General features: G+C 36.2%; 6 protein-coding genes and 1 non-coding gene across 10 annotated transcripts; 1 reads left to right on the forward strand and 6 right to left on the reverse strand.

Moving 5' to 3' along the window:
* Positions 1-1967: 1967 nt before the first annotated feature.
* LOC147279861 (peroxidase superfamily protein) lies at positions 1968-3866 on the reverse strand. Its single transcript, XM_086252431.1, has 2 exons — positions 3311-3866; positions 1968-2392 (listed from the first exon to the last, which is right to left on the reverse strand). The coding sequence occupies exons 1-2, from the start codon at positions 3864-3866 to the stop codon at positions 1968-1970; spliced, it is 981 nt and encodes a 326-aa protein (XP_086108557.1).
* Positions 3867-15294: 11428 nt separating this feature from the next.
* On the forward strand, positions 15295-25390 carry LOC147279862 (conserved oligomeric Golgi complex subunit 1-like). Of its 2 annotated transcripts, XR_015123387.1 has the most exons (7): positions 15295-17475; positions 18140-18334; positions 18872-19152; positions 20062-20241; positions 20500-20677; positions 22515-22828; positions 25111-25390. XR_015123387.1 is itself a non-coding variant. In XM_086251011.1 (6 exons), the coding sequence occupies exons 1-6, from the start codon at positions 15349-15351 to the stop codon at positions 22686-22688; spliced, it is 3135 nt and encodes a 1044-aa protein (XP_086107137.1). In that variant the 5' UTR covers positions 15295-15348; the 3' UTR covers positions 22689-23124. The 2 variants fall into 2 exon arrangements, 1 of the variants encoding a protein (XP_086107137.1); XM_086251011.1 differs by lacking the exon at positions 25111-25390 and having other exon boundaries at positions 22515-23124.
* A 6575-nt stretch (positions 25391-31965) lies between these two features.
* Positions 31966-36990, reverse strand: LOC147279863 (cleavage and polyadenylation specificity factor subunit 3-I-like). Of its 2 annotated transcripts, none has more exons than XM_086252459.1 (6): positions 36851-36990; positions 36268-36429; positions 36036-36133; positions 34267-34312; positions 34032-34181; positions 31966-33758 (listed from the first exon to the last, which is right to left on the reverse strand). In XM_086252459.1, the coding sequence occupies exons 2-6, from the start codon at positions 36415-36417 to the stop codon at positions 32124-32126; spliced, it is 2079 nt and encodes a 692-aa protein (XP_086108585.1). In that variant the 5' UTR covers positions 36418-36429; positions 36851-36990; the 3' UTR covers positions 31966-32123. The 2 variants fall into 2 exon arrangements, with proteins under 2 accessions (XP_086108585.1, XP_086108584.1); XM_086252458.1 differs by having other exon boundaries at positions 36733-36990.
* A 2135-nt stretch (positions 36991-39125) lies between these two features.
* LOC147279864 (cleavage and polyadenylation specificity factor subunit 3-I-like) lies at positions 39126-45454 on the reverse strand. 2 transcript variants are annotated; one of them, XM_086251761.1, is made up of 6 exons: positions 45195-45454; positions 44730-44891; positions 44497-44594; positions 41829-41874; positions 41594-41743; positions 39126-41321 (listed from the first exon to the last, which is right to left on the reverse strand). In XM_086251761.1, exons 2-6 carry the CDS (start codon positions 44877-44879, stop codon positions 39687-39689), a joined length of 2079 nt encoding a protein of 692 aa, XP_086107887.1. In that variant the 5' UTR covers positions 44880-44891; positions 45195-45454; the 3' UTR covers positions 39126-39686. The 2 variants fall into 2 exon arrangements, with proteins under 2 accessions (XP_086107887.1, XP_086107888.1); XM_086251762.1 differs by having other exon boundaries at positions 45313-45453.
* An 88-nt stretch (positions 45455-45542) lies between these two features.
* On the reverse strand, positions 45543-45615 carry TRNAR-UCG (transfer RNA arginine (anticodon UCG)). Its single transcript has one exon. It is a non-coding gene; the product is annotated as a tRNA-Arg (tRNA).
* Positions 45616-46547: 932 nt separating this feature from the next.
* On the reverse strand, positions 46548-56532 carry LOC147279866 (phospholipase D delta-like). The gene is made up of 10 exons (XM_086249991.1): positions 55529-56532; positions 54867-54983; positions 54564-54755; positions 52585-52857; positions 52415-52483; positions 52067-52214; positions 49799-49947; positions 48617-48787; positions 48280-48480; positions 46548-47251 (listed from the first exon to the last, which is right to left on the reverse strand). The coding sequence occupies exons 1-10, from the start codon at positions 56480-56482 to the stop codon at positions 46958-46960; spliced, it is 2568 nt and encodes an 855-aa protein (XP_086106117.1). The 5' UTR covers positions 56483-56532; the 3' UTR covers positions 46548-46957.
* A 4754-nt stretch (positions 56533-61286) lies between these two features.
* On the reverse strand, positions 61287-61781 carry LOC147279867 (uncharacterized). Its single transcript, XM_086252082.1, has one exon. It carries the CDS (start codon positions 61779-61781, stop codon positions 61287-61289), a length of 495 nt encoding a protein of 164 aa, XP_086108208.1.
* Positions 61782-71383: the final 9602 nt, after the last annotated feature.

The raw sequence follows: 71383 nt of genomic DNA on the forward strand, positions 1-71383 counted from the left end.
ACCATTTAAACATAGATTTAAATGAAACCTCCCAACACAATCTATTGAATCAACTCCTCCACCCATTTTTTCGTAAGATCTTCTGGGAGACTGAAAAGAAGGTTTACTTTAATTGAATCACTCATGGTAATCTGACCTACACTTGGAAGAATTACTTAACCCCGAAACTTAATCGAATCACTCATGATAATCAATGACCTTCCAAAAGAAAATCAAACCACAAAGTCCATAATCATAATTATATATTATGGTATCCCTATTCAAATGCATAAACATAATACATCAAATCCTATCTTCAATTTCCAAGTATCATTCTATAAGAACACTAAGCGTCATCCAACATATATCATACTATAATCAATTCCTCGAACACACTAATTAATCACTAATCACTAAGCATTCCTTTCATTCACACCTAATTGCCAATAATTGCCTAAATTCAAGTATTCCTCCTCGGTCAATTGATTGGAAAAACTGCAGATCATGGGAATTAAATCCAATCAAGATAATTAAAAATCAAATCAAATTGGCATAAATCAAGGCCCACATTTTGGAATTAGGGATCTACATCAAGAGCCCTGCAACACTTATAAATACACGGCTTCACAACATAAAATGGATCTTTTGGCCAAAGCAAACACCTAGAAGATTCATAAATTTTGTCTTCACACTTCGTCCAATTCGTGAGAAAGCCATCAAGCTCTACTCAAGTCGGCTCTTTCACCACCCTGTCTTGTTTAAGATCAAGTATTCATCACCCTTGAATCAAGACCCAACCTTTGAGATCGAATTAGATGAATCTTTTCTTGTAAAGAGCAAAAATAGAGATTGTAACTCTAAATCATAAATACAATATATATAGGAGAAAATTACAGATATGGTCCACTTATTTTATAACTAGTTCAATTTTGGTCCACGATCTTTTTTAAGTTCTGTTTTAGTCCACTAATTGTTCTATTTGTTTAATAAAGGTCCAAATTTGTGACTTTAAATCTTTTGGGTTGCGTTTTATTCCATTATAATTGAAATATAAGTTATATTTCATTATTTCTTAGTCATAAGAACCAATTTGGAGTATTAGAATCTAAGAGAATTGAAATTTGGTGAAGTTTGAAAATTCTGAAAAAATTTTGGAAAAAATTGGTAGTTTCGAATACCCTACAAATTTGGGGTCAATTATCATGAGTTTTAAAACTCCAATTGGAATGATCTTTATATAGTTGTAAAGAGGAGATGCATGACTTTAAAACAAGTATATGTTTGCTGAATTTGAGTGAGATTTGATAGGGTAAAAGACATGTCAAATTTGAGAAAACAAACTTGGACCTTTATTAAACAAGTAGAACAATTAGTAGATCAAAACAGAACTTAAAAAAGATCATGGACCAAAATTGGACTAGCTATAAAATAAGTGGATTAAATCTGTAATTTCCTCTACAATATATTTATTTTATACACATATTCTTGTTCATATGATTTTGCAGGAACCAGGATTAGAGTTATTTTTTGCAAATAATTTTCTTGTTAATTATTATTTCAAGTTTAATACAATTTTCCTTTCTTCGCTTTTAATCTAATGCATGTTATATTTAGTGTTGCATTGAATCTTGATATTAATTTAGTTGGTGAATATCGCATTGATCTCATTAATTATATTTTTGTCATTCATAGATTCTTTATTTTGTTTGGGCAATTGCATCACTTTTTTCACGAATTCGATCACGTAATCTTTAGGAGGCCTAGTACTTACAATCCGAACTTCGAATCCGACTAATCCTTTAAGAGGCTTAGGATTAGTCATTTTACGTACGCCTGGTTTAGATGATATCAGAGAAAACAAAAAAGTACTAGGAATTTTTTTTTTCTTTCGAAAGAGGAATATTAAGGGTTAATTAATCATACTACCCATCATTCAACACCCCACAATATATGCATACAATAAAGCCTATATATTATATATTCTTGTATTAAAAACTAGAACAAATTCGCCTAGCCCTACCCTCCAAATTTGTCTTGACACCAATTTGGCCCATCTTTACAATTGACTGGACAAAATCAGCTTCAAAAGATGGTCCAAACAGTGGATTGAGCAAACTCAAGTAGGAGTCTATTAGACTCCTGGTTGTTGCATCCTGATCAAGCTTGGCATCCGATTCTAACACAGCAAACCCATTTCTAATATTTTTCAAAATATGAACGTCAAATGCATTCTCGCTTCCTCGATCGATCGGTAATCGAACATTGACATCGCCGTTTTGAGGACACCTTTGTTTCAATTCTGGGAGGAAAGTGGGGTTGATGGTTGGATCGGATCCCCCTACTGCTCCTGGGAAAAAGTTATAGAGCCTTTTGGTCATGAAGAAGCATGCTGTGCTCCCAATTGTATGAGCAGCTGAAATTAAGTAACAGTACGTCACCAAGTTAAAAGTAATTACTATGAATTCTCAACTATGTACGTATCATGTACATATAAGAGAAGGCAATGGTACGTGTGCATGTGAGAGAGATTTGGCACAACTTAGACATTACATGCATTGCATATGGTGTGTGTGATTCACCTAATATGTATTAATTCAAACTTTTTGTTTTTTGGCGGACAAGGCACATTAAGTGCCACTATATATATATAAGAATGTCAACATATATATATAGCATGCACATGCATTTATATAAAATTTTCTTTTAAAAGGGTGATCAAAACTCTTTTTCACTCAAAAGAAAGAAAAAAGGTTTTATATTTTCACTCGTTTGTCTTATTCTGTCACTTTCTTTATTTTTATCCGTTATTAAATTTTTAAAAAATAGTTTAAATAATGATAGTTTGATAAAAAATTTTAATTGTTGTCTCATCTTGAGTTACTTAATATTAATATACGCCTCCTATTATATTTTTACACATCGTATTATATTTTTTAAAATTAATATCAGACGTAAAAATAAGCTAGATGGGTGAAAATATATGCATGATCGAAATTCTCATTATATCCTAATCTTAATTTATTAATTTCACCACATACTCTCCTTCCTTTTGTAGTAACCAAAGCTTCTGTATTATATAACTTCCAATTCTAATCATGCATGGACCACAAATTAGTCCATTGAAACAAGATTTATCCAATCAATCTTTCCTAATTAAAGGAATTAATTAAACCTGCAAATTATTTCTGCCCTGTTCAATCTAATTAATTGGGTCTACGTGCAGTGACACCTTAATCATATTAACTTGGTTTTCCACCAACCTTACTATCACCCAACTTGCATGAGAGAGAGAGAGAGAGAGAGAGAGAGAGAGAGAGAAGCATTGCATTACCAGTGAGAAGGACGAGATCTTTTTCTGTGAGCCCTCTACTCATAAACTTATTCTTGAGCTGTTGGATTGAATCACTAACATCTGGCATGTCATCTGCCAGAGACACATTCGAAACGACGCCGTCTCTCCGACCCGTAGGCACCTCGTAAGCGGGCCCACCAGCCAAAGCCACCGCATCTCTAGCCGCCAACGCCACAATGTCGGCACAAGAAACCACGCCTCCACCGCACGCAGCCTCCAACTGGGCCTTGGCTTTCTCTATCACCTCAAACCCCCCGACGCCTTGGTGCCCAAACGCATGTCGTTCGGCGTTCTGGCCGTCGTCGATGAGGATCGAACCGTCGCAGCCCTCCACGAAGCAATCGTGGAAATGAAGCCTGAGCAAGACTGCTGCAATGTTGGCATTGGAGACAGCAGCGTCCCCAACAACGCCACGGACAATCGACTCGGCCTCCGGGCAGGTTTCGCCATAGAAACCCACCATCAGCTCAGCCTCACATAATATGCCAATCCCAAAGCCCAAAACTAGGAAAGCAAAACTGACCAAGGCTGCCATTAATGGCGTTTTAATATATGTAGAAGCTTTTGCAGAGCGAGATAACAGTGAGCAGAGGAGGGCAAATTAGTTAAGAAGGTGACAAGGTCAAGGTGTAGTCCGTGACTCTCTGTGAATAGTAATTTAAGCGAACAAGTCATATATAATAATAATATAATATAACGTTACAAAAGCAAACTGTCCTCGAGGCATGCAGCTATCTTCAGCTGACAACTTTTAAGATAGGACCGCTATGGCGCAATGTGTCAACTAGATGCATGAGAAGTTGCCACCTTGCTTTTCTTATTTTTATAATAAACTATTATTAACCCCAATTTTTAACACCATTAATTTATAACAAAGAGCTTATTTAGAAGTAGGGATGCAATTCGGGCGGGTAGAGCACTAGAGCCAGTTGAAAGCTCAACCCAAAGTCAACTTATGCTTTAATTTTTAGGTTCGGTCGGCTCGGGTTTGGGTTTGGCGGGTTGGATTCAGGTTGTCCAATTTACTTGGGTTTAACTTAGCTCGCAAAATCAAGGAACGGGTTAGTTTTAACTTTTAGAAAAAAAAAATCTTAATAAAAGTGTAACACAATTACCTTAATTAATCAAATATCATATTTCAAAATTTCAAATATGGATACAAATAAAACAAAGCAATACCTTTAAGGCTTCAACGTGAAGATAAAAAAATAATAATAACATTACAACTATATTATTACCAAACATTATAGTTTAGGTTTTACTCCACACAAAAATATTTAAAAATATATAAGAAAAAATACATATTTTGATCTTCTTTAAAATCTTTAGTTCTTCTTTAATAATTATATATTAAACTAAATATTATAATACAAATTTAAACTAAAATGTAATCTAGCTAATATATAGATTATAGTATAATACTAATACAAATTGGAATCAGAATTTGGATTGGAATTTGAGTTCAGCTTGGGCTTGGGCGGGCATGAACTACCCAAGCCCAACCCAAAAAATTCGGGTTGAGGTCAGGTTCGGGTTCGGGTGGGTTTTAAATTTTTCAAACCCTTCCACACGGGTTCAAACATCGAGTTGGAATCGGGCGGGCTCGGGTTGAACCAACCCAAGTTGCACCCATATTTAGAAGTAATTACTAAACCCCACTCTTTGAATCTTTTTGCTTCCACCTTCTAATCAACATAAGAAATGCATGTGTTGGCATTTCTAAGATTAGTTTGTATTTAGGCTTCTACTTTAATTTATTAATTTTTTGTAATAAACATTTATGGATTGTGGTGTGAACAAGCTATTTGGGGTTTAGGGTCCCATGCCACATACGCAAAAAAAAAAACAAAAAACAAAAGTGGGACCCGCACTAGATGCTCCACTTGTCATGCATGTCATACACAAAAAAAGAAGAAGAACTAAAATACCTATGTAGTCCACTGTAGTAAAGGTATTACAAAATAAGTCCACTGATGGAGACATTTGTAGCCTTAATACCACTTCTACCCTTTTGGCCATTTAGTTGATTGTCCATGTAATTTAATAGACAAACAAGAATTTGAATAACAAATTAGAGAACTTTTAAACTTAAAATAATTAAACCTTCAAAATCTAGACATAGATCTGTATCATTTATAGTTAGAAAACATTCAGAAATAAAAAAAGGAAAAGCTAGAATTGTGTATAATTATAGAAGATTACACAATAATACGTATGAAGATAGTTATAAACTCCCTAATAAATATGAACTCATAAATAAAATACAAGATAGTAAATATTTTAGTAAATTTGATTGTAAATCAGGATTTTGGAAAATTAGATTAGCACCAGAATCAACTGAGTGGTAAGCTTTTACTTGTCCATTTCGAATGATTTGTCATTTGGATTAAAGAACGCTCCATCTATTTTTCAAAAAAAGATGCATGGATCAAATATTTAAGAAATATGATTCTTTAGTGGCCAAAAAAAAAAAAATATGATTCTTTTTGTATTGTATATAGGGGTAGGCACCAATTTCGTATACCGAAAATCGTTCCGATTCCATTCCATTCCATTGTGTGTCAATTTCGTGCCGAATAGTGATACCTACCAAGATCCCACACCAAAGCCAAAAAAGCAATGCAAGAACTGTCTTGAATTTGAGGGAAAAGTGATGAGATCTGTACAATGGTGGGGTGGTGGCTAGGAAATGAAGGGGGTCGATGAGTTTGTGCTTGAATTTTTTTAATTGAAGTTTATGCTTGATTAATGGGCATGGTTGACAAAATTGGAGTGGAGGTGTGCTTTTAATGACAAAATTGGAGTAAAATAAACTATTCAAAATTCAAAATTATTATGAGCCATAAGATTTAATTTTGGACATGTGGCATTAAGAGATCAAAAGTTTAGAGAAACTGAAAAAAGCTTAGGTTAGGAGATGATCCAAGGTCGATATTATTAACATACTCATCTGTCGTGGAATTTTCCTGAACGATATATATAATAAATCTGCCGCAATTAATGGAGAATATTATCAGCATACTCCTTTATTGTGGAAGTGCAGTGATTTTCATTAGTATGGTTTAGAAACAATATATGCCTAATTATCAACTTCCGAGCCATTGGCTATATGCATAGAAAACACTTTTTCCATATGAGATTGCGAAGGTTGTTGGAGAGTTATATTGTCAAGTTGAGTCGTGTTAAGATTATTAATTTGGAGGGACCAAATAAGTATACTACAGATGACAGAGAAATTGAAATCCGAGCTAAAGAGACAAGACCTTCGTGACTTTTGGAATTTGCTCATGGGACTTCTTGACCTTATTAATTAGTCTTAATGCTAAGAAATTGTTTTAGTATGATTAATATGAACTATTTTAAAAATGGGTAATTTATAATGAAAATGTCAATAATATCAATAGATAATATCATTAGAAAAGATAATAAATAGAGCCAAATTTTTTACTAAATAAAAGTTATTACTTTTTCGAAAAGCATATAGACAAGTTTTTCCCACAAAATTAATAATATAATGAACTTTGTATTTAACAAAATAAAGATTTAAACATGCATAGTAGTTAGGAGTGAAATCACTTTCATTTTCTTCTTCAGCGTCCATCATTTGCTCAGAATTTCCAACATCTTCTATCCCTTCACTAGTGGCCCTATCTTTCCCACACAACATAACAATGTCATCCCAATTATTTATAACTTTGTTTTGATAATCACGAGCAACATGATATGACTACAAAAAATAACAAGAAATAAGGAATAAAATTGATAAAGTCAATGCACCACTTTCTATAGACAATTCACCATCATGCAAATACAAGTAACTAAAAATAGCATATATATATACAAGTTAAAATGAGATAACTAGAATAAAGGGCTAATCAGCTGGGCTAGAGTTCACTACACTTAAGGTGTCAATCAATGGGTCGTTATAGGGCTTGCAAGAGAGAGTATCACAACAAGTCAATATGTTATGTTGGATTGAGTTATGAAAGTAAATATTTTTTGATAACATCACAATCAAGAAGCAGTAATAAGAGGTATTACATATTAACATAGATACACAATAAGTCAAGGGTTATGAATATAAATTGATAAAGGGCTGCTTGGGCCACATCTATTTCCTCACATCTTGCAAAATCAATTTATTATTACTTTTACTAGCTAGCTAGAGCTAAACTAACACACACACACACACACACCCATTTACACATAGGCAATGCTTGAAATTAAAAATAGCAATAATTTTAAGATATATCTCAATATATTCATTCCAAACACTCAAATTTAATTTATGCTAAGATTAGAATCATATTTTTTTTCTTCATCCCAAGTAAGCCCACTTTGACGTACTCTTGATGTCAGTGACAATAGCATAATGATTCTTCCAAGTTCTAAGTCTGTTATTGACATTCTCCTTTGTCAAACCAAGTTGCAAAGTTGCATTCAATTTATCCACAACTGCTTGATATGCTTGTGGTTTCCAATCTCCATCAGCTTTGTTACTACATTCAATTTTTAGTTAGTTAGAAAAGTAGGATCTCAACACAAAATAGGGGCCAATGGATAGAGTTTTCATTACCTGCATTCATTTGATTATATAAAGTTTTAGCCAATGCAGCATCCATTTTTTTTGTTCCATGGAATGTATTTTCTTGACTTTGCCTTCGATTGAGATTGTGACTTAGAACTAGTTTGAGCTTGTGACACAGATCTTTTCATATTTTTGTAAACTACAAAGAAACAAACTGTAGATCAGTACTACAAGTAATTTGACAGTTTAATTATTCTTTATAATTTTCAAGTTCGTTATGTTCATGTGTTTTGATGTGTCAAGATTATATAACCTTGGGGCCTACTATGAGTTGTCATCTAGCCATGCTAATACTTCAGCCAGAAAAGATATGATCTTTCATGGAAGAACTTACACAATAATGCAATTTCTAAAGTTCTCCATAAGCCACAATAATCCACCATGCTTCCACGTACACTTAGATGTTTGTATCTATGTCACACACTTTTTGCTTTAGAAAATAACAATAGGACAAATAACACTCTATTAACAATAAATTCTGAATGAGAATTCAGTAAAGAAAGTAGAATTCAAACAATAGCAATAATAGATACAGAAAAGAAGTGACCACAACAATATAGACATAAATTAACAAAATCAATTACAGTTGCACAATTCAATACTGAAGCAGTAGAACTAACACATTGTATAAATAATGCACCCATTAGGATTGCAGGACAACAATTTTCTTTACCCTTAACGCCAGTAGTTAGTAAACATGCTAACACTCATGTAATTTTCAAAGCATTTGGAGTTGTGCAAGTAGCAAGTAGGGTTTTCGAAGAGTTGAATCTCACACCAGAAAGCTGATTTTTGCAGAACACTGTTCATATGGTCAAAAGTGCTATTTTTGTGTATACTGAACCAAATTGAATTAAACAAATTGGAAAAGTTTTGAAATCATGCCTATAAACTACTGTAACAATTTCATATTTAAATTCCAAACCTAAAGAATTTTGTGTACAAAACCCTAAAATTATTTTTTTGAAGATTATGCAGAAAACTGGCAGCATTTTGGTACAACTTGTAAAATCAATCATAAATTCATAACAGGTTGGATTCAAGTGATTCTTGATTCTAAATAAAGATTGAGATGTCTAGTTTCATCCATTAAAAGACCATGATCGAATTTTATACTAATCAATATAGAATTCAGAAATAAGCAGGTAGGGTCAGAAAATGGAAGAACTGTAAAACAAGAATTCAAAATATGTGATTCTTTCGATTTCTCAAAATGCAATTAACCCTAACCAATCAACCAATACAAAAATTCTAGAAACTAATACTTAGGAACTCAGAGAATAGGTTTTCGGGAATAGGTTCATGAAGTGGCTTGTCAGGATTTTAGTTTCTCAAGAAGGCTTTAATTGGCTGATTGACCAATCCCTTAGGGCTTATTTCAAATGGATAATTAGCCTATAAACTAGGCTTAACAGCCCATTAACCACTCTAAGGCCAAAACCAGATGCACACTTCTCCTAAGACATGATTACCATCTCATGCTTAGGTCACCTTCCTTATCCCTTCTTTTAGTTGCCTAGGGTTCTCATCCAAATCACAAAGGCTGGTCAACATTAGGGTTTCAAGGGTCAAACCTTGAACCCTTTGGTACTTTTTTTTTTTTGGGTTAAATCTAACAAGTAATTAAGCAAGAGTAAAAATCACATAAGTGTACAAGTATAAGTATGCATGTGATTCGAAAACATAGAGTGTACAAACAAAATGTGTAACTAAATAAATTAAACTAGGTGCATGGATATGGATAATCATAAGGTGATAATATCATTTTATAAATTGGAACTTGTAGATTAAATTCACATTTTGAGTTTCAAAATATCAAAAATTAGAACTAAACTAATTAATCAATTTAGTAACACCCTTAACCTAAAACCAATAAAATCTGGGGTGCTACATACGAGAATCTTTTGAGAAACTTACAACACAATTAGAGCAATAAATATAAGCAGAAGTAGAGAATAAGCAATTTTGGAATAATCCCATTGATGAAGAGCTCCATAACTTTGAAACCATGATGGGAACCATAGCCATCTTCAGCAGGAATCTTATGTCCTCTGAAGATTTAATGATGAAGTATTTTCACCAATAAAGCAAAGAATCTCTGCACTTCTTCAGCAATAATAGAAGAGCAAGACCATACATACGTACAGCAGCTAGCAGCTACTTTTGACAAAGACTTTCACTGTCTTTAATTTTGCAAAAGCAAACAAGCATGACCACTATTTGAAAAAGACAAGAGGATGGACTACCTCATACAAGCTTAAAATTTTTTTTGTCCAAAATAAAGCAAGGATGTAATGAGAATAAAAAAAAAGATTTGTCCTTAATTGACCATTTGGTAGGAGATCCTAAAATACATAATTTTTTAGTAACTTTTGTGAATTCTCCCTTATATTTACATAAAAAAATGAACTCTTTATACTTTTCTTCTTAGGGAGAATTCAAATCTACTACCAAAGAATTATGGTTTTTAGGATCTACTACCAAGCTTCCATTTTAGTACAAAGCTTTTTCGCTTATTCCTATAGTGTTCTTGCTTTTTGATAAAGTGGTCCATGCTTTTCTAAATAGTAGGCTATTTGTTTGCTTTTGTAAAAAAAAATGTGGTGAAAGACTTTTGTCGAAAGTGGATTTGTGGATGTTATCTTCCTTCCTGCTTTTTGTTAGTGCATAGAGATGCTCTATTATTGTTGAGGCTGTAGATGAAAATGCTCTACTACTAAAGTTGAGGGGAGGTAAGATTCTTGCTATAGCTCCATCATATTTTCAATATTGTGAAGCTCCTCATCAATGAGATTATTCCAAAAATGTTCATTGTCTTCTACTGATTGTTCATGCTGGTTTAACTGTGAACTATGCTTCTCCAAAAATTCCTGAGTCTCTGTGCTCATATGAAGGATAGATCCAAAAGGACTGCTAAGAATTTTCTCTGCTGCAAATGCTCATATTATGCTCTTCTTCTATAAGCGTAGATTAAACTAATGCTTAAGTTTTTATAATCGTCTTGCATGTTATAATTTTTTGTTCTTATGCTTACTTTAATATGTTAACTAAATTCGATCACTAATTTTCATAGGAAAGTTAGGTATACATCCTATAACTACTAAATTTTTGTTTAAGTCTACTTCAACAGTTGCTATTGCTATTGCAGCTTGCTCATGATTTTTCCATCTATCATCATATATGTAAACTCATGCTTAAGTTCCTACTTGTGCTCTAGCTAATCCAGTTATTCCTATAAGTATTGTTCATATATACATGCATTAGTCTATAATGTTGTTTCTTAAGTTTTTTAACTACTTATGGACTTTGTAAATCTAATATAAATTCTTTGTCTATACAATTAATTTCTTGTTGGCTTATGCTACTTACTATTAGGGACGGAGCCAGGAATTAAAAATTGGGTGGGCTAAAAAAAAAGGCTACCTGCAATAAAAAAAACTTGGAGACTATCGAAATTTTGGCAACATCTCGTTTGTTTTTAGCGATACTTCCCATATTTAAAAACCTGTTAAAACACATTATTGATCTAACATAAAATTTATTTAAAGAAAACTCGACGGTATGAGTGAATTTCATTAATAAACAACAAAACATACACCTAGTCATGGAGGACGTAATGAGCCTTACCCTTCAAAATGCATAATCATACAAAAAAGACATGCAATAACAAATAAACATGCAATGCAAATACAATAGAACACTACTTAATTTGTGCCATACGATTCTTCATGATATGAAAATCATCAATTACAGAATTATAACTAATAGTATCAACAAGATCTTTTTCAAACAACCCCTACATTAAATCAAAGGAACTTTTAAAAATCTAGACCCCTTAATTAAAATGCTAACTCAAAATCCTAAATTAAAACCCTAAAATTTAACTCAAAATTTAGATATTCAAATGAAATTTAAAAGAAGTTAAGAGCACTTACATTTTCCTTAGGCTTTGGAGTTGGGTGATTAGAGAGTTAAGACCACTCAAAATTCTGAAGCAGTTGGGCACATGCAGAGACAAAGATGAGTAGTTGGGTTATTGAGAATGAGAGTATGAGAGGGTGTGACTCGATTGTGAGAATGAGAGTATGAGTGAATGGGTAGCTGGGTTATTGAGTTAATTGGGTTGAGCAGTTGGGCATTTGGGCTATACCACTAGTGTCTTTTTTTTTTGGCAAAAAAATGGGGTGGGCTGCCAGCCCTCATTACACTCTGTCTCTACTTACTATGCTTCTTTTACTTTCCAATATTCCTACTTGACTATTTGCTTAATCTCAAAGCAAATCCTTAAAATAATTTAGATTAATCCAACTTAATCTCTTCAATAGAACTTACTAACCTAACATGCTAATATCCTTTAATTAAACAATTAAATCTCAAAAAATAAAGCTAAGCATGCTTAATTAATAAATAAATCCTACTTAATTAATCTAAGTATGCATCCTAAAATTAAAGCCTAAAAATAATAAATAAAGCAGAAATATTAAAATACTTACCCGGTTGTAAACCTCCAAAACTAGACTCCATTCCTAGGGACTTCTCCTTGCACTCCCATTTAAACTATGAGAATTTTCTTCCCTTTTAGTATGTCTCTTCTTAGAGAGACTCTCAAAGAACCCAGAAGTGAGTAACTCTAACTTTACTTGGTGGTGTAAGTGAAAATGAGAGATAAAAGTATCTATTTATAGGCACAAGAAGGTTGGAAGAAGTTGTGTGTTTCAAATGTGGAACAAATTGCACTAAAAAATGCACAAACATGGGCTAAAACTCGAACCGGGTTGAGGAAAAACCCACGAGTTGGCTGGTTTGTGAGACAAAACAAGCGAGCGTGACCTATTTAGAAAACACGCGGGTCAAAGTGACCCGCTTGGCTGGCCAGTTCTCCTACCCGAGATCAACGGCCCAGATTAATAGCCTTTAATGAGGCTGAACGATGGAGATTAGAAGGGGAGAGCAGATTTGGTGTGATGCACGCACGGGAGCTCCCATGTGCTCGCTCCCTGCACTTATGTGGCGCCACTTCATCGTCACGTCAGCTGTGCTGGGCCAGTCGCAGCGTGTCACGTGGCGTGTTGTCGGCCCAATCATCAACTCTTTTAATTTTCTTTCTTTTTTCTATTTTATAATTTCTCCAAACTTCGTAAATTCACCAAAAATAGCTCAAGACTTTAAATTATTCCTCGAAAATTCCTACGAAATCGTAGTAATTAATCCTAATTTTATATAACTTCAAAACGACAAATTGTTCTCCAGAAAAATTACGAAAAATTCAACAATGAATTTAATTCTCAAAAATTAATTCCAACTTGTTTTTCATCAAAATCACACTCAAGGGTACTAAAGCTCAACTCTAAACCTCAAATAGTACAAGTTAGTTACACAAAAGACAAAGAAAACTCCATTTTTTTTAATAAATCTTAAGTTTTCAAGTACAAAAGAAATTTGAAAAACACGTGTCAACACACGACATGATTGAAAAATCCTGGGTATTACACACTGTGTGGGGTATGGTACAACAAGAGAGATGAGAATGCTTAAATACACTGAAATTGCTTACAAATATGGAAGAGAGAATGAGAGAAAGAGAGATGTGAAGCATAGAGCACGAGATATTTTTTCTTCTTTAAGCGTGTCTCTGCTTTTACAAAACTTGCTTATTTATAAATAAAGTCTTGATGAGATATTACAAAAGCTATATTATTGGGGGAAATACAGTTATACTAATGTCCATTACGTTGTAGATGGTGCATTAGTAAGTACATGAGTAAGTGGGAGACAAATATAAGTATTGCCTTTTGCTTCATGTCATGTTGTGCAACATGATGCTTACTTGGTTAAAGAGAGGTGAGGATAGTTTGGACATTTTGTAAGATTTTAGTAGTGAATCCAAATGGCTCTGAATACTCGATAAAGACCTGATTATCCGACGATGCGGGTATGGTTTTGGAAAACCCGAAACGAACTCGCCCGTTGCCGTCCCTCCAAAAGTGTCCAACAAAAATATTTATTTATTTTTTTACATCCAACTAAAATATTTATGAGTAAATTATCCATATGTACCTCAATTATACACTGATTTTCAATTTAGTACCCCAACTTTAAAAATTTGACCAAAAGTACCTTAACTTTCATTTTGTGTTAAAATAGTACCTCTGTTAGTTTTTTTGTCAAATAAACCGTTATCTGCTGACGTAGCAGGGGTATTTTCGTCTTTTTCCCTACATTTAAAAGATAATAATATTTTTTAAAATTTTTGAATAAAAAAATTCTTAAAAAAATTAAAACTTTTCAAAATTTTAAAAAATTTGGTGGGGGGGGGGGAGGGAGGGTGAGGGGACTGGGGTTGGGGTTGGGGTTGGGAGGGAGAGGTGCGACGGGACTGGGGGTGGGGGAGGGTTGGGTGCCACGACTCCACCTTTAAAACCGCCGCCGCAAATAAACCCAGAACCACCTTGACTCCATCGTCCCTTTCCAATCAGACCCCTTGCAAGAAACCCAAAACCCAGAACTCGAACCCGACTCCCCCTTCCTACGACCGCCTCCCACCTCCCTGCTAGTCCCAAGACGAGACAGTGGCCATCGTTAACTCGTCGGTTCGTGCAGACCCTCGACGGCAGCAAGGACGATCCGCTGCTTGCAGGTGCTCGGAGATTTGACGGCGACATCAAGGACGATCTGCAGCTATTGGATGCTCTGACTCGGTCCTCGGGGCCTCGACGACGGAGAAACCCACGCCTCGCCGTTCGACCAACACTCTCTTAACTAGGCTCGTTCGCTGGAAAGGTGGAGGGGTGGTATCGAATGGGTTGGGTTGGGTTGGGGAGGGGATGGGTGGTGGCGGGAATGGGAGGGGATGGGTGGGGGAGGGCTGGGTGGTGGCGGGAAGGGGAGGGGATGGCTGGGTGGGGGCGGGAAAAGGGAGGGGATGGCTGGGGGCGGGAAAAGGAGGGGAGGGCTGGGTGGCGGCGGGGAGGGGAAGGCTGGTCGGGGAGGGGTTAAAAATTAAAAATAAAAGTTTTAATTTTTTTAATGTTTATTTTAAAAGTTTTAATTTTTGTAAGAATTTTTTTTATTCAAAAGTTTTAAAAAATATTATTATATTTTAAATGTGAGGAAAAAGACGAAAATATCCCTGTCACGTCAGTATATAACAGTTTATTTAACAGAAAAACTAATAAAGGTACTATTTTGATACAAAATAAAAGTTAAGATACTTTTTGTCAAATTTTTAAAATAGGAGTACTAAATTGAAAATCAGTGTATAATTGAGATACTTACAAATAATTTGTGCAATATTTATTAAAAAAAAGAAAATTGAAATGACTAAAAATTACAGAGACACCTGAAGACTGAATGCTGTACAATTCGATTTAAAAAAGAAATGACATTGAAAAGAATAACATGTCCAATTTGATCTGAGAGTGAATTGACAATGAGAGTGAATTCCAGCGACGGCCTCGGCGGCGGCGGCGGCAGCTCCGCCACTGCCGCTGCTGCTTCGAGGGACGCCGAATCTCTCTTCCGCTCCAAACCCATCTCGGAGATCCGAAATGTGGAATCCACGACCCGAACCCAGATCCAAGCCAAGAAGGAGGAGCTCCGGCAGCTGGTGGGCACTCGCTACCGCGACCTCATTGACTCCGCCGACTCCATCGTCCTCATGAAGCGGTCCTCCAACTCCATCTCCCAAAACCTCTCCTCCGTCCAACACGCCATCCACTCTCTCTCCTCCGCCGCCTCCGATTCCGATTCCAACAGTCCCTCCTCTCCCTCACCCCACGACCCGACCCGAGCGCGCATCTACGGCATTGCCTGCCGGGTCAAGTACCTGGTGGACACCCCGGAGAACATCTGGGGCTGCCTCGACGAGTCCATGTTCCTGGAGGCCGCCGCCCGCTACGTCCGTGCCAGTCACGTGCACCTGACTCTGACCCTCACCAACAACAACCACAACAGGCGCTTCCTCTCCAACTTCCCTCTGCTTCAGCATCAATGGCAGATCGTGGACAGCTTCAAATCCCAGATCTCCCAGCGCGCCCGCGACCGCCTCTTCGATCTCCACCGCCACCGCCAACTCCCCATTTCCTCCTACGCCGACGCACTGGCCGCCGTGGCCCTCATCGACGATCTCCCCCCCGACCACGCCCTCTCCTTCTTCCTCGAGACCCGAAAGTCCTGGGTTTCCCAGATACTGAACGCGTGTCCTCTCGATGCGGCGTACTCCGTCGTCGTTTCGGTGCTGTGCGAGGCCCTGAGGGTGATTCAGGTGACTGTGGGCCAGGTTGGGGAGCTGTTTCTGCGGGTGTTCAATGACATGCCTCTGTTTTACAAGGTGGTGTTGGGCTGCCCTCCTGCCTCTCAGCTGTTCGGCGGAATTCCCAACCCGGATGAGGAGGTCAAGCTTTGGAACTCCTTCACAGACAAGTTGGAATCCACCATGGGCATGCTCGACAAGAGCTATATTGCCAGCGCTTGTTCCTCTTGGCTCAGGGACTGTGGAGCCCAGATGGTGGATAAGATCAATGGCAGGTTCCTCATTGATGCTATTGGCAGCGGCCAAGAGCTTGCCTCCGCGGAGATGCTGATAAGGGAGACTATGAACAGCAAAGAGGTCTTGGAAGGGAGCTTGGAGTGGCTCAAGAACGTTTTCGGCTCCCACATTGACCTGCCTTGGAGTCGAATGAGTGAACTCGTTCTTGGAGACGATTCGAATCTCTGGGACAGTATCTTCGAAGGCGGGTTCGTTGGGAGGATGAAGGTGATTGTGGACTGCAGGTTCGAGGAGCTCACCAGGGCGGTGAACATTCAGGATGGTGAACCCAATGATTTCCAAGGCCGTGCGGGTGGTGGCATTTGGTTTATGGAAACCAAATCCAATGGTAAGAAGGCTAATGCTCTGCCTTGTGAAGAGAATTGTCTCAATTATTTCCTTGGTCCTCAAGTTAGTGGTATTAGGGATGCTGTGGATAGCAGCTGTAGGGATGTTCTTGATGACCTACTTTGTTTCTTGGACTCTCCAAAGGCAGCTCTTAGATTAAAGGATCTGGCACCTTATCTACAAGAAAAGTGTTCCCAAACTATTTCCACCATATTGATGCAACTGAGTAGTGAGCTTGAAGATTTGGAAGATGGGAAAGACAAGCAAAAGCAGCTTACCATTGAAAGGACTCTTTTCATTGGGAGACTCTTGTTTGCATTGCAGAACCACTCCAAACACATTCCCATCATACTTGGCTCACCAAGGTCATGGGCAAATGAAACTGGGTCTGCAGTTTTTGATAAACTGCCATCCCTGTTGAGACAGTCTAGAGCTCCCACCGATTCTCCTGTGCTTGATAGCCCCTTGGGTTCCAAAAGACATACTTCATCTGCTACTGCTGCATTGCTTGGAGCAAGCCAAAGTGCAAGCCCTAAACTTGCAGAGCTTAATGTAACTATGCGAGATCTCCGCATTAGAGCGCACAGTTTGTGGATGTCATGGTTGTCTGATGAGCTTTCAGTTATTCTTTCCTGTGATCTTGAAAAAGATGATGCTTTGTCATCATCAACTCCCCTAAGGGTAAGTCGCATTCAACGGACTGGTTTATGTTATCTTTTTCTTCTACACTGTTATCGACTAGTTGTCATTGGCAGACATGAAATAAACTGGGAGCTTATATGACTGGTAAATGGTAATCAGCTAGTTGTTCGAACTTATTAGGAAGCGCATATGATCCTTCAATTCATCTGTTTATTTTAGTTACAAAAGGAGAAATGAAAAGGTTTTAGATACTTTTGAAGCTAAACTCCATAATTAAACCTGGCCTTGGTTATTATAATTTGAAAATTGGTCAGCAAGCGGCCTGTAATTAGAGATAATTACAACGTAGGACTAATGCAAGACATGCCTTTTAGATGCAGCTTTTCTGAAAGGTTAAAAAAACATCCTCCACAAATATTTTGTGTATACCTACAGCTACAATGATGTGGTGTTACATGACACAGTCCTGAAGAAGTAAATTTGGTTGCATGATTCAAAAACTGCCTTTAAATGGCTTAACATAGTAGTATGTGTATGTGCACATTTTGTTAGCATTTCTGAAGAATACTGGATGTTTATTAATCTGCTGCCCAATATATTGGAGTGCTTGTGTTCTGTTTAAGACTGAGTTAATGGTCTAGTACGCTACACTGTTTGGGGTATGTACAAACTTTTCTTATTTTTTATTATTATTTGTGGGCAGGGTTGGGAAGAGACAGTAGTTAAACAAGAGCAATCTGATGATAACCAATCAGAGATGAGAATATGGCTCCCATCCATGCCTTCTCTCTATGTTGTCTCATTTCTATTTCGTGTATGTGAAGAAGTTCATCGAATTGGAGGTCATGTTCTTGACAAAACAATTCTGCAAAAATTTGCATTGAGATTGCTGGAAAAGGTATGTAACTCAGCTTGATATTTTTATTTTTAATTTTTTAAATTAAAGAAAGAATCACCTTATTAACAAAGCTCAAAAAGTACAACTCTGTGAACAAGATGCCCACCTCAATGATACAAAAAACATTACAACAGCACAAACTTTCCTTTTCCTAACGAGATCTTAACTAATGACAACCTAGCCAACAGCTGCCTTCCATTCTAATAAAATAACTGAAAGAGAAACATCCCTAAACTCAACCGATACAGATGCCCAAAACCTAACTTTACCTCATAACTCTCCCACCCCCAACCCCTCTTTATTGTTGACCTTTACACGTTATGAAGTAGTTTATATTTATGCTATTTACGTAAAATGTGTGTTCATTTCAAAGAATGAACAAATTTCAAGTTGTTTTGTTAAAATATTGTTGTGATTTTTTTTTCTTTGGCTTGGTTTTTAGTATTGAGGTGTCACATTACGTTGGTGAGAAGAATTCTGATTTAAATGCTCCACTGATTTTCGCTTCCTTATATTAGTTGCATTATTTTCATGTAGGTCATTGGTATTTATGGGAACTTCCTTTCTACTGTAGAGGCTGGTGGATCTCAAGTTTCAGAAAAAGGAGTTTTGCAGGTTTTGTTAGATTTGAGATTTGTTGTTGATGTTCTTTCTGGGGGTGATTCTAATATGAGTGAGGAGCCATCTCTAAACCTGAAGACAAAAAGTCCCTTCAGAAGGAAGCAGGATCAAAGCCATATGAAGTCAGTCACTAGAGAGCGTTTTGATGGGTTGATAAATCGCCTTTCGCAAAGATTGGATCCAATAGACTGGCTTACGTAAGTTTATTTATTCTTATAAGAAAAAAAGTTCGGAAATTTAAAACAAGTCTGAGGATCTTCAAAAAGTTTGGATATGAGGCTGGTGTCTTATTACATGCATCTTTCTCCCACATTGTTACCCGTAAATTGTTGTCTCTAATGGTTACCCTCAGAGGAAGATAAATTATATTTTTGCCGACAACATATGAAAAATAATGTCATAAGAATTAACAGCATAATTTTTTCCATTGAAAAATTAAAAACAGAATTGGTATGAATTATCCACATACTGGTCTTTTCATCTGGATTGGAATTCTCTTGTTTTGATTACTGAAGCTTTAATTTATTTTTGTCTCGTAATTTTTCGGAAATAAATTATGTTAATGTGTTTCATTTAATTGTTCCTCAATTTTGCTTGGGTTTTGATTGAAATTATGAGGTTCAAAAGTTTTCCTCATCTGGCTTTTCAATACACAGAAGCATCTTCTTTGTACTGGACATAGGAAATCCTTGAAGTGGCATAGTTACAATCTGATATCTTTATTTCATTTCTGAAAAGGAGATAGCGACTAGGATTGGTAGGGGATAACATGATGTGTGGTGATATTATCAATGCACTGACAATAACCCTCTGCTGGATCTCACCTAAGAGTAAATCTTATAATGTTCTCTGATCCTTGTTTCCAATAGCTCTTCAGCCTTGTGGTACCTCCTCCTATGAGAACAAGATTGGGAGGGTGGGATCAAGAGTTCATGACCTGGTTGGTCTGGCCGTGTGCTGTAGATTTCCAAGCTATACTTCAGAAATATTAAAAAATAGAATGTGGGGGTTATCTCTTATATTGGTATCCTGTATATCAATTTATTCATTTACTATTTTTTAATCACTTTGTATAACTATTCATTTTGTTTTCTAACTTATTTAAGGTATGAGCCTTATCTCTGGGAAAATGAGAAGCAGTCATACCAACGGCATGCTGTCCTTTTTGGATTCTTTGTGCAACTTAATCGCATGTACACAGATGCTGTTCAAAAACTTCCTACTAATTCAGAGTCCAATATCATGAGATGCTCTTCAGTTCCTCGCTTCAAATACCTTCCAATCAGGTTAATGTTTCTCGAAACTCGAAAATATTTTCTACTTTTGTTGCTAACTACATTACATGGGACTGCACAGGTACATCCGTGTTATCTATTTTGATACTTTTCATATACCTGTACTTTATAAATTGGGTTGCACTTACTGATCTGTTACATATGACTGTTTATATTAGTGTTTTCCAGTTTTGCCTCTTGTCAAAAATATTTATTGTCTATCACCACCCAATAATGGGTTCTCAGTTTCGACTTCATCTTGGTTAACAGTGCCCCAGCATTGTCTTCAAGAGCAACGGCTAAGACATCCATTCCAACATCCTTGGATGATATTTCTTCAAGAAGTACCTGGAATGCTTATACAAATGGAGAGCTGTCTAGAAAGATTGATTTGGATGATAACTCGAGGTTTGGGGTTGCAGTACCAATCTTAAAATCTTTCATGCAGGCAAGTACTATACAAGTTTTTCTTTTTTCATAGTTGCAATCTGAAAACTTTTAATTTCATACTGGAATAGCGTATGTTGCTTGAAATGTGATTTTTCAATGAGCTGGTAATAATGCAAATCATGTATAGTTTGGCAATGATGGTTTTATGCTAATTTCTTATACATAAATTTCATAAAACTCAAGTTTCTGGATGTATGGTTTAAGACCATCCAGATTTGAAAGGTATGGTAAATAACACTCCCTTGTTTCAAAGACAATAATAGAGAATGGAGATGCAGAGGGGTGGGGGCAGAACCAAAATGAATGGTGTAACATTTTCTGAGAAATATTTTCCATCCCAAAAGAAGAAAAAATGGGGTCTTTGTCTAAAGAAAATGCCATGACAAAGGACAGATGCATAGAACCTTTCAACCAGATAGTCATTTAAAAAAAAGAAAAAAGAAACAGGATGTTGCTTTGTCAACTCTCTCAAAATGGAAGAAGGGTTTAGATATGCAATCTGTTGTTTGATGTATCTGGCAATAAGGATTTCTCTACATATCATTTTCAGTCCTTTTAGTTTAGTTTTTTTTTTTTTTTTTTTTTTTTGACAAAAAAGAAACTTTTATTAAACAAGATCAACTATACAAGCAATGGACAAGAAGTCCATTTCTATAGTACATATAATACCAAAGCAAAACTGAAACAGATCAGCCTCAAAACTCAAGAAAAAAAGAAAAGAAAAGAAATCTAACTGATAGTTGTGTTTTCAGTCTAATAAAATGGCAGACAAATTCACACCCCTTGAAACACTAAAAATAAAGGGCCGCGGAGATGACTAAAAAGATATTCTATTTCACAACTCCTCCACTTCTGCCCTCGATAATCTTCGAAAATTCTTCAGTTTCTCTCAATCCAGAGTATCCATATGATGGCCTGCATCCTACAACTCCAGAGGACCTTGGCTCTTCCTCCCTAGCAAATCCTCTAGTCCTCTCACTTAGCAAAGAACAAATCCCTTCTGGCAATACCCACATCATACCTTGCTTCCTTGAACAGATTGGACCACAGCTTTGCAGCCACCGAACAATGAAGAAACACATGATTTACATGCCTCCTTCCCCTTTCCCTACATATAACACACCACCTTAGAGACAAGCACACTTTGGTCCTGTCTTTGCATGCGCTACCAACCACGCCAAACTTTTGGAGGAGCTTTTGCCTGTCATATCAAACCCGCCGGATAGAAAATAAGACAGTCACCAACCCCTCAGAGGTATCTAAAAAGAGTTTTACTGCAGTTGGGCAATTGGACATTCATAACACCCCTTTTGTGCAAATTCAATTCAAGGACCTAATAGGTATATGGTCTACCTACTTAATTTCTATAGTTTCTCATGTATTGGAGGAACAGAGTAATAACCGATTGAGATGCATAGTTTAAACAGATTAATGCAAGACATTTTCTTTCACTATTGGTTTTGACTATTGAGTAAAAAATGTAACGTTAGTAGTGAGATAAAAGAGTGCATCAAAATGTCTGTAAGGAAGTAGGGACTGCATACAGTAATTAAAATTATCTACATTGATCCAAAAGCATTGTGGGGAAGTTCAGTTTGTTTGACAATGCATGTTACTATAGATTTGTTTTTCTTCCATCACATTATCTTGCACGCCATGCCTCTGTTGTTTCTGATTCAAATGTGGGTTGTCTTCCATCTAATATCACTACATAAGTTCTGATTTGCTTGTCTACAGTTATAGGAAATCAATACGGATAAAATGTTTTGGTTTTCCATTTGGTTGGTATATTTGGATAGCCAGGTTGTGAAAATGATATTCCTTGTAATTGGCAGGCTGGAAGTAGATTTGGCGAGAGCACATTGAAACTGGGATCCATGCTAACAGATGGGCAAGTAGGCATATTCAAGGATAGATCGGCATACTCCATGTCGACATTTGGTGACATTTTACCTGCCCAAGCTGCAGGTCTCCTTTCATCGTTCACAGCATCCAGATTAGACTCTTGATTGCCTTCAGAACTTCAGTCCTCTATCTTCTTTTGAGCATATATATGTCTCTATTACTTTGAAGAGAAACAGCGGATTCTCACCAAGCATGAGATTAGGGTGCAGGGTGTGTGGTACCCATTTTAAACCTGGTAGAAAAGGTACGTGTTTAAAATAAAGCCCTAATTCTTGAGATTTTAGTTTGTGATCCAAAAAAAAATTGTTTGGGATTTTAGTTGGGGTTTTGGATGGAGATTAGGAAACTTAAGATCGTGTGGTTATGTATATAAGATAGATTTAAGTTGAATAACCCTACTTTGAAGCTTTGAGATTTTTTTTTTTTCAATTTGATTTTTTCTGCTCCCCTATTTTACTATTTTCCTTGGGTTCTGTAATTATATACTTGGATTATTTTATTTATCTATACTTCCCCTTTGGGTGTCATTATTTAAGCTTATCTTTTTGTGAGGGTTGTGGTTTTGAGTATCACGTTTAGATGCTACCCCTGAAGCTGTATTTGAAATTATGACATCTTTGCATAAAAATATATGATATGATTTTAATTACTACTTTGGGGTTTCGGTTTCGGTTTTGGGTTTTTTTTTTTTTTTTTTTTTTTTTTTTTAAGTTGGTTGTTGTGACTCATTCAAAAGGAAAAAGTTGGCTGTTGTGGCATTATCCCAAAGAGGAGGCCTAATAAGCCTATCTCCATTTTGTTGCATCATTTGTAGAAAGAGAGCTGAAAGTATAGACCATTTGTTTCTTCATTGTCCTATTACTCTAAGGCTCTGACACAAAATTAATTATGGAAGCTGATGTGACATGGGCAATCCTTGAATTGTGCACTTATATGTTGGTTAAGAAGCACTTTGCTTTTGGAAGGTGGAGAATAGCAAATATTTTCTGGCATTGTTGTGTGATGGCTTTTGTGTGGGTAGTTTGGATGCAAGGAAATAAAAGGATCTTTGAAGACTTTAGAGGGATGAAGTGGAGGGATTACGGGATAGTTGGTGTTTGGGCATCATTTTGGGCTTCAATCATCAGAATTTCAGGATGTACCTTTTTTTCCTTATTTATGCAGACTGGAGGGCTGCAGTTTCTTAAGATTGTTAGTGCTTAGTTGAGCTGTTTTGTATTCTAACTGAGATTATTGGGAACTGATTTCAATGTTTGTAGAAGCTGTCTGGTTATGGATGTTGTGTGTACTTTAGTGGACAGCTTGTCCACCTTTCTTGTACTTTGGTTTATAATGAATAAAATTTGTGTCTCATATAAAAGAAGGTTACTGGTGTTCTTGCTGATGAAGTTACTGCTGATGTTGCCTGGTGTTATGCTGTTAGTTGTCTGCATGTTTGTTGACTTCATATTGATGTATTTATTCTATGTTGGTTTTGTCTGCATCTGGCCCCCTTTTAATTGTCAACATTATTGCACAGTTTGCACTCTTTAAGATAAGAGAAAATTTCTTTCTTTCTTAATTTTTATTTTTTATTTTTGAAGATTAGAGCAATGTGGTGTCACTTTGTGAAGAACAAGATTTCTAAGTGTACAATTATAATCTGAAGTTTGGATTAGAAAATAAGTGTTCATACATTGTCTCTGCTCTAATTATATTTTACATTGGTTACAATATCTATCGGAGTTGAATATAACTTTGAGATTAGGATACAATAATCGCTTGGAAAGGAAAAGCTGATGTTTATTTTGTTTGGAACTTGACTAAATAGCATATGCTTGGAGCAAGCATGGAGGTTTGCTCATGTTCTGTATGTTAGTTAATCATGTTTTGTTTCCTGCTTTATTAGTTTATTACTAATATATTGTCTTGGATTTACACTTTTCGTCTCTTTTTTGTTTGTTTCATTAAGACTTGGATTTACACTTTCCTGGCAGCAAGGCATGATAAGTGTGGTCAATGTAAACATTACCTTCTTTTATTGTACATGGATATGTTACGGTCTATTTCTTTTGGTCTGAGGGTACGTTACAGTCTGATTTGCTAGGAAAACAGAAAAGCTTACCGACTGTTTATTGCTACTAATTTCTTGTATTAATTATTCTCATATCAATTTTGATCTGAGTTATGTTTGGTCAACTTTGGTTGTAACAAAACCTTGTAGATGTTTTGAGATATTCTTTTTTTTTTTTGGCCAGGGAGATATTCAAGTATATGTTCCAAATAAGAAAGTTTGGAAACATAGTACATATAAAGTTGCTGGAGTTGTCCTTAATTTGGTGCTTGACCATTATATTAACTATAGTTAAATCTAAAGCTTCTTAGTGGATCTACATGTTATGAAGCATCTTTACTTGATGATTGCTCTGAAAATGATTAGTAAATATATAGTAAATTAAAATGTATCATTCATTAAAACTAAGCACCTTAATCTATTTAATCTTTTTTGTTTGTTTGTTTGTTTGTGTTTATTATATTCTCTTGTAGGCCAATAGTACCGGAGGAGTTGGAGATGAACAAATCCACTTGGAGGATGCATGATATTTGTTCATGTTCAAATTCAATTGTAGAAAATGTAACTCTCTTTTATGTATATGTTATGTGTATAACTTTCATGATATGAAATTATTTTTTCAGAGGAATTCATTATATGAAATTATGTTCTAGGGCTTCAGCCCCCCTTGTACCAAAAAAAAAAAAAAAAAATTTATGTAGTACGCACTCTCCACATGTTATGAGTTTTACAGAAATTAAGTTATTTTCAATATTTGTATGATTGTAGTTTCTTTCTTCTTATGCTGAAAAAGAAACAGTACAATTTATGTTTTTGGGACAATCCGGTTTGATGCATGTCAAAAATTAATTGTGACCAGACTATAGTGGGATAATTAAATCACTGTAGCATGTGATTATGATCATAATTAAGTTGTAAGAGCATCTGGTATCATATTGGCTTCCTGAAACATATGTTGTAGATGATGCAATGTTTAAAGTGAGCATAAAAATTGGAGTCCTAATAGATCATGAAATTTTTTTAGTGAATAGAAGTTTATGGAGTTTTGAATAGATCAATTAAGAATTTTGGATTATCTTTAGTGTGAAGTTTTGTGTAATTATTAGTTATAGCCTAATGAAGTCCTTCGCGAATTACAAAAAACATCCAAACCGTTGTTTTGAACGCGCCTCACGTGCTGGTCCCAAAAGTCAGTTATGCTCTCATTTTCAAAGCTTTCTCGCGGTGGCGTCTCCGATTCCATTCGTGTTCATGGCGACTACTCCGGCGGGGAGTCCCACTGTGATCGGCCGCCCTCTTAATGGTGGTACGACTAGTGGGTCGAAGAGATCTAGATCGGATGGGCTGATTAAATCTAAGGTTGATGTCCCTGCGCAGGAAGAATCTGCTCCTCTGATGTCGAAGCCTTCGTTTCGTGAGAAATTGGTGAGTTCGCTGGAATTTGTTCAGTCTGTTAAGGGTATGGCAGACATAAATTTGGTGATTGATGAAGGGGATTTCATTGTTACTAAGACTTTGAAGGGCCCTTCAATTTGATTTTCCCAGCATGTCAAAGAGAGGTTGTATCTTCCATGGCAGACTTCTTTGATCATTAAACTAGTTGGGAAATCACACACCTACAATTTCATGCTTGCTCGCTTGAAGCAGCGTTGGAATTTGAAGGGCTCGTTTCAATTGATGGATTTAGAGATTGATTTCTACATAGCTTGATTCTTGCTGAAAGAGGATATGGTTAAGGTTCTAATAGGAGGTCCATTGATAATTGTTGGCTAGTATTTGGTAATGCATAAATAGAGGCTAGGGTTTATTGCTGCTGAGGAGCATATTCAACGTTTGACTGTTTGGGTTCGTCTCTCAGGTATTTTTGTTGAGCTTTTTAAACCTGAAGCTGTTAGACGCATTAGAGATCTGATTGAGACTACTTATAAGGTAGATGTTCATACTGCTAGTCAGACTAGGGGAAAATATGTTCGTGTCTGTGTTGAGATTCCTGCTGTGGAGGTTGAAGGGAGGTGTATCAATGTTGAATATGAGAATCTCCCTTGTATTTGTTTTAGGTGTGATATGGTTGGTCATACTAGGGAGGATTGTTCTAGGGAAAGGTTTATGACTAAGGATCCCACTATTGATCCAACTGATCAACCTAAGATGAATGAAGATGGTGTTGCTCAAAGTTCTTCTCAACTGATAAACCCACCTTTGGGCCATAGAGTATTGTTACTAATCCAAGGAAGTGGCCTCCAAGGTTGCTCTAGGGAAAGGTTGCTCCCAAGGGTGTTTCTAAGGATACTTTGAAGGAAGCTCCAAAGGATGTGTCGAATAAAGCAGATACAATTGAGCAGGGGGTTGCTCAAGGGAATATGTATAATGCTCTGGATGATGATTTAGATGAGGTGGAAGAAATTCCAATGCCCTAACTTGAAGCTGAAAAAAGAGGTGAGCGTATTAAGAGTACTCAAGTGCCTCATGAGTTTGTTGGTGATAAATCCAAGGAGGTGAGTAAAGGAAAGGATAAGCAAGGATTTGATTCTGCTGATCTTAAGTCTGGCAATGAATTTGTTAAGAACAATCCTAAGTTTGTTGGTGAATCTAGCAAGGGTAAGGGCAAGCATGCGGCTGATAAGATTGAGCCCATGACTATTAATAAGCTTAAGGTGAAGCCTCTGGAAGAGCCGGTGACTAAGAGAAAGATGGGCAGACCTCGGAAAGTTCTCAAGGATATCTCTAATGTACCTGAGAAGGGGGTGGTACTAATTCTACTAATGGTACTAGTCAGGAGGTGGTTGATTTAGCTAATGAGCTTGCTGCAGCTCTTGTTAAAAGTGGTGGTAAGGATGGGAGAAGGATTGTGAGGCCTGGTTAAAAGTGGTGGTTTGGTTGATAATGATCTTGTGCCTCCTGAACCTCCTGACCCTGGTGTTGTTAGCAATGATATGTGTTTTGCTAGTTTGAATTTGGTCTCAAGAGTTGATGAGACTAAATTTGTTGATGGCGCTGCTCTAAATGAGCATGTTAATGCAGAGATTTCTCAGGGGGAAGAGTCTTCTGCTAATCTAGCAGAATAAATGTCTCTTGCTTGATGGGTGTTTTCCCTAAGGGTTACTTTGTCTTTTTTTATATGATGATGAATATTATGTATAAGAATGTGAGGGGTGCTGGGGATAGTAAGCTCCCTAGCATCATAGGGATTTATCTAAAATTCACAAGGTGGATGTGCTTGTTGTGTTGAATTAGTGCTGCGAAAGCTTCGCAAGTTGTTAAGAAGCTTGAGTTTTCTAGTCAATTTATTGTGGATGCTGCTAGATTTTCAAGGGGAATTTGGCTGTTGTGGAATGAGTCTAGAGTCAATCTGCAAGTTGTTGGTAGCAATTTTCAATCTATCACTGCCCTGGTTTCAAATCCTATGCAGCAAGAGTGGTTATTCTCTGTTATCTATGCTATTCCCTGTGTTGCTATGAGGGAAAGTTTGTGGGATTGGTGATTTTAATGAGCTAGTTTGTGGAGCTGATAAGAGTGGAGGTAGGGCGTTTATTGGTGGTAGAAGCCTTTCTAGATGAATTGATCAAAATTATCTTGTTGATATGGGATATATTGGTGCTGATTTTACTTGGTGTGGTATGAGGGAGGGCTCAATTGTGTGGGAAAGATTGGATAGAAGTGTCTGTAACATTGGCTGGAGACGTTATTTTCCTGATGCCTTTGTTAGGCATTTGCCTAAATAAAATCTGACCACTGCCCCATTTTGGTATGTCTTTATAGTTCTCAAATCCCAAAGGATAATCTCAAGTGTTTTAGATGATTTTCAGATTGTTGATAAAGTGAATGGTTTCACCTCTGCTGTTTTGACTAGGAATCAAGAAGTTTTTGGTAGTCTTTTTAAAAAGAAGCGAAGGTTGCTGGCTCGCTTAGGAGGGATTCAGAAGATTTTATGTAGAAGCTCTTCTCCTTTTCTTGTACTCCTTGAACAGGATCTTAGTGAGGATTACAGTAATATTCTTAAGCAAAGGGAGATTTTCTGGCTTCAAAAGTCTAGGAATTCTTGTTTAAGAAAAGGAGACAAAAATACAAAATTTTTTCATCTTTCTACTGTGATCATAAGGAGAAGAAAAATAGATTGGAAGGTCTTAATGATATTTTTGGAAGCTGGAAGACTGGTAAGCTTCATGATATTGCTATGTGGTACTTTATTACTCTATATGGTGCTAAAAATGTTGATGATCTTGCTGGTGATATGCCTAATTTTTTCCTTGACTTGAATCATTCTGCTGTGACTTCTCTATATAGTAAGAATACTGATTTGGATGTCAAAAATGGGTTGTTTTCTATTGGGGGTTTGAAGGCTCCTGTGCCTGATGGTATGCCTGCTAGATTCTTTCAAAATATGTGGAATATTTACCATTGCGATATCATTAAAATGGTGAAGGGCTGCTTTTCTTCTAAGGAGCTTCCTGCTAGCCTTAATGATACCTTGATTGTTCTTGTTCCTAAGGTTAGTAGCCTTGTGAGTATGACCCAGCTGCGGCCTTTTAGCTTGTGTAATACTTTATACAAGATTGTGTCTAAAATCATATTGTAGAAGCTCCGTCCTATTATGGATAGCCTTTTCGCCAACCCAAGTTAGTTTTGTGCCAGGAAGACAAATTGTTGACAATATTATTAATTCTCAAGAAGTTTTTCATAAATTCAGAGTTGCTATAGGTAAGAAAGGTTTTCTTTCTTGGAAAATTGATTTAGCTAAAGCCTATGACAAGATGCAATGGAAGTTCATTAAGGATGTTTTATGGGAGTTAGGGATTAGGGGAAAGCTTTGTGAATTAATTGGTCAATGCTTCTCCTCTGTCAAATATAAGATCCTTTTGAATGGGGAGTTGTCTGCTAAGGTTATTCATGGTAGTGGTTTAAGACAGGGGGACCCTTTGTCCCCTTATTTGTTTGTGTTATGTATGGAAAAACTGGCTCATTTGATTTCCTTTCAAGTCATAAATGGTCATTGGCAGCCTATCACGATGTCTCAAAGTGGTCCTGCAGTGTCTCATCTGTTTTTTGCAGATGATCTCATTTTGTTCTCTGAAGCTACGGTGAAACAAGCTTAGGTGATGCGCAATTGTCTTGATTGTTTCTGTAGGGGTTCGGGACAAGAAATGAGCTATGATAAGTCCAGAGTGTATTGCTCTCCTAATACTGTTAGAGGCTTGGCTAATCAAATATCTGATATATGTGGTTCCCCTCTTACTGATAATCTGGGGAAGTATCTTGGGGTTCCTCTTATCCATTCTAGAAGTGGAATTGATAATTATAAGCATCTTGTGGATAGAGTGCATTTGAGACTTGCTGCTTGGAAGTGTCATACTTTGTCTCTGGTAGGGAGGTTAATGTTGCTTCTGCTCTTCCTATTTCTACAATGCATGGAAGCTAGTGGCAGTTTATTTGGAAGTTGCAAGTCTCTCCGAAACTAATAACTTTCTTATGGTTTGTGGCGCATAACAAGTTACTCTCTAATGAGGCTAGGGTCAAGAGGGTCTGTCAAGCTCTAGCTTTTGTCCGAGATGCTTCTTTCCTGTGGAGTCCTTAGACAATTTGTTTAGAGGCTGCACATACTCTTTGAGGATTTAGGAAGCTCTTATATTAACAAGGATTTCTCTGACTCTCTCTCTACAGGTTTTGAGGATTGGCTTTTGTTAAATTTGAAGTCTAATTCCTTGCTGCACAATGGCACTCTGTGGTCCTGTTTGTTTGCTGCTACTTTATGGCACATTTGGGTTTGGAGATGTAAGGGCATCTTTGATATTGGCTTTCAAATGCCTTTCTGGCCTCAAAATTTAATTAGTAAGTTTGCTTATGATTGGTTTTGAGGCTAATAAAGGGTTGTCTAGTGTTGCTATGTGATCTATTTGTATGGTGAAATGGCTACTTCCTCCTGAGGTTTGGTGGAAGCTCAACACTGATGGAAGTTTAGGAAGGGATAGTGGTATTATTTGTGCTGGAGGGGTGTTAAGAGATGCTCACGGAAATTGGATTGTTGGCTTTTCTGCTAACTAGGGGAAGGGAGATGTTTTGGCGGCAGAGTTGTGGGGGTTGTTCAAGGGGGTTTTTCTGCTAACGAATTTCATACCGGATAGTATACAAATTCTTTTCTGAGTCCTTGTGTACCATACAAATTCTTTCCTAAGACATGATTTTTTCTTTTTGAAAAATCAGACTTAGACCAAAAAAGAAATTATCAGACTTAAATGCAATGCGATGAATCATGAAATTGGGAATAAATTATTTTGTATACTTTTGCTACTAAAATTATAGTTATGCTCACATCTACTCTTGAAGAAAAAAAAAAAACGAGATATAATGAATTATTTAATTTGAACAACAAAATTTTCTCAATTAACCCTCAGTCTATTTTCTGTTAATGACATTACAATTTACTCTTCATTAATTTTTTCGTTCCATATCAATTTAAAAGTCATGATTGTGTTGCCAATTACAATTGAAACCATCATATAGATTAAAGGTGTGATCCTAGGATTTGCACATTGTCAGATGACATTTAGATGTGGCCCATCCTAAACTTATCGTTTTTTAAAACATACTTGTGTTATGTAAAATAACAATGATATCATATCGTGTTTTAACATACTTGTGTTATGTTCTAAACATAAATATTGTCTCTTACAAAAATACATAAATAAATAAATACGGTTTTGTGTCTAAAGATATTAGCACAAACTGAAATTGTGTCTAAATACATAATTATAAATATGGATTATTGTGTCTAAATACGGATTATAAAATTGAATCAACCACTTTACGGCGATACAAATTGTTCTTGGTAGGCAAAATAGAATTAACAAAACGCCACAGGAAATGAGTGATCTTGGGCGGCAATTCCACAAGGAATTTAGACCTCCATCTCCAGCACTTCCAACTTGCAAAACTGCTTTTCTTCTCAATCCAACTTATTATATTGTCAAATCTTCATATCTGGATATGAGGAGAACTAAAAGCTTGCTGCTATAAGTTGACATCCCACTGACCTAAAGATATAAGATGCAGGTTTCTTTCCCCTAGTTCTGGATATGGATTGCTTGGAGGTTGTATCATTGATCCATGGTGATGGTATATGCTTTGCTAATGATGGGGTTTTGGTTGATGAGGTTAAAAGGCTCTTGGCGGAGTTTTCTTGCGTATTGAGGTTTGAGGACCATCTTGTCCTGAGGTTTTAGGTGGCCAAATAAAATTTTGGGAACTCATTCCATAAAGAGAAGAAACCATCAAGGGCAAAATATTGCAACATCTAAACAGAAAGCAAGTCCAAAAAACGATTAACACATCAGTGATCAAACGAAGGAAACAACTACAGCATTTGTCAGTTGCTACTAGATAAAAGCTCAAGAATTACTTTTCACTATTCAATATTCATCTGTGCAGCTTACAAAGATTCAAAAGTAGCTCAACACAAAAACAAAGAGATGATAGCACCGCTGCAAAGCAGCTAAGATGAAGAAAGAGGGATTGGCTTTACTGCACTTTGGATTCGACGAAATGCAGTCTTTACTCTTTCCTTGAGACCTTCATTTTCACTCTCAACATCCCCACTCTGTTTATCAAGCTGTGCCACATTCCCATCAACACTAATTACTACCTTCCCATTTTCTCCGGGCTTTACATCCCCAAAGAGTGATACAAGAAGTGCATGAATGACCTTTTCCGTCTTCTTCCCATTTTCTTCCTCAGTTTTTATGTCCTCTGATTCAACAACTACCTTAGGGACTTCTCGGTTGATATTCAAAATGAGAGCCACAATGGAGTCCGACACCATGTCACTTATAGGATCTGACGCCCAATGCAGTGAAATGTGTTTATCCGTATCCTGCTTCAGAGTCACCCGATCATGCACTCGCAGTGTTGGCACTCCAGACTCCTCATCCACTGAAGATTCTACACTCTCATATATTTGCTTAAGCCGATGCTTTATCACACTAAAGCCACTAGCATATGGGATGGTAATCCGTTGAGTGACGTTTGCCGTGGACAGCTGTGAGAAGACATGAAGGTCGTCAGAAGCCATTATTTGATAACTGAATCCCTTTTTAACCAGTAAACCGCTGACAATGTCACCAACTTCTGGGGTCTTCTCAGCAAGCCTTCCAATAGCTTTTGCCATTTTCTGCGAGTTAAATAACATTTCAACAGACTGACAATTCTTTGGGGTCAGGATTTTGGTGTTACGGTCAGCAAATTGGGTCATGAGCTTCTGTTTAAGCCTTCCCATCTCATTAGCTTCTCCATGAACAAGGATTATGTTAGGAGGCCTCAGCTCTTCCAAAAATGCCGTCGTCTGAACAGAGTCTGCATGAGCAGAGAATGAAATGTAATGGACCTGCATGTTGAGAGGAGCAGTGAGTCCATTCATAAGGGTTACCTCTTTCGGTTCATTGATGATTGTTTTAGCTAGTGTCCCCTCAACCACATAACCCGGAATAACACAAGCATTTTTCTTATCAGAGCACCACTTATCAAATAGCTGCCTTGACAGCCCGCTCTGGAGGCCACTAGGGCTTGCCATCACCACCGATGGGCCTACATCTTTGAAATTCTCAATACTCTTTAGGGGTGATATGTACTTGAAGATGAAGGGATTTGACTTTGCATTGCGGATCCTGTCATTCATGGAAAGGGTGTATGTCTCGTAAACAGACAAACATCTTTTTGCCAGTGGGGAAGCATAATATATAGGAATATTTTGGAGCTCAGGATGGTTTGACCAATACTCATCAAGGATCAGAAGAAGTTCTTGGGCACGGCCAAGTGCAAATGCAGGAATTAAGACACGACCCCCTTGAGAGATGGTTGAGTGGATAACATCAGTGAACCGCTTCTCTCGGATGTGCCGAGGTTGATGGTGCTGGACACCATATGTGGATTCAATAATGCATATATCAGGGGAGAACTGTGGGGTCTCAGCAGCACGGAGATGCCGGTCTTCTTCACGTGAATAATCTCCAGTGTACAGGACTCTAACACCGGCAATATCAACCATAAACATAGCAGCACCAAGGACATGACCGGCAGTGTAGCACCAAAATCGAATGCCCTCAACCTCTACTGTTTGATGGAAATCAATAACCTGCAGTGACCATGCAGTCAGACAACAATTAGAGAAAATCTTTCATGTCTCGCTGGGTTTAAAGGATCCAACTGGGAATTTTGGTGGAGAGAAAACATACATCCCATATTAAACAGAGCAACAAACATTTCTAGTGATGGAAAATTTTGGTTGGTTCAAAGATGCATCATGGAAAACAGCATAAATCAACATTAATATTAATCTGTGATAGGTTGGTTCAGTTGGGAAAAAAAAAAGGTGGGGACAAAACATACGTCATGGAAAAAAACAAACCTCAATTTTATCCATTGAGGCATTTATGTCCTGCTCATCGAACAACATATCTTCAACTGAAACTTTGCTCACTTTTACATAATCTGTCAAAAGCAACTTGTAGATAGCCTTTGTTGCGTAAGTCATAAAGACTCGACCTTTGAATGTTGTCTATCGAAAGTTATAGAGATATTAGTTCTCTGGAAACAAAAAAATACAAAGCAATTATACAATAATTCAATCAGAAAGTGAAAACCTTCTCAAGAAAGTAAGGTAGAGATGCAGCATGATCCAAGTGAAAACTGCAAGCATAAAGTATGACCGAATATTAGTACACTTGAATGAAGAGTAATAAAATTATATGAGGTAACCGAAGTTTTTTTAAACAAATTAATAGGAATTAATCAGAACATTACAGCACTTTTGCATAAGAATTTGGCAGCAAGAGGTGAAAGATATATCCGCAACTATGTTGCCAAAAAAAGTCAGAAGTATAGAATGCAATGATTGATCATGAAACTACATTGTGCTCACAGATCCTTACCGACAGCCTTGCAATTGTGTATGGTGCATGAATTCTCACACATGACATAAAATTTCTTTGTAATTGGTCAAGAAGAGCATAGTACAACTGGTCCTCAAAAGAGAGAACCACTTTTATTTTCCTCTTTTGTTTTCCTGATTATTGTGTTTGGGCAGCTTTTGTTACGCTATAGATTATTTTGTTTTGGTTTTATGTCTACTGTAGGAATGTAGGATATATGATTCATGATATATGATTTGAATTTCTTATGCAATAATAAACTTATAAAAGTAATCATATTTTAAAGAGCTCACCTATATAAAATTCTTATGTAATAATAAATATGCCTTAACAAATCTTTTTAACAACACATCCCTCTTGTACCATATCCAACCTTTCCAGGATCTCTCATTCTGCACACACAATCATATTAATATCCGACATCCATACCTAGTCTTGACAGACTAGAATGTGCCTATAAGTAGCTTCTGTATATCAATGTACCTTAAATTTAACTCTTTCATTTCAATGGAAAACAAGTTTGAACAATTATTTTACCGAGCTATGAAGCTTTATTTGAAGATTATGTGATGCAATCTGGCCCCAAGTGATTCCCAAGGAATTTAAATGCGATACATAACAATTGTCTTTTTTTTTTTTTCCTTCCTCTTCCTTGATTTACATTCCCACATTAGTGTGATTGCATTAAATACCAAACAGAACTTTGACCAAGTCTGAGTTTCGTGCAAACAAAAAATAACAAAACCTTTCCGGTTTCCACCTATTTCTAAACCTTGAAGCCATAATAATCCTTTCTACCTTTGGAAAATCAAAACCACAATTGATTCCCATGATTGGTCATTAATTCAACTCCAGACATAACTTTTTACCACTACAAAAACCATCGCTGGAGTCTTTCTTGGCACTAGCTATGGAATTCATTCTACATCATTTGGTGTAAAAGTCCTTTGTTGTAAATAAGTTATGGTATTGGAGATTTGTGTAAATTTAGCATTAGATGTACTTGTCCTACATTAGACAAAATCTTTTCAATTGATAAGAAAATCAAGGAAACAAGCACAAGGAGTTAAGGGAAAAAAAGAAAAGAAAAAGGAAAGGTTTATATTTTAAAAGGCCAGCTCTTAGTTAGAGAAAGATTTTGATCTCATGATAGGAGATTTCCTACAAGAATTCATCTCTTTTAACTCAAAAAAAGAAAGACAAAGAGAAAGAAAGGTAAAGTAAGTTTAACTCAACCAGAGGAAACATGTAACGGATTAGCTCATTGTATGCAATCAATTAAAATAAGAATCTTCTTGACCTAATGTGTCATGTGACTTATGTCTGATATAATATGGCAAAAGCTTTTCAATAAAGCTCCAGAATTTGTTTATCAATTCACAAACTGACACCTAAAATACTACATCTGCAGGAGGACATTATAGTATTTGAGTTATGAGTCATGCAATCAATAAAATAAATAGAAAATGAAAAATACATACTGCGTTATGAGAAGGACATCAATTGCAGAAGGATCAATCTCATCAAAGTATGGCAAGGCAGCCATGCCGGAGTAAGCAGGATGAATTCCACAATCAAACTATCATTCATGGTTAGATGACCCACAACCACAGAGGCAAGGAAGAAGAGAAAATTAAAGTCAGGAAAGTGAAGAGCAATAATTCTAGATCCAACATTTAAAAAATAACAAAGCATTGTCTGTTAATGGCGTACCAACACAGTTTTCCCCTTGTAGGTCATGTGCACACAAGACCGGCCGACTTCGTTACCTGCCCCTAAAGGAGTTACAATAAGTTTATCATCTTCTCTTGCTGCAGACGCATCACGCCGCTTAAGGGGTGGCGGTTGTCCCATTGAAGCCATCTTTCAATCAAACTGAAAGATAAATGCACCAAAAGACTTCAAATTCCAAACTAAAATAATAATCTACACTCATTCATATATATGCTGCAGTACCCAATTCCTTTTTAGACTCATAACTGAAACCCATAAAACAAAAAACGTGGACGAATTGAAATTTGCATATAACAAAGTTTTACAGTTCTTGCTTCAGTGGACATTTGAATAAACAGATAAATGAATAGACAACTGGACCCTAACACAGCACTTAACTCAATGGAAGACCAAAAAAATACATAAATACATAAAACCCAAAACACAGAATGTTCCATTGCTTACCTTAGTCTTCGTCAATATTCTCAGAAACCAAAAATAATAAGGAAGAAAAGAAAATGAAAGAGAAAGAAAGAGAAAAAAGGGTGTGAAATCTTGTAACGGGTTAAGGTTGGAGGCTTACAGCGGGATTGCTTATTATTGTATTCAAATAAGGCAGAGAGGAAAACGAGAGTGAGGTCAGTGCTGTGAAGGATTCTCAGAATGCAGAGAGAGAATGAGAGAGGTTAAACCCTAATTGCACCAGACTGCAGTGCTGTACTCACTGTGATCTGAACTCAAAGTTGTTTGTTTTTTTTTTTTTTTACTCTATAAGCCAAAAAAAAAAAAAAAACGGGCAATAATAAATCGAACACTGTGGGAGTCGAAACCACAACCATATGATCCGAAGTCAGACACGCTCTCCACTGCGCTATGCGGTCGGAACTTAGTATATTACCTTTCAAATTTATATAATGCAGTACAACGTAATGGACATTAGTACAACTGTCTTTCCCCAACAGTATAGCTTTTGTAATATCTCATTAATAGTTTTACAATAATGCTATACTTACCACATTCTTATACCATCTGACGTGTCATTACTTTATTGGACAAATTTTTTCTTTTCCTTTTTGGGTTTTTCTTTTTCTTTTTTAGTATCCAATGTATGAATGCCATGTAAGTTGCCACATAAGATGGTATGAAATTATGGTATAAAAATGTGGTATATGTAGCACTACTGATAGTTTTATCTATAAATAAGCATGCTTTGTAAATAGAGAGACACGCTCAGAGAAGAAAAAATATCTCGTGCTCTATGCTTCCCATCTCTCTTTCTCTCTTTCTCTCATTCTCTCTTCCATATTTGTAAGCAATTTCAATGTATTCAAGCATTCTCATCTCTCTTGTTGTACCATACTCCACACAATGTGTAACACCCTGGATTTTTCAATCCTATCGTGTGTTGACACGTGTTTTTCAAATTTCTTTTGTACTTAAAAACTTAAGGTTTATTAAAGGAAATGAAGTTTAATTTGTCTTTTGTGTAACTAACTTGTACTATTAGAGGTTTAGAGTTGAGATCTAATTCCCTTGAGTGTGATTTTGGTGATTACCAAGTTAGAATTAATTTTTGAGAATTAAATTCATTGGAGTTGAATTTTTTGTAATTTTTTTGGAGAACAATTTGTTGTTTTCAGGTTACAGGAAATTAGGGTTAATTACTACGAGTCTGTGAGAATTTTCGGGGAATAATTTGAAATCCAGAGCTATTTTTGATGAATTTACGAAGTTTGAAGAAATTAGAAAATAGAAAAAAAAATTAAAAAGAGTTGTTGACTGGGTTGACTACACGCCACGTGACGCGTTGCGACTGGCTTAGCGCAGCTGACGAGACGATGACACGACGCCACATAGGCGCATGGAGGGAGCTCACGGGAGCTTTCGTGCGTGCATCACACCGAATTCGCCTCTCTTTTTCTAATCTCCACCGTTCAGCCTTATTAAAGGCTTTTAATCAAGAGGAAGACACATTGAAGTGTGCATGCGTGATAGTAAAGATGAAGGACCACATTAAGTGAAAATGCACTTGAGAGGAATTGTGCATGCTTCATCCTCTCTTCAGTATTGTTAGTTGTTGCAAAGCCACTTGAGAGGAATTGGAATGTTTCTCGTTGACATGTGTTTAGGGAACAAAATGGAGTAGCTGATGGGTTGACATGTACTCTGGGTTTTGTTGTCTTTCATTCCAATATTCTTGGAGTCGACAACGAATTTCATACCGGATAGTATGAGGATTAGGATTATAAACTTTCTGTTGAAAACTAGTTTACTTTTCTAAGTCCATGTGTACCATACCATAAAACCATACAAATTATTTCCTAAGACATGATTTTTTCTTTTTGAAAAATCAGACTTAGACCAAAAAAGAAATTCAGAATTAAATGCAATGCGATGAATCATGAAATTGGGAATAAATTATTTTGTATACTTGTGCTACTAAAAATTATAGTTATGTTCACATCTACTCTTGAAGAAAAAAAAAAACGAAATATAATGAATTATTTAATTTGAACAACAAAATGTTCTCAATTTAACCCTCAGAGTATTTTCTGTTAATGACATTACAATTTACTCTTCATTAATTTTTTTGTTCCATATCAATTTAAAAGTCATGATTGTGTTGCCAATTACAATTGAAACCATCATATAGATTAAAGGTGTGATCCTACGATTTGCACATTGTTAGATGACATTTAGATGTGGCCCATCCTAAACTTATCGTATTTGTGTTATGTAAAATAACAATGATATCATGTCGTGTTTTAACATATTTGTGTTATGTTCTAAACATAAATATTGTCTCTTACAAAAATACATAAATAAATAAATACGGTTTTGTGTCTAAAGATATTAGCACAAACTGAAATTGTGTGTAAATACATAATTATAAATACGGATTATTGTGTCTAAATACATAATTATAAAATTGAATCAACCACTTTACAACGATACAAATTGTTCTTGGTAGGCAAAATAGAATTAACAAAACGCCACAGGCAATGAGTGATCTTGGGCGGCAATTCCACAAGGAATTTAGACCTCCATCTCCAGCACTTCCAACTTGCAAAACTGCTTTTCTTCTCAATCCAACTTATTATATTGTCAAATCTTCATATCTGGATATGAGGAGAACTAAAAGCTTGCTGCTATAAGTTGACATCCCAACTGACCTAAAGATATAAGATGCAGGTTTCTTTCCCCTAGTTCTGGATATGGATTGCTTGGAGGTTGTATCATTGATCCATGGTGATGGTATATGCTTTGCTACTGATGGGGTTTTGATTGATGGGGTTAAAAGGCTCTTGGCGGAGTTTTCTTGCGTACTGAGGTTTGAGGACCATCTTGTCCTGAGGTTTTAGGTGGCCAAATAAAAATTTGGGAACTCATTCAATAAAGAGAAGAAACCATCAAAGCAGCTAAGATGAAGAAAGAGGGATTGGCTTTACTGCACTTTGGATTCGACGAAATGCAGTCTTTACTCTTTCCTTGAGACCTTCATTTTCACTCTCAACATCACCACTCTGTTTATCAAGCTGTGCCACATTCCCATCAACACTAATTACTAGCTTCCCATTTTCTCCGGGCTTTACATCCCCAAAGAGTGATACAAGAAGTGCATGAATGACCTTTTCCGTCTTCTTCCCATTTTCTTCCTCAGTTTTTATGTTCTCTGATTCAACAACTACCTTAGGGACTTCTCGGTTGATATTCAAAATGAGAGCCACAATGGAGTCCGACACCATGTCACTTATAGGATCTGACGCCCAATGCAGTGAAATGTGTTTATCCGTATCCTGCTTCAGAGTCACCCGATCATGCACTCGCAGTGCTGGCACTCCAGACTCCTCATCCACTGAAGACTCTACACTCTCATATATTTGCTTAAGCCGATGCTTTATCACACTGAAGCCACTAGCATATGGGATGGTAATCCGTTGAGTGACATTTGCCGTGGACAGCTGTGAGAAGACATGAAGGTCGTCAGAAGCCATTATTTGATGACTGAATCCCTTTTTAACCAGTAAACTGCTGACATTGTCACCAACTTCTGGGGTTTTCTCAGCAAGCCTTCCAATAGCTTTTGCCATTTTCTGCAAGTTAAACAACATTTCAACAGACTGACAATTCTTTGGGGTCAGGATTTTGGTGTTACGGTCAGCAAATTGGGTCATGAGCTTCTGTTTAAGCCTTCCCATCTCATTAGCTTCTCCATGAACAAGGATTATGTTAGGAGGCCTCAGCTCTTCCAAAAATGCAGTTGTCTGAACAGAGTCTGCATGAGCAGAGAATGAAATGTAATGGACCTGCATGTTGAGAGGAGCAGTGAGTCCATTCATATGGGTTACCTCTTTCGGTTCATTGATGATTGTTTTAGCTAGTGTCCCCTCAACCACATAACCCGGAATAACACAAGCATTTTTCTTATCAGAGCACCACTTATCAAATAGCTGCCTTGACAGCCCGCTCTGGAGGCCACCAGGGCTTGCCATCACCACCGATGGGCCTACATCTTTTAAATTCTCAATACTCTTTAGGGGTGATATGTACTTGAAGATGAAGGGATTTGACTTTGCATTGCGGATCCTGTCGTTCATGGAAAGGGTGTATGTCTCATAAACAGACAAACATCTTTTTGCCAGTGGGGAAGCATAATATATAGGAATATTTTGGAGCTCAGGATGGTTTGACCAATACTCATCAAGGATCAGAAGAAGTTCTTGGGCACGGCCAAGTGCATATGCAGGAATTAAGACACGACCCCCTTGAGAGATGGTTGAGTGGATAACATCAGTGAACCGCTTCTCTCGGATGTGCCGAGGTTGATGGTGTTGGACACCATATGTGGATTCAATAATGCATATATCAGGGGAGAACTGTGGGGTCTCAGCAGCACAGAGATGCCGGTCTTCTTCACGTGAATAATCTCCAGTGTACAGGACTCTAACACCGGCAATATCAACCATAAACATAGCAGCACCAAGGACATGACCGGCAGTGTAGCACCAAAATCGAATGCCCTCAACCTCTACTGTTTGATGGAAATCAATAACCTGCAGTGACCATGCAGTCAGACAACAATTAGAGAAAATCTTTCATGTCTCGCTGGGTTTAAAGGATCCAACTGGGAATTTTGGTGGAGAGAAAACATACATCCCATATTAAACAGAGCAACAAACATTTCTAGTGATGGAAAATTTTGGTTGGTTCAAAGATGCATCATGGAAAACAGCATAAATCAACATTAATATTAATCTGTGATAGGTTGGTTCAGTTGGGAACAAAAAAGGTGGGAATAAAACATTCGTCATGGAAAAAAACAAACCTCAATTTTATCCATTGAGGCATTTATGTCCTGCTCATCGAACAACATATCTTCAACTGAAACTTTGCTCACTTTTACATAATCTGTCAAAAGCAACTTGTAGATAGCCTTTGTTGCGTAAGTCATAAAGACTCGACCTTTGAATGTAGTCTATCGAAAGTTATAGAGATATTAGTTCTCTGGAAACAAAAAAATACAAAGAAATTATACAATAATTCAATCAGAAAGTGAAAACCTTCTTGAGAAAGTAAGGTAGAGATGCAGCATGATCCAAGTGAAAGCTGCAAGCATAATGTATGACCGAATATTAGTACACTTGAATGAAGAGTAATAAAATTATATGAGGTAACCGAAGTTTTTTATACAAATTAATAGGAATTAATCAGAACATTGCAGCACTTTTGCATAAGAATTTGGCAGCAAAAGGTGAAAGACATATCCGCAACTATGTTGCCAAAAAAAAGTCAGAAGTATAGAATGCAATGATTGATCATGAAAATACATTGTGCTCACAGATCCTTACCGACAGCCTTGTAATTGTGTATGGTGCATGAATTCTCACACATGACACAAAATTTCTATGAAATTGGTCAAGAAGAGCATAGTACAACTGGTCCTAAAAAGAGAGAACCACTTTTATTTTCCTCTTTTGTTTTCCTGATTATTGTGTTTGGGCAGCTTTTGTTACGTTATAGATTATTTTGTTTTGGTTTTATGTCTACTGTAGGAATGTAGGATGAAGATTATAGCTCTTGTGGGATGTCGGTCCACTTTGATTGCATTCCTCATTTACTATAACTATAATTGTTATGTTTCCTTTTAAGAAAATGGAAAAGACCGCCCAGGGGAGAGGGGGGGGGGGGGGGGGGGGGGGGGGTTATGGAATAAATGCAAAGATCATACTCTGTCGATCAAGAAATAGCTGTAGAATACTTGATGTCATTCAAGATTAACCAAAACCACCCCTTTGGAAAAGAAGGGAACCTCCCTTCGTATCAAAACCCAATTTATGCATCCCTTCGTATCAAAACCCAATTTATGCATCCAGTGGTAAACTCAGGAAACTTCCAAACAAAAGACACCACTAATATGGCCAGAGAACTTAAGATGAAATGTGTAATGAGAAGGAATTCTAAATGATTGAATCAGATACTCACTCAAATGAAACATACAACACAAGGAATCTAATTTCTTGAGCTAAGATGGCTTATCAATAGTATTTTAAAAAAACTGATTCCACAAGAAGAAATTCCATGCCACATAAAATATGGGAGCTATGAGCCTCTAGGGTTTAGGACAAAGAAATAAAGAATCCAAGCTCTCCTGGTTTACTGGTAGAGTCTTGTCAAGAGTTCCATACATAAAATTGGGGAGCTACCAGCATAAATCCTAATGAAAGTTGCAAGATCAAGCTGCCAGTAGCACACTTGCAGACATAGTAAGTAGCTAAAGAGTCATTTAATCTGACGTCAAATAATTCAAATTAATTACTTTTCTATGAGTTCCTCGACAAACAACCCTTACCTTAACTCTTCCACCCCTAATTGGAGGGATTTGCTGCAATTAAAAACTATGCAATATAAATATCCTCTTTAAAGCGCTAGAAGTAGTTAGCAAACAAAAGGCTAAGGATATTGAGATGCTTCTCTGAAGAATTCATGATATATGATTTGAATTTCTTATGCAATAATAAACTTATAAAAGTAATCATATTTTAAAGAGCTCACCTATATAAAATTCTTATGTAATAATAAATATGCCTTAACAAATCTTATTAACAACACATCCCTCTTGTACCATATCCAACCTTTCCAGGATCTCTCATTCTGCACACACAATCATATTAATATCCGACATCCATACCTAGTCTTGACAGACTAGAATGTGCCTATAAGTAGCTTCTGTATATCAATGTACCTTAAATTAACTCTTTCATTTCAATGGAAAACAAGTTTGAACAATTATTTTACCGAGCTATGAAGCTTTATTTGAAGATTATGTGATGCAATCTGGCCCCAAGTGATTCCCAAGGAATTTAAATGCGATACATAACAATTGTCTTTTTTTTTCCTTCCTCTTCCTTGATTTACATTCCCACATTAGTGTGATTGCATTAAATACCAAACAGAACTTTGACCAAGTCTGAGTTTCGTGCAAACAAAAAATAACAAAACCTTTCCGGTTTCCACCTATTTCTAAACCTTGAAGCCATAATAATCCATTCTACCTTTGGAAAATCAAAACCACAATTGATTCCCATGATTGGTCATTAATTCAACTCCAGACATAACTTTTTACCACTACAAAAACCATCGCTGGAGTCTTTCTTGGCACTAGCTATGGAATTCATTCTACATCATTTGGTGTAAAAGTCCTTTGTTGTAAATATGTTATGGTATTGGAGATTTGTGTAAATTTAGCATTAGATGTACTTGTCCTACATTAGACAAAATCTTTTCAATTGATAAGAAAATCAAGGGAACAAGCACAAGGAGTTAAGGGGAAAAAAAAAAGGAAAGGTTTATATTTTAAAAGGCCAGCTCTTAGTTAGAGAAAGATTTTGATCTCATGAAAGGAGATTTCCTACAAGAATTCATCTCTTTTAACTCAAAAAAAGAAAGACAAAGAGAAAGAAAGGTAAAGTAAGTTTAACTCAACCAGAGGAAACATGTAACGGATTAGCTCATTGTATGCAATCAATTAAAATAAGAATCTTCTTGACCTAATGTGTCATGTGACTTATGTCTGATATAATATGGCAAAAGCTTTTCAATAAAGCTCCAGATTTTGTTTATCAATTCACAAACTGACACCTAAAATACTACATCTGCAGGAGGACATTATAGTATTTGAGTTATGAGTCATGCAATCAATAAAATAAATAGAAAATGAAAAATACATACTGCGTTATGAGAAGGACATCAACTGCAGAAGGATCAATCTCATCAAAGTATGGCAAGGCAGCCATGCCGGAGTAAGCAGGTTGAATTCCACAATCAAACTATCATTCATGGTTAGATGACCCACAACCACAGAGGCAAGGAAGAAGAGAAAATTAAAGTCAGGAAAAGTGAAGAGCAATAATTCCAGATCCAACATTTAAAAAATAACAAAGCATTGTCTGTTAATGGCGTACCAACACAGTTTTCCCCTTGTAGGTCATGTGCACACAAGACCGGCCGACTTCGTTACCTGCCCCTAAAGGAGTTACAATAAGTTTATCATCTTCTCTTGCTGCAGACGCATCACGCCGCTTAAGGGGTGGCGGTTGTCCCATTGAAGCCATCTTTCAATCAAACTGAAAGATAAATGCACCAAAAGACTTCAAATTCCAAACTAGAATAATAATCTACACTCATTCATATATATGCTGCAGTACCCAATTCCTTTTTAGACTCATAACTGAAACCCATAAGACAAAAACGTAGACGAATTGAAATTTTGCATGAAACAAAGTTTAACAGTTCTTGCTTCTGTGGACATTTGAATAAACAGATAAATGAAAAGACAACTGGACCCTAACACAGCACTTAACTCAATGGAAGACCGAAAAAATACATAAATACATAAAACCCAAAACACAGAATGTTCCATTGCTTACCTTAGTCTTCGTCAATATTCTCAGAAACCAAAAATAATAAGGAAGAAAGGAAAATGAAAGAGAAAGAAAGAGAAAAAAGGGTGTGAAATCTTGTAACGGGTTAAGGTCAGAGGCTTACAGCGGGATTGCTTATTATTGTATTCAAATAAGGCAGAGAGGAAAACGAGAGAGAGGTCAGTGCTGTGAAGGATTCTCAGAATGCAGAGAGAGAATGAGAGAGGTTAAACCCTAATTGCACCAGACTGCAGTGCTGAACTCGTTGTGGTCTGAACTCAAAGCTGATTTTTGTTTTTCCCCTCTTTAAGCAAAAAACCCCAAAATACAAAAAAAAAGGGAAATAAAAAAAATCGACCACAGTGGGAGTCGAACCCACGACCTTCTGATCCGAAGTCAGACGCGCTATCCACTGCGCTATGCGGTCAGATTTTAAATTATTACCTTTCAAAGTTATATAATGTGCTATTAAGCTTTACATGCTTTATCAATTACTATTAGTCAAGGCGAATCCGTGATATTCTGTTTTTGACACAAATTTTCAATAGAACTCATTCCATATAGGATTTCAATGATCTGAATCGTCTATTTTTTAGGTCTCCATTAAAATATCATTCTTGCAAAAAATTAGGTAAATCAGAAATCTTTTACCTACAAAAATTAAATAATCAACAAAATAAATACTTGAAATGTTAACCATTTAATCTTATATGGTAAATGATTTCCAATTTACTTAATTTTTTGAAAGGATAATTTCTTAATGGAGATCTAAAAAATAGACGGTTTGAATTGTTGAAATCCTATATAGAATAGGCCCTATTGAAAACTTATGTCAAAACTTGTGTAAAAAATATGATGTTATAGATCATTCTTCTTGTTTTTTCAGTGTCTGGCATTATTCTTACTAATGTCAGTATACTTCAATGTGCAATGTACTTTTCTCAACCGGTAGTTGGGACTGGGATTTGGGAAGCTCCAGTTTTAATGAACTTCTGTGCAATTCAAATGTGCGCTCATTCCCAGGTCAAAGTTGTTTCCTTACAAATTGGACCAAAGTTCAATCTAGCAATTTGTTTCCAAGAGCATATTAGGAGACAAAACCACACTTTTTTTTCCTAAGAAAATCCACCTTCAATCCTTTTAATTGAAATGTACAACTGCTACATATCAATGCAGCACAATTCTTGTAGCAATTCATGCAATAATCTTGGCCTTTGCCTTTGAAGTAAATACATCCACCATAAACTTTGGAATCCGTTTCTAGAACAATTAGGACTGGCATGGTTCGGTAGGAAATACCATTCGGGGACAAGGCAACTTCGTATCACTCAAAGCCCAAAGGCATTGCTTCTACTTCCATTGATTACAAATGAAAAACCGTTTATTTGCTGGAGTCATTATATGAGTCCTGAGATATGAACATTTACATTACAATTAACAAGAATTGCTGAATACGCTGCCTTGGCATTTGAATAAAGGCATGCTCAGTTGGACAGTTCAGAAGTTGTATGGAAACAACCTCTCCCTGTGAAAGCTAACCACACTGTACATCACAATGCTAGACTGCAAGATCTGGGTCACAATTTGTATCGAATTAACAAATTGTTGGAGTTTCCAAAGTGATGCATTCTCAAAGAGACGGATATTCTTCTCGCTAATCAACGATTATTATAACCTTTTGTACAAGCTTTCCAAACAGTAGTCATGTGCATTTGAATTTGTTGGAACTCAGATATTGGTACCCTGATTTCCAAGTTTTAATTAACCAGTTATGTTGTTAGAGCATCAGGAAGACTGGTGGGTGCTCCAAGAATTTTACCACCAACATCAGGAAATGACTCAAATCCGGGCAATGAACTGACTTGTCCATCTCTGCCAATTTTAACTGGGTACTGCATCAAGTGGCCCTTCATCTCCCTGTGCTCTTCAGCCACAAATGCTTTCCAGTTATGTTTGGCGATCTCATTAACACGCTTACAGCATTCAAGGCTCTGAGGTTCACGAAAAGTTTCCTCAACTCCACCAAGGTGCTCAGCCCACAGAGACATCCGATACCCATATACCTGCATCCAACCAAAGTTTCCATCAATAAATATGGAAAGGAAAGCATGCATTGATTCAAAACTAGTTTTGAAATTATCGACATTGTTTTGAACTCTTTAGTTGTCTTTGCAGCTCAAATTGTTGCTTTTAGGTTTAGAAGAGTTTCTTTTCAGTTACTTGAACAGCTACTAATGCCTGCTGGCTGCTGTTGAGTCACTTATGAAACTATAAAAAGAAATTATGATGATGAAAACAGTGTTGTTGGCACTAAACTTAGATTTTTTTTTATTCATATTTCATGTCCTCAGAGTCCCTCTCAATTATCTCAGTGCTTGGAGCGCCATCCACCTATCATTGCATAATATTTTCATTAATCGGGTGTCAAGTTCTGCTCAAGAACTTCAACGTTTTTATTAACACGTTGACTTTTTACAGATCACACAGCAATTTCATCGATATAAATGACTGTATCACATGATAGATATTTTGTTTTGTAATATTTTATCCATCTATTTTATTTAAAACAAATATAAATGAATTTGGATAAAAATAAATACAGTAAATTGATTATTTTCAATCAACAATTCTTTGTGCAAGACATCCATTTTTTAATTAAAGAACGAACGCTTATATTTTATGGCTTTTTTTTCTCCCACCTTTTGATCTTATTCTTGGCAGGGTGCCAGGGTTTAATACTTTAACATATAAATGTCAATTAGACCTGTTCCTCAATTTTAACTCTCATGGTTTTGGCTCTCGTTCCTTGGTTAGATTTTAGGTTTTAAACGGGATATTCTATACCCTAAAATACAGAACCCTATATGGCTATACCCTAAATGTTGAACCCTGTCAAGAATGGAATAAAAATGGCAAAAAATCATAAAAAGACCCCCGTCGGTTCTTTGGTTAAAGAACCAACGTCCTGCACTGAGAATTTTTTCTATTTTCAGAAATTATACATTATGGAAATCTGATGAGTAATTAGAGTTGGAGAGTTGATATGGCCAAAAAAAAAAAAGAGTTGGTGAGTTGATGAAGGGTTTCAAACCTGGCCATGTGGATGAAGACTCTTTCCAGCTGCCCATGAATGATGTGGTTGGTAAGCACCCATAGCAATTTCTGTGTCCCTTGAACCATCCATGGATCTTTGGTTAATGTTTGCAGATCCCATTATTACAAACTCATCATCAACTATCATCCCTTTGGCATGAACATAAATCATAAACCGGCGGTACTTTTGAGTTAATGCCTGTTAACAAGAATTAAAAAAAAAAAAAAAATTGCACATTAAGTGGCTTTTTGTTTATTGCTAGTCATTGGAAACTGACAAACTGTGGATGCATTTGGGGTGTAGTAAATTTACTAGAATGGAAAAAGGAGCATACCAGTCCACGATTATCGGTTGGAATTGTTTTGGATGAACTTTTTGGAGATGGAGCTTCACGCTTACCAAGGCAGTAAAAGTTCAGATAATCCCGTGGATGATACTGGTCAGATAGGCCTGCATCTTCAAGGGCATTTGTAACAAGCTGGTACATCATAGCCATTGTCTGTCCCTGTGGTAATATAGATCGAAAACTAAATTTAGAATCAGAGATATGTGCTTAGCATGATGGCCTGTTATCTAAAAGACTTCACCACCAGAAAATGATGCAGATGCAGAGGTTCTATGAACTTAAATCAGCTCAAGACCATGATTGGAAAGATAAAGTGAAAATAACAAAAAGTTCACGATTCACCCTAAATCTGATAGCTCAATAAAAGCCATAACATCTTGTTTGGCCCTCACCCAAAACTAATTGGCGACAAGTGAAGAGGCCTGTGATATTATAAATTGTAACTCAAGGCTTTACATTCTTGTGTGGTTGATGCCATGTAAAGGTTGGAGCATCCAACCCAAAACCTATTGACAATGAGTGAAAAGGCCCAAGACATTATTCATTGGAAGACAAGGCCTCACATTCCCGATGTGGGATATTCTCTCAACACACTTCCTCACCTGTGGTGTGACTTAAGCCAAACACGTGGACACGTGTGGCCGTTGGGCCTAACACATGGATTGCTTGCTTTGATGCCATGTAGAAATTTAAGAATCCAACCCAAAACTACTTGGTGACAGGTTGAGAGGCCCATGGTATTATAAATTGTAACGCAAGGTTTTGCATTGCCGATGTGGGATATCTCTCAAAAATTATAAATAACAAGATCATACCAAGATCAATCACAAAGAAAGGTAAAGTAACTGTTAGCGCATGTACAGCTGTAGTTGACTTATTTGTATTAGGAAAGTTTGTTAGTAGTTAATTAGATTTCCTGTAATTACTACGAAATTAGTACTTTCCTTTTTTGTGTATTTTGTACAGTATTAAATCCGCCTAAGGAGAAGAATAAAATGCACTCTGAATTTTACCCAATATTGCTACACAGTAACAACCAAGTCCAAACAATCATTACATTCAAATTTAGCCACACACGAGAAAGTATGCAGAGAAATATTTTGAATATACTTGGAAGGTCAAGAAAAAAGAGAGTTCCATATATTGTTGCAAATGACAGAATGGTCTAACCTGCCAGTATAAAATTTCCTGAACAGCCGAGGTAGTTGGGGTACCCTCTGGCCACATGGGTATTACTACATACACAGAGAAACGCTCATTTGCTTTGATTTTGTTGACAATTTTTAGGGCCAATTCCATAGGGACCAAGTTATCTGCACCTGTTATAGAACTGAGATCTCAAACATATGTCCTAAAAATGTGGTGGTGATATTGCAAAATATGTAAGGAGAAAGCAAAATTGTATGTTCAAAGGCCATTAAGTGCAAACAAAAGATGCTAAGGATATTTGGATTTAGCATCTTCAACATCAGAAAGAATTTGGGTTTTAGCATATTCAGATATTAGCAAGAATGTTTTAAGAACATTCAAAGTCTTATTTCTATATACCGAAGAACCAGAAGGAAATAAAATAGAAACAAAGAGAAAAAAAAAATGACCTAAGAAGTGACATGCAGCTGACATCAGCTTCTTTGATTGTTAAGAAATCAAAATTCAAACTGTAAGGCAATATTTCGTAATTGGCAATTTCATAGCCCAAAACTTGTGTATGTAAGGTGTCAAGTCAAGTCTAGTTGAGTATTAGTTGTGAGGATTTATTGAAGAACATCTACGTAAGCTCATGTCTAGCCTATGGGCATAATTCCAAGGTAACGTACTAAGTTCATAATCTCAAATATAAAGTAAGACTTTGAGACCTAGCTTCATCCACTCTTAGGTGGTTAGGCACTTTCATACACTTTGCATGCATGTTTTATAATCTGGTTTTATGTTGTTAAGGTTGTCTTTCTGTTTGGTTTAGAATACAAAGTGAATTTGGGTTGAAAACTGCTCAAAATAAATATGCAGAATCAGCAAAACTCGCTCAAGAAATTTTTGTATTAGATAGGCTGCAAGTAAAGCTTTTAATCATAGCTTGTATGGTTATGTCCAAAAAAATTAGATAACATGGTCTGTCTAGTTGATAAGTATAGTTATGTTGTTTCTTTTCACAACCAAACCATTTGAACAAAGAACCAATATACTAATAAGATTCAGATTAGGAATACAATCTCCAACTAAACGTGAGTAGTTAACACAAATACTTTGACAATACTGTAGATATAAATATATACATATATATATAATGAAAAGTAGAAGGGAAAACTGAGTATTGTAAAGGGAAATTTTTAGCAACAGGGAATCCTACTTGTATGTCAGTCGCAATTCAGGATACGACCTTCAAGGTGACTCAAACTAGGACTTAAGCTTCACTTTCGACTCAAATAAGGATGGACCATCACTTCAGTTAAAACGTCTGACATTTTTTAAGGGTAAAATTGTCATTTCAATTATCATTATAAAATTAAACACTAAAAAGAAAAAAAAAAAAAGGAGGAGGATGTAGAACTCCTCCCCCAAACCCGACTCTCCCACCCCCCCCCCCCCACGCACTGGCGACCTTTCCCCTCTTCTCTCTCTCTCTCTCTCTCTCTCTCTCTCTCTCTCTCTCTTCACCCATATCGGAGGCCAGCGAAGCTGCCGGCACCCCTTGGGTCTGGTGGCGTCGCGCCCAGTAGAAAGAGAGTGAAAGAGAGAGAGAAAGAGAAAAGGAGAGAAATAGAGAGAAAGAGAAAAGGAGAGAAATAGAGAGAGAGGGGGGGAAGAGGGATCGCCAGCGCGGGGTGGGGGGGGGGGGGGGGTCGCCGGCCAGAGTGGGGCAGTGAGGTGGAGTGGGAGGGGGTGGGGAGGGTCGGGTGTGGGGGAGGGTTCTGCATCCTCCTCTGTTTTTTGTTTTATGTCTATTTTTTATAGTGAGGAAATGACAATTTTTGACGGAAATTGTAATGGATTTGACGGCCTATCCTTATTTGAGTCAAAAGTGAAGCTTAAATCCTAGTTTCAGTCACTTTGAAGGTCGTATCCTAAATTGCAACTGTCATATAAGTTGGAGTCCTGTTGCTAAAAATTTCCCTATTGTAAATAGCGTGAATATCGGTTGCAAATTGCAATATCTAATTTTGAGTGAATTGAAAAAGATAAAACACTGAACAACTAGTATAGTTAACAGTTGAAGATATAATCATTACAAGAAAAATTCTCTTATAACTATAAGCATGGGAAAAGTGAGCAACACATGAGCATAGAGATTTGAGTCATTGTATTGCCAGGCATCTATTTTAGTTAATTTAAAATCTTGCAATCCTGTGGCTCAAATCTCAATGCTCATGTATGCTCACTTTTCTCATGCATAAGAGAAATTCTCATCATGGAAACATTGGAAACTAAGCTGTAACTTACCTGCATTTTTGTATGATGGCCAATAATATGAAGATCCAACAAAATACTGGTTCTCTATGTATATAAAGTGTTGTGCTGATCTGATTGCTTTAATATATGCAACATGGATGCTCTTATCTATTTTCAAGTTCTTTCCACAAATAAGATTCTGCAAGGAGAGAATTGTTAAAAAGTTTTTTGGTCTGATGAATTAGAAGAATAGAGTTACAAACATAAATTTGTTTAGCATGGTCTAACACAGAAGTCAACCTGTCAGTTTACAATTAACTAACAAAAACCTGGTAGGAACTAACTAATCAAGTAGATAGTTAGCTCGATGATGAATACATAGGAAACTTCAGTTCTAACCTGAGCCTCGGCATCCTGGACACCCTTTGGAAATCCCTTCACAGATCCTGAATCAATGGACCTGAATACCTATCAAACAAGAGTCAAAACTGACACGACCTGTGTAAAATTTTCACTGAATAGAGTTATACCATTAAGCTATAATCTCATTGAAACTGTTTCTTGCCTACCTGAACATGCCAGTTCTCACGATCTTCTTCTTTGCTAACACGTAGATTTGGATCACCATCTCTATCAGAAGAAGATGGACTGAGTATCCATGAAATGCGGTCCAGCCTTATCAAGGCATCATCATGCCTATTAGAGACCTTTTTTATTTTGAAGTCATGCTTTTTTGCTTTTCTCCACCTTTGTTCAAAGTTTGTCAATATATCATATGCAGCAGGACCCTCAAGTTTACAGTGTAAATCATGCCAAGGTTGCCTTGGGCCATGGGTGTTTGGCTGTACATGTTTATTTGAAATTGTGAGTCTATTTTTTATTGTTTTGTTTCACGAAAATGAAGACAGCATCAGTAGGAGACAGATATGTGAGAACCTTAAGAGATAGACAACTAAAGAGATGCAAATTGCACACAGCATCAGTAGTAGCAGACAGATATGTGATTTATACATTTAAACGTGGCTATCACTTCATAATATACAAGAACAAATAAGAATAAAAGTTACTGTAAAGAATAATTGAATAGCAGAACCCAAGCCTTAAATGGACAGGCCAAATACTAATTCTTGGAAATGTGGGATTAGCAGCCATCTAGCACCACTGCTGTCAAGCTATTCTAGTGTCTTGTCATCCAGACAAAAGTTCCCCCACAAATTTGAAGTGCAAATAAAGTGATATTATCAAACAGCAAATGTAAAATAAACAAATCATGGAAATCATAATCTATTAGAGAGTTTACTTTGAAATATTATTGAAAAGGTATATGATCTAATCATACAAGTAATTCATCATTCTAAATGCTGTATGAGTACACCAGTCATTACTTCAGAATTCAGATGCAATTATGCTATAGTATTTTACTTGGATAGCCATTTTTCTTCCTTTCTTTTCTTTTCTTTTCTTTTTCCCATTCTTAAGCTCCTCCTCTTCCTTCAAATTTCTGATTCCAATATATACCTCTCAGTGCATATCAGATTGAGTTTACACAGTAAATTGTTATTAGTGCGATTGAATCTTGGCAAGTGCAGCCTGAAATCTGATCAATTTAATTGTCATCATCAGGTCTAAAAGATCCATCTCCTTCTTCTATATATTTCATCCCTTTCAAACCTTTGTATTGTTTCTCATAATTCAGGGCATTTTCTTAGCATGTTCTTCATTTACTTTTGCAATGACCTAAGGATGCACTATTGCAGCAGTCTGACTCTATCTATGATAGCAGAGCAAGAAAGGGAACAAGGAGATAAAAAATAACATGGGTAGTAACGATATTATCATCAAAGATGTAAACTATGGCTTCGGATAGGACTTGGTAGCAGAGGAAGAATTCATTTGAGGATTATAAGTGGTTTGGAAAAGGACTAATGCAGGCAATTCCAATTTTGATTGGGATAAAAGCTTCAATTGAGTTTAATTTTGGTCTACCACTAAATTATTTAGGTTCAGGGTTTCTATATACGATAACCAAATTGGTGACATAAATAAAAAAAGGATGTCAAACATGCCTCAAAATTTTAAATAAAAAAAAATTACAAAATTTTAGACATAAATTTGTCAAGTTAACATATCAACACTTTATAATGTTGCGAAATTGTAACAAAAGGAAATAGGGGAAAGCATTCTTTTCACTTTGGTGTACGTCTAAACAATAGTATAACAAAGTATTTTTTTATGGGAAAGGATAAAAACATACTTAGAGAAACTAAAAAGAGGCACACAAAAGGAAAATAGGGAAACATATTCACTTCAGTGTACGTCCAAACATTAGTACAACAAAGTGTTTTGTTTTCTATTCTTTTTGATGGAGAAGGATCAAAAGTAATTTAGAGAAACTAGAAAAAGGTAAACAAAACACATATTTCTCATGTATTGTAAAGTTGAAAAGAAAAAAAAAAAAAAAAAAAGGAAACTTCCTTAGTAAATATCTTACCAAGAATTAAGATCAAGAATGCAGAGAGAGATTTATACAGGTACTATAATCACTTACAGGAAATGTAGGATTATGAATATCATTTTCAAAGATTTTGTCAATATCCTTAAAGAGCCTATGCTCGGGAGTGTCATATCTGCCGTCACACAAATCCAGACCACCAATGAAAGCAGTTATTTTTCGGTTATTCCCTGAAGCTGTGTCAAGAAGCACACACTTCTGATGATGTGTAAAAAGGGTTCCCACAACCTGGACTAGAAGAATCCATTAAAATCAGTGATTGAATTAAAAGGATACTATGTGATAAGTATCATTCCAATAACAACATGGGTTTAGATCTAAAACACAGAAGTTCCACACCTGCTGCTTGAAAATACTAAGCTTATTGCTTGCATAACGAGGAGAAAGCACGCAGTGGACACTGGAATGTTTGAAAAACTTTTTGGTTTCCTCATCATGGGTCTGCATAACACCTTCCTGCATTCAAGCTATATGAATAAATGGACCCCAAAATTAAAATTAGTAATGCATGCAGCATTCTGCCAAACTTTATGATAACAAGGTATATATAAATCATTATGCATTCACATGCTAGAGATGATCAAGTTGCATCATGGAATTTCTTGATGAAAAATGGTAATTGATAACCTTCTAATTAGCTTTAGAATCCTATCTCATGTGCCCTATTTAAAAAATGAAGTAAATGTCAAAGCAGCTGTGTTAATTAGATAACCACACTTTCCTTTCAAACTCTTAAGACACCCCTATTTATACAAAAAGTAAAAAGTAGCAGGTTTCTTACAGAATCAACACAATACATAAATTGCTTTATACTAAAAGATAGAAGAATTCCATCAAGCAGCTTGTGAAAGCTTTTGGTGTATTCATTACTGTAATAATTTGAAATCCAAAGAGACCCTTGGTATTGTGGAAAGAGTGAATTCTTTTCAGTTTTAAAAAAAGATTTATAAAAATTGTCAAAATGTGATAATATTTGCAACTTTCAGGTGTCATGGAATTACTGTTTTCAACATGAATTTGTCGTGTGAAGTTTTATCATCCCAAATCAGCATAACAACGCGAATCCCTTCTTGTGACTTGTATTTCAACAACTCCCCAAGGGCCAGCTCTCCTCCAGAAGGTAGTGGCTTTGTTGGCTCCCTTACAAGCTTAACACGGTGGTATACAGACCACCCTATAATATATATAAGGTGCTTCGCTTCCAAAATGGCCTGGCATATTTCTTCCCAGCACTTTCTTTGCTGAAAAATTGTTCCACCATCTAGTACAATTTCAGGTAGCATACCATCAGGTATATGAGCATCTTGATATAAAGTTACACTCCCTCCTTTGCGAAGAGGAAAATATGTATTAGGAACTCCTGTATATTCCGGCCCAGCACCAACACCATGCTTATATAAAGGATTATCTCTGGCTGGCTTAAACTGAATAGAAACATGCAATTCAGGATAAGGTTTCAAACAGCTCCCATGATGGCCAGTGATGGGAAACCAATCATTGATTGCACTTCCTGAAATGATTTTATCAACAGATATCTCCACTACTCCAATAAGTTCAGCTCCAAGAACATCATTATCCTTAACATGAAACTCCACCTTCGCAACAGGGTGAGCAACAGGTACACAGAAATGCTCTTCCCACGAAGGATTTTCACAGTTTGAAATTATTCTAGTTTGAGCTACAGTAGCCCCTGCTAGGCACACAGACACATAAGGGTCACTTGTAATCGATGAATGTCTGCGTGAAGACACTTTAGTCTGTCTATTCCCAAAGGGAGAAGAGCAAGGTCCAAACATGGTGAAACACCGTCTCATTCTTTCTGAAGCTAAATCCATATTTGGAAGAGATTTCGCTTCTAAAATCCACAAATCCAGTTCACCATGCAAGATAACATGTTCTTTAGAACCTTCATTTTCTGGACTTCCCTGGAAATCACTAGGGCGATCATGACCCATTTTGACAGGTGTACTTGAAAACACAGTATGATTTTGTTATTTGCTATGAAGCAAAAGACAATTATAGATTCATCTCACAATTGCTAACTATAGGCCCATGATATCATCAATCAAAATCTAGCATCATAGTACGGATAACTACTTGTAATAGAGACCTCTCCTCCCCTGATGTATAAGAGAGTTGTTAGTCAATCAAGTGCGACGCATATCTGGTCTGAACGCACATGAACCTCAATAAAACTCATATATGAGAAATACATTACTTCATCATCATAATCAAGCAGTACGGTAAACTTGAAGCATGACTTGCTCTATGTATCCATTTGACATCATTACTTGGAGGAAACAGGTTTGACTCAACTGATTTAAGAATGTTCCATGCTGAAATATCAGAAATGGATAATTAAATTAGAGCAGACACAAAACATTTCCTCAGCATATGCATACACATATGAACGGTTTGAAAACTACAAATGAATGAATGTATAACAGACATCACATCTGCAACAGATGTTACCTGACTAATTTCCATCAATGACCAGAAGCAAGCAGGACATCTAAAATTTGAAAAATTCAAGCTTTCCCGAAAATCATATAAGACATTTTTTTTTTTTAATCAATAAACAAAATCTTTCCAAGTCCTCATGTAGTTGGTTAGTATACTGAAAAATGAGCTACTTTCTGAATAATAAACATAGAAATGGAAAAATGCCAGCAAGACAACACCACCCCTCTAAGAAATGGAAAATGGGTCAAACCTTGCAGCATGTATGAAGGTAAATATGATCCATTCTGCCAATGCAATGCGGTTAAAGAAAAGCTTATATACAAAAGAAAGTAAAAGTCTACATTTTTAATGGAATGATTTTTGCCCATGGTGCCTTTCTTTGTGGCAAGAAAATAAAATTTTGAAATCCTTTGAATGACAGAATTTATACTTTTTTTTTCTTTTAAAATTTCCTTTAATTCCATAAATTAATCTGAAATGAAGAATGAAACACTAATCATTTAATAGTGATGATAGGAGTAACAATCTCTGGAAAAAAATTAAAAATAAGAAATCTATTCAATTATGACCAGTCCGACTCCTCAAATGCTCAAAAACACAAAAAAAAAAAAATAAATAAATACAAGCCATCAGAACATTGAGAGAAAGATGAGCCATTTAAAGATGACAAATTCATCAGGTAATTCATCGAACATTAACTACAAGAACAACAAAGCCAAGCTTTAAAATTTTTCACAAGCAGAAAAACAGAACAGGCAGAAAATAACCCAGAAAACATATTCAATTATAAGCTTAATGTTGATTATTAGAATAAAAAATTAAACAGAATTGGTATCGTATACTCATCAGCAAGATGAGGAATCAAGTTTAATCTCACCTGAGGAAAAGAAGCATTTCTTTTTCTCTTTTTGGTTTGGAACATGAGATAAACAACAGAAGGGAATTGGGCAACACCACCAGGACGAAACACAGAGAGAGAGAGAGAGAGAGAGAGAGAGAGAGAGAGAGAGAGAGAGAGAGAGACTGAAGCGACATTGGCGGGAAATATATGGAAAAGAATGGAAGCCATAGCTCCTCGTCTGCCTGTTTCCCACACAAAACGATCAACGATTCAACGCAGAAATAGAAAAACAACAGTCAAAATTCCACTTACATTTCAAATTAACACCCTTTGCCAATCGGGAATAAAAATCCGCTTTTTATAATAGACTAAATCAAAGAAAAGAATAATGAAAATTAAGTAGCCGTTGGATCATCCAAGGATGATAGAGTTATTAGGGTCATTGAATTTTTAATGGGCTTGCTAATCTATGAGCATCTCCGATCCTCTTTCTATATTTTTCTTATATTTGAGTATTAGGTCTGGAAACAAAAATCATAAGGATGAATGCTAATTTGGTCCCCAACCTATTATAGTTGTATTATTTTGATACTCAAATTTTTAATTTGAAAAATTTATGACATATTTAGTATTCTATTCAAAAATCAATTTTTGTTTTTAAACAATAAAATATGTTTTAGTTAAGAAAACATGTTTGGTAGACCATTTTTAAAAACAAATTTTAGAAAAAAAAATTCAAAAACTTCTTTTTAAAAATGATAAAACATCGTTTTTCTCTTCTTCTTTTTTTTCACACTTCCTTATCCCTTAACTACCATTATTTTTAAAATTTAAAAATTGTTTTCAAATTTTCATACCAAACAAGTTTTCAAATTTTAAAAATTAATTTTGAAAACTCACATTTAAAAAAAAATCTTAAATTTTGAAAAAAAAAATTGAGTGGAATACCAAACGGACCCTTAGTCCCTAGACTTTTTTAATTTTGCTAATTGAAGTTATTCAGTCAATTTAGATTGTAATTAAATGAACAAGTCTAGAGCTTAAACACGCGTGAAGTTATGATATAGTTTAGAATGACCATTTTGCTCTAAAAAATGAGGGCACGTGATTGACACATGATTTTATACAAACGGAGCTTTGGACAGAAAATATATAAATTGACTAAACAACTTCAATTGACAAAATTGAAAAATTATGGGGACTAAATTTTTTAAATTAGAAATCTTGGGACAAAATTGATAATTGATAATTGATATAGAATATTACTATAGTAATCTTGTTTTGTAAATAATCTGGAAGAATATGTTGGGCCTGTAACGGTTCTTAGTCCACAATAACATAGCACGAACAATTGGTTTCTTTTGTATTTTAGTGAAGCTTGATAGGGTTAGTTGGACAATGAGTTAGCACCAACCTACAAGCATTTTTTAATATAAATTTGGTTATGCTAAATTGCTAACTGCGCTTTTCATTTTTGGTCTATTTGTGATGAAAAATATATTATTAAGGTCCATCATGGTCGATCTGATTTTGTCTATTTGTTTTTCGTCTATTATGTACTATCCTGCGGGTATTTTCAAAAGCACATTAAGTTTTTCGTCTATTATGTACTATCATGCGGGTATTTTCAAAAGCACATTAAGGTTATTCACAGTAGTGAGAGAGAGAGAGAGAGAGAGAGAGAGAGAGAGAGAGTAAGAATGGCCTGAAAAGTGATTTTCTGTCCTGAGAGTGAGAGTGATATGTGTTGAAACTGCAGTGGTGCTGAGAGTGATAGCTGAAAGTAAGGCAGTTGCACCTAATTAAATTAAATCTAATTTAAATTAAGTGATAGTTAAGTTGTAATTTATACCTTAAATATTTATAAAAATTATATCATTAGTTTTATTTTAAAGAAATCTTTAATATAAGATCAATTTTGACTATATATGGATTTATAATTTTATTACCTAAATTATAAATTGTATATTTTTTAGTCTTTCAAGTTGTTTGGTATTTTTTTAATGTTTGAAATGCATAAAAATGGTAAAAACAACACAATTCATTGTATTTTATAATACGAACGACGACAAATATATAAAGGAAATCACACTAAAACAACTAAAGACTAGAACGAGTACAGAATATTAACAACAATAACACCCAACAACAAATAAACGATGATGAAACGACAAACACAATCTTCATTGGTTCCCACGAGTGGCCTCGGGCTAATCACGGGAGTTCACGTAAACATTCTTATATCCTCCCCAACATGAGATATCTGGTTTAGCCTTACAATTGGGACATGGTTGAATGGCCTTCCCGCAAATGCATGGAATCAGACCTGGGTCTTTGGGTATTGGGAGTTTAAGGTCCCGCTTGATACAATAGTGGCATAGTAGTCTTTTTCCTTCAGCATCGCACATATAGTATTGCGTTATTGGTTGGTTTTTAAACCATGTTGTACAAACTTCACAATCTGGATTATAATCGTTGAGACCGTTACACTTACACCTCGGGTCACTCATCGGGTCATCAGCGGATTGCCTGGAGCTCTGATCGAGGGCTTGCCTGGAAGAGGAAACCATTTTCTAACGATAGTGATGTTGGGATACTGGCCTAGTAATTAAACCTTGGTATTTATAGGGAAAAAAAACATGGTTTGCCCATTGGATACCTTGATGGATTTATAGATACTCGAATCTCGCATGTGAATGAGCAGTGATATTTCAATGGGATGAAGTCAGTGTATGGTCTTGTCATTGGCTTGGTTGTGTCATGTCAAGTCAAATATTTGATTATAATACCTTTATTGCATTTCACCAACATAAAACAAGAAAATTAAATACAACACAATTTATTTCATTTCACGATATGATACAAAACGACAAACACAAACAAGCACACAAAGGTGCTATACTAGAAACTCGATATTAAAACAAAATACAACACACATAAACGACAAACACAATTGACACACATAAAACGTCGACGTTCAACGTTGGCGTCGTGCGTGGGCGCGACTTCCTTGGCGCATCCAAAGGTGCTTTACTAGATCCTGCTTTAGTCGATTGTGGAGTGTCCTTGACCTAATCAACCTCATCCGAAAAATCCTATCCACTACACGACGTGGACGATAACATTCACCTCCGCCCCCTGGTGAAGTGTCATATCGTGCCACAACTCGGGCAGCTCTTTCCTCAACGTGGTTGACATCATCATACGATTCATCATTTTCGTTTTCTGACCACTCGTGTTCAATGATCATATTGTGCATAATTATACACGTCTTCATAATATAACCGAGATCATTGAGGCTCCATCCTTTGGCGGGTTTTTTAAGAATCTCTAGCTCATCTCACCCTCAAAATCCCGAAAGCCCTCTTAACATCTTTCTTGTAGGACTCTTGATACTTTGCAAATAGTTTATTAACATCTCCTACCAGATTCGATATTGTTTCGATCAACGTGACTCATTTGGGGTAAATCTGATCCACTAGATAATACCCTATTATGTAGTCATTCTCATTGACTTTGTATCTCACTTGAGGGTTGCACTGTTGCTCTTCAGCATAAAAAAGATGAGAGTCATCCAAGACATTAATGTCGTTGTTGCTCCCAGGCCAACCAAAGTTTGCATGCCAGATCCACGTGTCATACTCAGCAACTGCCTCGAGTATCACTGTTGGGGTGTGATAATGCCCCTGATATGTCCCCTGGTGTCTCATAGGGCAATTTTTCCACTCACAGTGCATACAATCTAGACTCCCAAGCATGCCTGGGAATCCTCGTTTGTTGGTCCTATGCAATAGCCGTTGAAGATCAGCAACTGTTGGGGTGCGGAGGTATTCCGCTTCATATATCTCTGGAATCACTCTTATGAACCTTTTCAAAGACTGCAGCATTGTGCTTTGGGCAATATAGAATCCCTCGTCTGGTGCATCAACTGAGTACCCAGCAGAGAGCATTCTTATGACTGCAATCACCTTCTGCCCCGATGTGTATCCTCATTTTCCAATAGCATCTTATTTTTGTTGGAAGTAGTCATCATGGTTGTACACATCTTGGAGCATCTTGAAGAATAGAGATTTTTGCATTCGATAGCGTCGGCGAAACATCTCGTCAGTAAATCTCGCGTTAGGAGTGAAATAGTTGCTCATTATAAGATTGTGGTCAACTTATCTGTCTCGAGATATTTGGTGTCTTGGGTTTGATGTGCCTCCTTGCCTTTCTTCATTGAGCCGTTCATAAGCAGCTGTAGCATTCATGACACACCCATTGAGATTTGTGATTTCTTGCTGAAATATTGTCATTTGATTCAGGAATATCTCATCATCTGTATCGTCATACTCATTTTCGATCTCGTTTTCAAACTCGTTGGTAGAAGACATCCTAAAAATTAGTGTGATTGAAGCGTATGAAAGTTTCAAAGATAACAATAAAAGATAGAGGTACATGTGATTGGTAGAAGACATCCATCATATTTATAGAGATATATGTGAAATCAAAGATAACGATCCAACGGACTAGATTAAAAGTGAAATCTGAATTTTATCATCTTGAAAACATAAACTGCTTAGAAGCTTATCATCTAGGAAACGTAAACGAATCGTATGGTCTCATCAATGTGCCATGTGAAGGAATCAAAGTTGGCTTGTTCACGTGACATTTAATAATACGATAATTCATATTTTATTAAAATTCAAAAAACTACACGACAAAGAGTACACATAATTGAAAAGACGCACACTTAAAGATAAAGTAGACAACAAACATAATTGAAACACACATAAAAATACATTTAGTCAAATTGTAAAAAGTTGGTGTTGGGATAGTACCCTCCTGAGCTTGAAGTGTCATGAGTGGGCTGGGCTACAGTAGTTGAATTCCATCTTGTCATAACTTCACGTTGTCGTGCCTCCCAAAACACTCGTTGGTCTCCGAACATGTTGTTGAGGTTCTTGCCCATAATGATCAAGTCTTCCTGCCTTTGTTTTCGATCGTCAAATTGCCCCATGAATAGCTATTGTTGTTTCGACAACGAGTCCGTGCGTTAGACAAGAGTGGTGATACCGTCGGCAACTTGAGTCGATTGAGCATTGTCGTGTCTGACATTCTTTGACCTATCTCTGCCAGGTGGCCTCGGGCGATTACCGATTGGTTGAAAGGCTGGAGCATCCTCATCTACACTCAATCGAACCACATCATCCGCATCAATGGAGGTGTCGGCCTTGGTGGGGGTGTTGGTTGCCGCTTCACATTGCCACTTCACAGAGTGTCGCATCTTGGCAAAACAATGGTGATATGCGTTCTCGTTCCGCCGCCAAGATACATTTTTGATACTTCGTGGTGGCTTGCCCTATCTTCTTAAAGTGAGCTTGGATCGCCCCAATTTGTTGCCCATTAGCCATGGCTTGAGGACAATTCCGAATAAATTCTTTGTACACTTTACGCCAAAACTCCGTGTTCCTTTGACTGGCTCCAATTTCACAATCTTCTGAGTGTTGCATCTAAGCAACAACTAGAGCTACCTCTTTTGTCATTGGACCAATTGGGACCCTTTGGGTTCACCATGATTGAAAAAAAAAAAAAAAAAAATTTCTACAACCAAAGTTAGTATGCAAAATTTATATATGAAAGTGAGTGAGAATGATAGATAGATGTGTGAAAAAATGAAGTGTGAATGTTCAATTTATAAGAAAAATGATTTTATAGCCGTTGGGAATTTTTAAATATTTTTTTATGTAATTTTTCAGTTTTTTTTTTTTTGTATTTTTTAATGTTGTATAACGGTAAAATAATGTAAACCGTTGGATCACCAATGGATATATTAAAGGACGGCCCAGATGCCAGCGTACTTTTTTTTTTTTAATTAATAACGGTCATATTGCAAGAGCCGTCCGATCCCAATGGCTCTTGCATCTGAGTTGTTCATGACTGTGAGGCGCACATGGGAGCGAGTAGGGGAGAACACTGACGCTGCACAGTGCAGCTATTGACTGCTTTATCCCACCCCCGGCTTTTACTTCTTTACCCCTCCCCTTTTCAATAATTCCTGCTCTTTTGTGAACAAACCAAAAAGTTGCAGAGGGGCTGCCTTGTCAATTCATCTTTGATGGGGCCCACGAAAAATTTGCTCTCACTCTCAGCCGGATCTATACCTTACTCTCAAATTTTGCTCTCACTCACTCTCACTTTCACATCTCTGGCTCACTATTTAACATTTGAGATCTATTTCACATTCTCACTCTCATTCTCACTCTCACCCACTATTCATGGCCTAAGGTTTAAATAAGACCCTATTTGATATCCAATTCAAAAAAAGAATTCAAAAGTGTGGATCCATTTTTAAAATATGAGATTTTAAATTCAGTTTTTAAAATTTTAAAACTTGTTTGGTATGGAACTTCAAAACTGTTTTTAAATTTTAAAATTTTTGAAAGCTTGTTTGGTTGATATTTTTTAAAATAATTTTTTTTTCCAATAAATTGTTTGTATTAGGATTTAGACTTAGTGTTTAAACCCAAGACTCAATACCCGACCCTCGAGACTCGAGATCTGAGAACTGGGACCCGGGATCCTTGACCCAATATCTGAGGCCAATAACAAAATTTCATAGAGACTTGAGACTCTATACACAAAGTTCGTGACCTAAGACTGATAACAAAATTTCATAGAGGAATGGAGGAGACTGACGAAGCTATTTACAACACTTCTTTTAAAGAGAAAACAATAGTAAATTAACTACAATTATAAAAAAGTAATCCCTACTATATCTACAGTGCCTAATTTTAAACACCCTACTCACCAAAAAAATTTGTCTAAACCCCCACCCATCTATAAACTCTTTCAAAACCCCCTAAAACTTATAATCCTAAATTACCCTTCTGACGCATGCTGACGCGCGCTGACGCATGCTGACGTCACTGTAACTGTATTTTGGTGAAACTGTTTTTTTTTTTTTTTTTTTTTTGAATTGAAGTTTTTGCTAAAACTGAATATTTCACTAAAACTAAAATCAAATACTGAAATTGAATTTCATTACACTAAAACTGAATTTCAAGAATTCAGTTACACTGAAACTGAATTTCAGAAATTCAGTTACACTAAATTGAAGAATTCAGTTATGAATTCACTTACTGAAACTGAATTAAGTGATAAAACAATTACACCTCGACTAAAATGCAATTACACCTTAATTAAAAAACAATTACACCTTTACTAAAACAATTACACTTCACTAAAACAGTTACACCTTTACTGAATTCCGTTTCACTAAAAAGAACACAGCAACCTTATCAAAAAAAAACCAACAATACAACAAGTCATTGAGAAGAGAGGAGTAGCCAACAATACAACGTCGTCCGATCACCTCACGCGCGACGAGTACACGACAGTCGCCACTGCCTCGATCTGTTTCTACCTGCAAATTTGATTCATCATATTTTAGAACCATAATTTCATTCAAAGTTCATTTAAAACTCATGTTTCACGAACTGAAACTGTTTCAAGAACTGAAACTGCTTCACGAACTGAAACTGTTTAAACAATAAATTAAGTAAATTTGTATATACTTATAAATCAATTAAAAAACCCACATTTCTATCCGATTAACATAATTAAGCTAGAACTGAATTTGGGGTGAAACTGAATTTCACAAATTGATTTATAAGTATATACAAATTTACTTAATTTATTGATTAAACAGTTTCAGTTCGTGAAACAGTTTCACGAACTGAAACTGTTTAATTTCAAGAATTTCACAAATTTATTCACAAAATCAAATTCCCAAACTGTACATTTCAAAAATGTTTGTGAATCAATTTCACAATCAGATTTCACAACATTTCACAAATAGTTTACAAACATACTTACAAATCAGTTCACAAATATACTTATAAATCAGATTCACAAGAATTTCAATCTCATTATCTAAATCAAAGAATTGATTTAACAAACATAAAGAACTCAGAGAGATGAGCATTTTCATACCAAAATCTTGTCGGAGCCGCCGAATTCCGAGAGTGGCAGCAGCGGAGGTTGGGGTTTTCAAATTAGGGCTTTTGAAATTCGAGGCAATTGAACACAAATTTGTATACCAGTAGAGAGAGAATGTCGAGGGGAGAAGAATGGGACCGGAACCACTTCAATCCGCCGTCGGAATCGCCGGCAATGGCGGCGGTAAGTCTCGGACCTTCTCGGAGTCGATTCGCCGTCCACGGTGGTCAGTTGGAGAATCGGAGACCACCATCACACTCACCACGTCGAGAGGAAGCTTCTGGAAGTGGAGAGCAGCTGCGACGTCGCCGGAATCGCGAAGTCACCGCCGGAGATGACGATCGGACTTGAGCAGATCTGGCGTCGACGTTTAGTTTCACGACACGTGGAGGGCATAGGGAGGAAGAGGAAGGAGAGGCGAGTGTGATGGGACCGGTCTCGCCGGCAACCGTCGCCAGACGGCTGCGCACGCGCCGGCGACAGCAGCGGGGAGAGAGAGAGACGCAGAAGGGAGACAGGCAACAGATAGGTGAGACCGAGAGAGAGAGAGAGAGAGAGAGAGAGAGAGAGAGAGAGAGAGAGAGAGAGAGAGAGAGAGAGAGAGAGAGAGAGAGAGAGAGAGAGAGAGAGAGTATTAGTTGGCTGAAAATGAAAATAAAACAAAAGGGGTAAACCTGGAAAATTAAAATATGGGGAGTCAAAGTTGACTGGGTATTAGTTGACTAGGGGGTTTAGGAAAATATTAAGTGTAAGATTGGGGGTTATAAGAGAGTTAGATTTTGGGTGGAGGTTATGAGAGATTTTATCTCTAACTAGGGGGTTTATAATTATTAACATCTATATCTACATGTACACGTGCGCAAAATCCAATCCGTTCAATATCATTAACGTTTTGAGAGTGAAAGATATATAATAGCCCATCAAAATTAGTGATGCCGAGATTCCAATTTTAATAATAGATTCATTGTAATTGTATTTATATATTTTATATATTGTTCGTGCGGTTCAAGGGACATAATAAAATGGTAATTTGGGGTTGACCTAATTGGCTGAGGATAAAAGCTCTCCCCTTACACACTCGGATTCAAAACTTCCCCCTCTCTTGTAATGAAACAAATGTACACAATCTTTTTATATATACATTTTTAACATTTTGATTGGTCATCATCATCTACGGTTCCAAATGCATTTCAACATAAGAAGGATTATGACTTATTGATAGCATAACTACACTTATCATTAACCAATATATGTATGTTGAGATACGTGGGAAACTGGGTCTATGTATTGTCTCCAGACAAATAAAAAATGCATTCATATGTACCATTAATTTGTCTTGACATGCAGCTCACCTAAATTCTTAATCCATCCATATGTACCTTTAATGGGTTGAAGGTGCATGCTCTGGCCAAAAAAAAAAGGGTTGAAGGTGCTTCATAAAATCATTAAAATGTTAAACGAGAGCTGATCCAGGTGCTGAAGAATATGCTTTAAAAGGGTAGAAAAAGATCATTATTATATTTTTTCAGAAGAAAATATCGATCTCATCTTTCTATTTTACGTTTCGATCTTTCTCCTTCACCCAACTTTGTTCTTCATGTTTCCCCTCGATCAGCAACTCTCTTTCTAGCTCTTCGAAGGAAACAAAGTAGTTCGTGAAGATTTTGTTAGAATAATGCTAATTAATTACTAGCTTACTAGGAGATATATATATATATATATATATATATAAATGAATAAAAACAATAGGGGATCGAGCACATAGAAAACGAGACAGAGCAAACTTTTTTTTTCATTACTTAATTATTACAGTACAAAAGAAAAGTTTATTATGCAATGCAATCTCATTTTTAGAATTGTTCAGATCATTTCTACAAAAAATAAAAATAAAAATTAATTAGTTATTTAACTATAATCAAATTAAGAAATATACCATTTTAGTAACAACAAAATTTCTCGTTTATTTATTAATTTAATCACAGTTAAATAATGGAATGATTTTGATTTGATTAATCTTTTCAAGAGATGATGTTTAAATTATGAATGATCTAGAAAATAAACAGATTCAATCAAATTGCAGAATGAACATATATGAGATGAGAAACAACACAAAGACAACACACAAATGACGAGATACATGCAAGTAACATTCATAGGCCTACCCTGTCGGCTGTAGCAGAGGCAAGCATTATTCAAATACCTTTGCAAGGAAACATAGTAGTACGTGGCACTAGAATATATAGCTAAACATCAATCCAATGACCCTCGGTGTTCAACTTCTTTGCTCGAAGTCTCAATTGGGTTCCTCTGAAATCGTCCACCATCAAATCAAGAATGAGCTTGTCGTGAACTTTGAGGTTTTTGTGATTGACAAATCTGAGCCAACCCTCTGGTAGAAGAACAGGCTTTGGGTAGGGCCCTATCCTCCTAATAGAGCAGCAGAATTCCCAATAGAATCCAATCCCATCTATGACCTGAAACTGGACCTCATGGCCTCCTTCTTCAAATGGAGGTAGCATCCCAAGCCATTGCACCGGAACCGTCAATTTTGAGGATATATCTGTCTGAGTAAGGTATTTTTCGAAAGACTCTGCCATTAATGTTTAGTGAAATAGCTAGCTAGTTCACCAAGCAAGTGAGTGATATATACTCTTTTTACGTCATGATGATCCAGCTTGACTTTTGTTAACTTGCAACTTTGCATGTTTGCTACTTTGCATGCATGGTTGTCGATAACACCAACCTTTTTTGTGTACAGGATTTCCATATTTTAGGTGTATTAATTTGGAATAAATTGTAATGACGTACCCATGCACTAATGTAATTTGAGGGTGACATAAGAGGTAGTTGCGGCGAGTGGCGTGCGTGACTCAGAGTTACGAGCAGCACTGCAGCAGGCAATAAAGAGTTGCCTTAAAGATTTCTCATTTCCCATGTACTCGATAACTTAATTATGTTTTGTTATCCAGTCGGCCATGTCTCTTACACAAATGATTGAGTCTCAAAACCTGAGTGAATAGTCAGTCAAGGCATAGAATAATTGATAGCACAGACGTGACCCATAGTCAATCTCTTTATACTTCACAACTCTTTATACCTATCTTTTGAATCATTGTCAGTTTGAAACAAACAAAACTCCTATGTAGATATAAGAACTTAATAATAAAAAAACTATCAATATTAAATAAATTAAAACTTCTAATACAATAATACTAAGTAAAAAAGGATTTTTAATGCTAAAAGACTTACAATAGTGTATAAGATACATAGTGAGGGTATTTTATGCCACATATATAATTTAGAAGTAAATGACACCGATATTTTTCGATATCGATATATCCGTCGATGTATCTGTAAATTTGAAGATCGATGTTTAAGAAATTTCTGATATTTTTAATCTTACCCGTGACCTCAATAAATTCTAGTAATCGCATAGCTCTGCAATACGTGTGTTGTGAAGAAGTAAACAATGGCAGAACACAAGCACCAAAAGTGCACAACTGCAATCGAATTTGTATCGAATCGAACACGGGTCAACTGCAAATGAAAAACACACCATGGAGCCCATACAAGAATTTGTATCGAATCGGACCTTCTTCAAGGCAACAATTTTTCTAGTGGTCATCACCTTGAAAATTAGGTTATAGTATACACTTCACTTAGGACCAGTTTAATATTGCTGTGAGGAAAAACAGCTGTGAAGTAAAACAGCTGTGAAGTAAAGTCAACTGTAAAGTAAAGCAATTGAGTATTTAGTAAACTATGTTTTCAAAAGTGTTGTGAGTGCAAAAAACAGTATCAAAGTATTTGGTAAATGTTAATGTAAAAGTGTTGTGACTGTGTATAATTACTAAAATGGACATGATACTAAAAGTGCCTTCACTTATTTGTTTGGTAAAAATAAAATGTTTTTTTACTTGTTTTTTAAATTTGTGGCTTCAAATTTTTATTAGCATTAATTTTTTTTAAGAACAACATTATTAAATAAGTATGCCTATTATTTTTTTAGGTATATTATAATTTTAATCGTACAAATAAAATATCATAATTAATTATTACAATATAAAATATAACTAACAATAGACATTTTTTTAATTCAAAATAAACAAATAAAAATTATAGAAATCAATAAGGGTATTATGGGTAAAATAAAATATTCATTATTGCTGTGATTCACTACAGCTTTCAAAAGCACCTAGAAATCTGCTTTCTGTTTTTGCTGTGGGGAGTTGAGAATTGTGAAGAAAAATAATTTTTAATTTTTTTACCAAATACCAAAACTGCTGTAAGTGATTGAGAATTGTCATCCACAGTAGCTTTTAGGTCCTCGATCCACCGCAATCCCAAATGGGGCCTTAATTAGTAGTGGTATGTGTGCATTCATATGCAAAACCCAAAAAAAAAAAAAAAAGAGATTAAATATAGAAGGGGTAAGGTTTAATGAATAAACTAATGTCAAACATTCTCGTGATACACGTTGATTCACATTATGGTTCATTGTTAAGTATGATGTCTATGTTCTCTCCTATAATTAGTGTGCTTGAAAATATTGTTAATGATGGATTAAGTTTTGACTGGAATATATCAATATATGCACTTTTTAAACTTTGTTTTTTGTCTATATGTGATGAAAAATATATTACTAAGATCCATCAAGGTCGGAAACGGAAATTATGCACTATCCAGATTCTGCAGATATTTTGTTTTTTTTTTTTTTTTTGGGTAGAAAGGAGGGCTACAAGCCCAGCAAACACAATAGACTAGCCACAAACAGATCTGAGCTTAGACAAGCCAATACAGTTAGCCTCAAATAAGCTAATAACAGGAAGGGAGGAGATAATTAAGAATAACTCAAAGCCTAAATTCCTAGAATAACTCAACCTGCAAGATCATCTGCCAAAGCATTTTGCTCTCAGATATGAAGATTCTGCGGGTATTTTCAAAAGCACATTGTGGTTTAAATAAGTGTCCATGTCTTTTGACTTGTAGGGTTTATTTGATGATTGCAGATTGTTGTGTCGATCATTCATGTACCCCCTTTTCTGTGTTGAGAAAAGCAACGCACCAACTCCAAACGATAAAACAAAAAGAAAGGCAACCCACACAAATTTCTTACTTTTTACTAAAGTTTTTTAAAATTTGACGTGGCACAGCTTTTTAACTTTGACTAGCCAAATACCTAGTCCGTTGGTCACGCTCTTAGCAGAATGATATTTGGCTGTACATATATGCACAAAGTTTTAGAACATTTAACTTAGCACTTTGAAACTTCTAGTTAGACTTTAGAAAGTTTAGACCAAATACAATTAATTCTTTTTATACACATTTATTTTATGTCTATTAAAACCTAAATTTTAACCCAAGAACGAGAATATAAAATTATGAGAGTTAAAGCTAAGGAATAGGTCTCGATTAATAATTTATACTCTAAATAATTAAATTTTGTCGAATTTAAAATCAAACGGTGATTGTGAGATGGAGATCAAAATTTATCTATTAAACCCTGTATCTGCGTAAATTGTGGGATGGAGACCCTTTAAAGCCAAATGATGTGATTCAGTGCAATTATATT

This window comes from Dryas octopetala, chromosome 7 (assembly GCF_963921425.1).
Source record: "Dryas octopetala chromosome 7, drDryOcto1.1, whole genome shotgun sequence".
Taxonomy (NCBI): Eukaryota; Viridiplantae; Streptophyta; class Magnoliopsida; order Rosales; family Rosaceae; genus Dryas; species Dryas octopetala.

Coding starts and splice junctions, on each gene's coding strand:
- LOC147279861 (XM_086252431.1), bottom strand. CDS start 3,866: ATGGCAGCCTTGGTCAGTTTTGCTTTCCTAGTTTTGGGCTTTGGGATT. Junction 2,393..3,310: donor AGATCTCGTCCTTCTCACTG/GTAATGCAATGC, acceptor ACTTAATTTCAG/CTGCTCATACAATTGGGAGC.
- LOC147279862 (XM_086251011.1), top strand. CDS start 15,349: ATGAGAGTGAATTCCAGCGACGGCCTCGGCGGCGGCGGCGGCAGCTCC. Junction 19,153..20,061: donor GATCCAATAGACTGGCTTAC/GTAAGTTTATTT, acceptor AACTTATTTAAG/GTATGAGCCTTATCTCTGGG. Junction 20,678..22,514: donor TCTTAAAATCTTTCATGCAG/GCAAGTACTATA, acceptor TGTAATTGGCAG/GCTGGAAGTAGATTTGGCGA.
- LOC147279863 (XM_086252459.1), bottom strand. CDS start 36,417: ATGGCTTCAATGGGACAACCGCCACCCCTTAAGCGGCGTGATGCGTCT. Junction 36,134..36,267: donor ACAAGGGGAAAACTGTGTTG/GTACGCCATTAA, acceptor CATGAATGATAG/TTTGATTGTGGAATTCATCC. Junction 34,182..34,266: donor TACCTTACTTTCTTGAGAAG/GTTTTCACTTTC, acceptor AACTTTCGATAG/ACAACATTCAAAGGTCGAGT.
- LOC147279864 (XM_086251761.1), bottom strand. CDS start 44,879: ATGGCTTCAATGGGACAACCGCCACCCCTTAAGCGGCGTGATGCGTCT. Junction 44,595..44,729: donor ACAAGGGGAAAACTGTGTTG/GTACGCCATTAA, acceptor CATGAATGATAG/TTTGATTGTGGAATTCAACC. Junction 41,875..44,496: donor GATGTCCTTCTCATAACGCA/GTATGTATTTTT, acceptor TTATGCTTGCAG/CTTTCACTTGGATCATGCTG.
- LOC147279866 (XM_086249991.1), bottom strand. CDS start 56,482: ATGGGTCATGATCGCCCTAGTGATTTCCAGGGAAGTCCAGAAAATGAA. Junction 52,484..52,584: donor GTGAGAACTGGCATGTTCAG/GTAGGCAAGAAA, acceptor CTTGTTTGATAG/GTATTCAGGTCCATTGATTC. Junction 48,788..49,798: donor AGGAAATTTTATACTGGCAG/GTTAGACCATTC, acceptor ATATTACCACAG/GGACAGACAATGGCTATGAT.
- LOC147279867 (XM_086252082.1), bottom strand. CDS start 61,781: ATGCTCTCTGCTGGGTACTCAGTTGATGCACCAGACGAGGGATTCTAT.